This window comes from Panicum hallii, chromosome 2 (genome assembly GCF_002211085.1).
Source record: "Panicum hallii strain FIL2 chromosome 2, PHallii_v3.1, whole genome shotgun sequence".
Lineage (NCBI taxonomy): Eukaryota > Viridiplantae > Streptophyta > Magnoliopsida > Poales > Poaceae > Panicum > Panicum hallii.
The window spans coordinates 42,355,906-42,426,654 of NC_038043.1; the positions used below are offsets into that span (position 1 = coordinate 42,355,906).

The window sequence follows — 70,749 nt, forward strand, 5'->3', positions numbered from 1 at the left end:
GCAGAGGGTGGACGAACGAACGATCCGTCCGGGCCTGCGCGTCGACGTCGGAGGGATCGGGGGGGATGATTGGGGCACTCGGGTATCGACCGATTCAGGATCGAGGCCGTCCTGTCATCTTGGTTTTTGGAGGTGTGGTCTCCGGGACACGAAGAAATATCGGCTGCTCCGGTTCGGTCCTGCTTCGAGCGAGGGAGAAATATCGGCGGCTAGAATCTGTCGCGTCCCTCGTGCACGTGCGTCACGCCACGCCAGGAGTACGAGCGTCGTGAGACAATTTTTGGAAGCTGCAAGCGGGGACTCGGTTCTGGTTTGGGTTCGAGAAGCGGCCCAGCAGGGCTCGGGAACGGGGCTGGAGACGGCAGAGCGGAAGAAATCGCTCCGTTTGGAGCTCTCCCCGGAGCTGGAACGCGTGGCGATTAAGGAGGTGACCCCGGTCGTGGACCACACAAGTCCCTGTCGCCGGGCGATTCGTCGAGCACGTCGCGAGCCGTGCGCGGCACCGCGGGTGCGTTGCGTAGGCAGGCAGTCTGGGTTCCAGGTCCCCTCGCAGATTTCATCGAACACCTGCCTTGCAGCGCCAGCTCGCCACACCACAAGAGGCAGCGTAGCCAGACAAGCCAAGAGGCAGGACGGCCAGCCCGCCTTCGCCGCAGTCGGCGCAGCCGCCGGCGTCCGCCGACGGAAGGTGAGCATTGGACCCTCTCCCTTGCCCACCTCTCGAGAACATATCCAATATTACCACCTCTCGATATTACCGTATCACTAAACGTCTACCAGAATATAAATACATAAAGGACGCAAACATCTGCCATTATGCAAAATTTGAATAAATAAATGATGCAAACATCTACCATCATGCAAACATACTGGTGTTAAATCGGTGCATAAAAAAACATCCAAAATATGAATAGATAAAGGACGCAAACATCTACCATCATGCAAAATTTGAGATTAGATAAAAATTTTGTGCAAGTGCTGGTTTCTCTTTTTTTTTCTTCTTGCATAAAGTTATGTTCAACCTCAAACTTTGTATGATGGTAGATGTTTGTGTTCTCTATTCATCCATATTTTTTACGCATCGATTTTGGTTCTGTCATGTTTGGTAACAATGTACTATCTAAAGAGACGATAACACTAGTGTGTTCCCTAGTTGAAACACTTAGGGGTATTTTGATCAAAGGCTAAACTTTAGTTTTGTTACGTATTAAATATAGATTAATTATAAAACTAATTATATAGATGGAGGCTAATTTGCAAAATAACCTCCATCTATGTAATTAGTTTTATAATTAATCTATATTTAATACTTCTAATCAGTAACTAAATATTTGATGTGATATTGGCTGAAGTTTAGCCCTGATCCGAAGTACAAGTGAAGGCCTGGCCTGGCAGTCAGCCCCTGGTACGGCCGTAGATTCAATTCCACGGTGGGCTGGACCTTCGATCGCAACTATTATTAATCCGCGATCTCGAGGAGGATCATCTCGCGATCCAATCTTACGTTGGTTGGGCCTCAAGGAGGATCATCTCGCCTATCTGGGCCTCCAGATTGCGATTGTCATCCAGGGACCAATTTGCCTGTGAAAAACGCAGCCTGCGCAAAGAAACTCGCCAATGGCTGCTGCTCTGCCCGTCTTCGCATCCGGTAAAGGCCTTGTCGGCTACTGAGGGGTTAAACCTCACGATGCCGTTGGGTAGGAAACGGGGTCACCCGTGCCCGTGCCCACTAATCACCCGTACCCAACTTACCCATCCCCAAATAACGAGGGTAATACCCGGTGGGTATGGATAACCAATGGATAACGATCAGGCTTCACCTCCTTCAGAATCGAGAAGCAATATAAAGCAGCGGCATCATGGCCGGTGACCAGGGCAAGCGAGAGGAGGTGGCCGTCGGCCTTCATGCTGGCAGTGACGCGCGCGAGGAGGTCGCTCCTGGCATCCATATTTGATATTTATTTATTCTGAATGGGTATATGGTTAAATGGATAATTACCTTCTAATATCCTACCTATGACCATGCATATACAGGTAATCCATATCCTCCCCAAATAATATGGGTATGGATCTGGGTACGGGTAATGGTTAACCAGTGGCATTGTAAGTTGAACCGTCTGGTGTGGCGTCCCTCCCGTACCTAAGTATGTGGGATGCTGGTGCGAAATATAAAATGGAGGTTCTGTATATAGAAAATGCAAATATTTTTCTCTTGTACTTTTTACTACCACAATCATATTTCTAATTCTAGAAGATATTACAAATAAATAGACCTTCCTGTTCCATGAATTACAAAGACAACAAATCTAAATTCAAAACTGCGGGTGACCGGTGAAGAATTCTAAGATAAAATTCATGGCAATACATAAAAAGAAGAATTATGCAAAGTGAGTGATGAGTCAGTACAATTAGAATCGAACGGCCTACACCTTAATCTAGGTCTCCAGATTCCAGCCAAACCCATCTGATCATGATGACTTGAGCAGCACTGACAAATTGACAATACGAAATGCAGTTTAGTCTTGTAAATAAATAATTGATTCACTAACGTTTACTGCTAACAAATCATGAAGCCAGACGTTTATTGCTAACAAATCATGAAGCCAGACGAATCGGCAATGCTATTTTTATTGGAATTTTTGCTCGCGGAAAACAGGCGGGCGGCCAGCCGGACGAGTAGACGAATCGGCAAATCACCACGCTATTCCTATCGGCAAAGCAGAAGGTTATTCCAATCGGCAATTGACCAGTTGGGCCTGTAGTGAACCTAGTCTTCGGGGGCCCAAAAAATTTGAGGGCCTTGTAAAATCGGCCCACTTGCACTGGGCTATATACAGGCCTGCCTCTAGCCGGTTGCCGGCCACCTGGGACACGCTTGTCGCGGTGGCCTAGCGATCAGTCACAGAGGTATGCCCGCTCGTGTGCCTGCTGCTCGCACATTGTCATTGTAGGTAGGGTGTTTGTTGTAATGCCTGCGGCCTGCGTGGTTCTCCTTAGGGCTTAGAGCACGTGGTACTAGCCGATAATTGCAAGGATAGGTGCATGAACAGAATGATTACCACTACTGCATAAAATATTTTTAGAGATGGATAAAACGATATTTGTAGGGCGGGTGTGGTATACGATCCTGCTTCTCGTAGCTAAAAATAGCTGTTTGCAGAGGCGGGTACGAGAGAGTTGAACAAATAGCATAGCGATCGAATGTCATAGTGATCAACATGGAATATATTTCATGAATATAAATAATTGCACATACAAAATTAAATCATATAGAAATAAAGTATACAAATACATATATCATTACAATATTTTTTTCTAGTTTCCAACGCTACTTGAGGTGGCAAGGTGCTGCGGGTTCACCCACTCATGAAGACTAATGTATTTAGGGTCCGTTGTTAATTCGTGGTCTTTTAAAAAAATATGCCCATTGGATGGATCACTTCATGTATAATAAAACGGCATAAATTGACTACTACTTACAGGAGTTGCTTCTCACGAAGTGGCCCATGTTCCTTCTTGGATGAATATGCAATTAATGAATTCACAAAATGATTAAGCAATGTTAGATAGAGTCTATTACACATATACATCTATCTATCCTTAATAAAGAGTAGTCTCTTACACGTTCAGGATCAATTGTGTATCTCCCTTGCACCTGCATATGCTTGCACATGTAATACCTGTAGTACCCAGAATTTGCAGGTTGCTTGTGGCATGGGAAGTTTTTGCGTAGAGTCATGTCTGTCTGTTTATCGACGGGATGAGCACCTCCTTTTGTAATGTAGTGCATGGAAGCTCTGTTTTAAAAGAAAGAAATGAGAAGTTAGTTTATAAATATTTACTTCTATAAAAAAAGTAGCATGATGTACGTATGGAAGATAAGAAATTCACTAATATTTTGAGGATGAATAAGAATTTTGAGTATCTCTTCTTTAGCCAATCTAAGGAGTCCAATACCAGCACTCTTCCTTGCTTTCGCTGTATCACAAAAGCAATCCAGTGACCTCTAAAAAAATATTATATACGATTTTTAGCCATGGATCGGAGCAAGTGTATATCGTAACAAAAGATTGAATGGTAATAAAAGATTGAGATTAGACTTACCCAATGTGGTATGGCACATATATGGTATTGGTCTCGTCTTGCCATTTTGCCATCATAACTCCTATGTAGACTGCAACTTTTTTCATGGCATCTTTGTGATATGATATTTGTTTCTCTTTCTTCTCCTCGGGTGTTTCACAGTCAGCTAGCTTATCATCGTTGTTCTTCCACTTACTTGGCGCGGCGTGCCTTGTCTCGCAAATAGATGTAGGATCAAGATAACTCATCTTGTTTTGTAAGGTAATGATATCATTTGTTTGATCCTGTAGAATTGAATGTATATCAATTAATTATATATATATATATATAGTAATTAAGACCATAGCATATAAGATATTAATATTGATGAGGCACTTACATGCACCAAAATCTAACCATTTCAATGTCTCGTTCACCGAGGCGGAAAATGTTGTGGATGTTTTTAAAATCGAACATGACATCCATGATGCCATTACCTTGAAGTCCAAATGGTTGCGGATGGTACGGAGCCCAATTCTACATGCCCTCATGCACCAATTATGCATCCTCTGCATTTCACTTGGAACATCTGTGATAGCCTACTTTGGTAGAAATCATTTACCGTACTCAAATTTTTTAGGACAATCCGGTAAATCTGGAAGTGCATCGACCCCAACATCCTGTTTGAAGTCCGTGTCAGTGCGGGGCACGGAATGGCCCGTTCGTCTGCTGGCACCAGAATTGGCATCATCCTTCGACTTTGATTTTAACTTAGGTTTTGACTTGTCCTTTTGGTTCGTGGCATGCCATAAATCTGCAATCTCTTTCCCTTCCAGATTGTTCATGTAAGCCCGTATCACTCGCGGAACAGGCAACTACGGAGTTGTCGGCGGAGCCTTTGATGGAGCAACTGGCGGAGGTGGTGGAGTATGCTCTCGTGATTGTGCAACCTGAGCCAACGGTGATAGCAGGGTCGGTGGTGATGACTCTTGTGGTGGTGGTGATGGTGGGGCCGGTAGAGTATGCTCTGGTGTTGCCCCCTCTTGTTGTGCTTGTGGTGATGATGGCGGGGCCGGTAGAGATGGCAAAGTTGGTGGAGTATGCTCTGATGCCGCCCCCTCTTGTTGTTGTGGTGGTTCTAGCGAGGTACGATTCGAAGCAGCAATAGATTATGGACCAAGCAGTATGATATCTCGTTTATACCATAGAATGGTACTGCCGACGCATTCTTCAAGGCAATTCTTCCCATCTGCAATGGGGATGTCTATCTCGTTATCCTCATAGCTTGATTTCGGGAGTTGCTCCACTTGTACGCATGCATATAGGGGCAGATCGGTTTTTCCTCAAACAAACCCCCAACCAGATACACCTAGGCCTTGGCAACTTCCTTTGTCTTTTCCCAGCTCTGCCGATCGGATACAGCAACAAGTAGGGAGTAGTAACGGATATGCAATCTACCAGGTATGGCTGTGCTGTGGTAGATGCGACACTGCTCTGAGCTTGGCCCAATATAGGAGGGGCATCATCACCATCTGTCGTTGCCCCACCTCTTGCGATGGGTTAATCAATATTAGCCCGGACTCCTGCTTCTCTTGAAGTGCTGTCCGGAAACATTCCCTAAACTTAATTTGTAGTGCTTTTTCTGCCGCTTCTCTCATTTCTTCCTTGTAGCGGTCATGTTTCTGTAGCTAGCCTGTTCCTGCTAGAACCCATCCTTGATGGTCAACTTAGAGGATAAGCCTCTGATGTGGCCTCCATGCTCTTTGGACCCAATGGCTGCATTGAGCACATCCTTCTCCCTCTTGGGTTTGAACTTTCCTTGCTTCTGAAGCTTGGTATGTTCGTATATTTTTTGTGCCACCGATTCAGTCCCGGGTTGGTCAAAATTAGGCTTGCCATCCACTATCTTAGGCTTCCTTGCATGAAGCTAGAAATAGCCATGTTCGTTAAGCCCTTCAAAAGGGTCGGGTTGCCCGGCGGCTATTGTTGCCTCTCTTTCATGCCGCCACTTCTCAACTTGCCTTTGGTATCCATCCGGCTCAAGACGAACTCTATGTATGTTATTTAGTGCAAGTTCTCTATTCCTTTAGCTTAGGGCTAGAGCTTCCTTAGAGGTCTTTTGCTGAACAAATTCCTCCCATTACGCCGTGTGATTTCCTTGTAATCTGCAAATGGCTCTCGACCCTTCTGGACATACTTGGTATTCAGATCACTCTTCCATCGGCGGAAAGTTTCACCTAACATCTTCTTAGCATAATGCTTTATTTTTTCCTGAGTTCCTCTTGGCAAAATAAATGTTTGCCTCAACAGTCCCCACATCGCTTCTTTCTTCCCCTCTAGAACTGTTAGCCAATCGGGTATCGTTGGATCAAAAACTATCTTTGTTCTAATTATAGCACCGATTGCGTTCCGAAACTTCGCACGCACCTCAGGAGGCTCTATGGGCTCTCCTACTACGTTAACTGCAATAACCGTCCATTAGCCCTCGGGGTATTGGTTTCTTCCTCTTTGACCCTATTTCCTTTTGCTTTGGATGTCAGAGGTCGTAGTTTGAGGTTCCGGACAGGAGCTATCATTGCCTTCAAGTTCTTCCTCTGTGGGGCTTGGGGGTCAGCGTCGGCGCTTACTCCTTCCTGTCGGAGCTGCCTACACGGATCATAGGATTCAGCTAGTCATTACGCGTAGTCTATGAAAACATATACTAAAAGCAAGGTGGCAATTAATCGCGTGTAGTCATTACCTAAACTGGATTCGGAATGTATTCCGGATCAAACTCCATCCTTGAATAGCATTCTCTTGGAGCGATTTGGTGTGGATCTATCGGATCGTGCCACATGCCGTCTACCCAACCCCCGGGTCCAATCCCAGGGCCTTCATTTGCCAGGTCGTCGGCATCATTGTCCCCAGATTGCACACCGTCGTCGGCATAATCGTTCCCGAATTGCACATCGATGTTGGCCAGGTCGTCCCACGACATCTGGGATGCAATTCGCTCGACTTCGTCGATTTACGGTGCTGCATCCTCTGTTTACGGGGATGATGACGACGGATGATCTATTTACGAGTTCTACATATTTGAATACAAAATTTGAATAGAAACATATTTGAATATAAAATTTTATGATTTTATGATTTCATGTGTTCATTGAATATGAAAGTTAATAGACAGACCTCGTACTTTCTTATAAAAAGAAATCTGTGATGTCTATATTATCACTCTCTCTATGTATTTGTCTCTCACTCTCTCTATGTATTTGTCTCTCACTGCCTCTATGTATTTGTCTATTAGAAAAGAGAGAGAGAGAGAATAGGGACCAAGCATAGTCCTTCTCATAATCGAATCAAGGACCACTATTACACTCACTAATCAATCAGATGAATTCACGTTTACTAACTATTCAGTTTGACATTCTTTAGTTCATTTTCAATACATCGTTACAGTACAAAATTAAATAAATAAAAATAAGAACTAACTATATTGCAATAGAAACATTTACATTTTTTTGCTAATTCACATTCTCAGTCAAATTTGACATTCACATTCATATTCATATTTTTTGCTAATTCACATTCTCAATAATTCAATATATTTCACATTCACATATATTCACACTTTATATTAAAATTAAAAAGACACTCTTCTGTGTCGCAATTAAAAAGAAAGGGGCCATAAAAGGGCACAACGAGAGGGAGCAACCGCACTACCACTGCAACAACAACCCGCTTGAGATCGTTGCTGGTACTTTAGCTTCCCGCTTGAGATCGTTGTTGGTACTTTAGCTTCTAGTTAATTGCTAGCGCAATGTCCAGCTACTTCCTGCCATGCAGCAGCGAGCTACAGGCTGAGCAGCATCAACGCAGATCACGCCAAGGGCGATTCGCGTGCGGCCAGTTAGACGAATCAGGTTGTGCCACGTGGCAGATCTAAGATGAAAAACACATAAATAGTTCACAATTATCTTTTTAATTCAAAATTAAAATTTCTAACTAGTATTTCTTTCTTGTAGTAACTCCAAATTTGATGATTTTTGTTCCTACTTTCTTCTAAAATCATGCTCCTTCGTTTAAAGCTGTTTATTTTATGTTAATTGCTATTTCTTTATTCTTTTTCATATTGCTTGATTTCTTCCTTCCAAGTAGAAAATAGACAACCAACTTTTTTTGCATAACAACTGGCAAAGTAAAATCACACTTATGAATTCAGTTCCATGACTTTTTGAGAATTTCATCATGGTAGTACTAACTTGACGTGACTTGTATGACGAAGAAAAATTTATCACAAATTCATCACAAAACTTACTTTATGACGTATTTGGCCTTTACAGTGATGAAAGTCGTCCGTCACTGATGCATTGATTTCCACTAGTGGTTGTTGACGCGCGTTGAGGACCAACTTCGACCGTCAACTTGATCAGAAAATTGGAAGAACTAACATTTCTTGCATGCTTATTTATTCAAAATAATATCAATTCCATATCTCCTCCGGAAAATAGTGCTATGCAAGAATTTGAGCAGAAATTAAGGAAAAACATACCCTTGAATCCAAGGCAAAACCACCGACCAATCAGAACACGTCATTCAGCATCACATGAATCAAAGGGCCCACAAACATGTGCAACCGACTTAGAACAGCGCTGGGCCATGCACAACCACCATAAGAGCCCACATGTCAACTACTTAGCCGAAGATCGGTGGAATTGGTGGCGGTGCTGGTTCGGCCGAACTGACATTATATTGGCATGGCTCACCTCCATCTTCCACGTGTCTACAGCTGGTGACCTCCTTAAGTCGGTTCTGCATGAGTCCCACGCCAAAAGCCCAGCCGAGCACCGCCTTACCAAGCCTATAAATACTAAGTGGAGGCTCCTAAATGAGACACACAACATATTGCTCTCTCTTGCTCTCTCTCACTCTCATACGGCTCATTCTAGAGATGTAGCGCTACCTCAGCGGTGTTAGAAAATAGGGAGAGGTGAGTCAGCAGCTGGTGACCTCCTGAAGTCGGTTTTGCATGAGTCCCACGCCAAAAGCCAGCCGAGCACCGCCTTACCAAGCCTATAAATACTAAGTGGGGGGCTTCTAAACGAGACACACAACACATTGCTCTCTCTTGCTCTCTCATGCTCCAGGCTCATTCTAGAGATGTAGCGCTACATCGGCAGTGCTAGAAAATAGGGAAAGAGTGAGAGGAAGTCGGGGAAGTGCCAGGTTTGTCGGCACTCTTCTCCAGCTTGTATCTCGACGGATGCCTATCAATGAAAGTAAGTGTTCGTGATTTTTTGTGCTTTAGTTTCTTAGTTGAGTAATAGTTCTAGTTCGTTAGTTGTTTATGTGATCAATTGTTTACTAGTTTAGTAGATGCTGTAGTCTAAGACTCTTGATAGAGACGGATGCTATTGGTCGAGGCTAGAGTTAGTAAAAGACGGTGCAGACGCGGTGTCTAGACTAGACTTTACCTGTTGGTTGTGGTATATCCCATAGTTAGTTGAGGTAGGTAGTAGGTGGTGACAGCCCTGTTTACTCAGCGTAATCTTCCTCGTTCGGGTATAGCACAGTGCCATATTACTGGAACGATCAGGTTTTATCCCGGAAGAAGCTAGTAGCTCAAAGTAAACAATAAAGATAGTTCTATCTTATTTTTTATTTTTAGCCTTAGGAATCATCTCTATCTTTTCCCACTAGCTAGTGTGGTGTTCTTGGACTAACCTGAACCTTAGAGGGTATACACACGTTACTCAATGGATACGATACCCTGGAATACTCCTAGGTAAAAGTTATAACTGTATCTGTACTTGCGGATTTATCTGTGATGTTAAAATTACCCAACAGACACGAGACTCGCAGAGTTGCTGATTTCTTCGGAAGTAAAATGGGAAGAGATGATAGGATTCAGAGTTGGTCTACATTGCACGGTTCAGAAGAAGTCTATGTATGCAGAGACCATTCCCCGTGGAGGCGATATTACTATCTATATACAAAACGGATTTGACCCAGCACATCTCATCATTCATCAGGGACGGAGGGGGCGCATGCGCCCCCCCCCCCCCCCCCCCACCCAGCAATGCTTCCGTAACTCCACAAGAACCCCCTAATATTCTATGCTCAATATCAACATTAGTCTATATTGGCCCCTCATGCTAAACATCAAGATTAGTCTATGCTTGGCCCCTCCTATATCGAATTCCTGGCTCCGTTTGTATCCTTGTGGCCAATTCACTACAGACAAATCTAAATACTGTCCATTCCCAGCAACACCAACATTATCTTTGGTTGACCAGCATGGCTGATTAGTTTAGTCAAGGTGTTGAACTACAGCTGTAAATCGGAACTATGTTATTTTGTCATGAAGAGCCCAAAAGCGTCATTGTTTTGCACCTACCTGTTTATAGACTGCTTGCAATGAGTGCAGAGAAGAGATTAACATCCAGAAAAGGGAAATGAAACATTTCTTCGCACGAAATGTTGTATTTTGCTTGCTTACTCGTCAAGTGTGAATGACGAAGAGACCGATTTGTATCATCTGTAAGAATTATCAAAGAAAATTGTTGAATGGTCATACAACTTCAAGTCCTTATTAGTATTGTTTGCAAGACTCCGCACCAGCGCTCATGCTTTTTTACAACCACGCCTGAAGATGCGCGTCTTGTAGATTTTTCTGTCCTTTGTGCACAAACGTCTTTGTACTTGGGATACGTTTAGGTTCTTTTGACAGCCCCTTTTTGTATTGAGTTCGAAGTTCCCCCTGTTATTAGTTTGCTCCGTCACTTCTTTGAACGAGTTTGATAACCTCACTATGTATCGTCATTTTACTCTATGCGTGACATCTTAACAGCCATATCTAGGTAACTTCTTGCACGTTCGTTTTTGTTTGGATACATCTATCTTTAAGAGAATGGGCCACTGAGTGCTTATTTTGCTTCGTGGATCGACAAACAAGAAAGCAATTTGCTAATTATTGATTTCGCCTTCAGACAGTTGATTCAACCATCCAGGATTTCAACTCTTGAATGTTTCACTTGTTTGTTTCTCCTCAGGTCTAGCGACTTTGACCTGATGAGGTACAGTTTTTCTAATGCAATAGGAAGGTTAGGTGTACTTGCTTATTGATATCTGGATAACATTTCAGGAAAATACCAGACCTTCCTGTGGTATGTGCACAGAGTCTTGGGCCCCCAAACACAATTATGAGCAGACCATGGTGTGAGAAACATGCAATATATGGATAGGACGGCATTCATAGCCCAGCCAAACTTGCACGGCAGCAATGTCCAGAGTTTGCTACTGGTCTAGAAGCAGGTTATCTGAATTCTGAAGAGCTGCTCCTGCTCTTTTCTAGTGATGAGAGTTCCCGTAAGAAAAATACTGTACAATTGGATTTTGTGAGATTAGCACAGTGCACAGTGAGGTTGGTACCTCTGACTGACTAAACATGCCGACTTCGAGTAAAGTGGATGCAGACTTCGTGGACTTCCAGTAAGCAAGTTGCTTCTTGTGAGAGCATCTAACGGATGTCCACTGCCAAAATGTGAACATGATGATAGTAGGGAGATTCCAGCATGATATGCCACCGTTCTCCACAACCAACACCATGGCAGTTCCTATATTCTTCAATTATGGATGAAAAACTGAATTTCCTAGAATTATTCGGGATCTGTGTTGAGTGCTACATAACAAATGGAGCAGAATCTGAACAGAATAAAAAGTTTCAGGCAAAATTTCAGAGCGATCTCGTTGTGTTCGAATGATCAGAATCGAATCAGGCTTTTACTGATCGAGATGTTACATAGGAAACCACAATCTAAAGAACCAACCTTTTGAGACTGTGGTGCTAATGTCCTTAATAAGAGGAAAGTACGGCTGATCAGTGATCAGCACAGACCTGACAGAAAGGTGAAGGAAACCGCGGTTGGTAGTTGGAGCTGAAAGCGCAAAAGGAAGGACATCAAGAAACGATGCCACACCACGTAGTCAGTGGATTATAAGGCAAGTAAAAGGTTGTTTCAACTTTCAAACATCCAATCTCATCTCCGTGCTATGACGTGAAGGGTACTTTTGAACTCGGAGACACATTTACGGAAGTTTCAGACTTCCATTTCATACTTCACTGCAGTTAAGAAAAAAATAGAGAAATAACCACACTTGAGATTCATCATTCCTGTCAATACCAACCATGGTGTAAACTCATGCTTTTTCATGGAGACAGTTCACTTGCAGCAAGACCAGGTAATACATGGTCTGCAACTTGGTAATTCTTCAGTTCGCACATAAAATTTTCAAATGGTAGATCATAGATGTGTTGCCTTTGAGCTGGCAGAGTGAATAAGCAAAAGTAGCTGTGACTGTTTGGAGATGGTAAAAGGGTTGCCTTCTTGCATGGTTTCCTACTTTGTGGAGGCACAGAATCTTTGGAGCACCCTCATGGACGATGCCCAATCCTTTTCCTCACTCTCCTTGTGTGAAACTGGCTAAAGGCCTAAAGGGCTGCCCAAAGGGGTAAAATGAGCTGACCAAAGACTAATAGTTCAGTTGCACTTGTTTTTCATTTCACAGTTTGTTTTATGTCACCCCAATGTCAAAACTGTCTGGAAGAAGACCGAAATTTGCATGACACTGGATCGCAGCAACTGGCGGTTGAGGCACGCATTAGTCATGTGGATTCATGGAGGACACTTACATTAAGGCACTTACATTCTGCAACGTGCTAAATTTTTTTTAACAAAAGCAACGTGCTTATTTCTTCTGGGAATAATAACACATGCCTGCTCTCGCCGCAATTGTCTCTCAGTCTATGCTTGGTTTCTGAAGTTTCTTGCTTGCAAGACCTCTTCAAATTGAGTTCAGAGTATAGTTTCTGAGCTGGACAAGAAATGATGTGGTAAAGACATGTGCTTTTGAGTGTGGGGAGAACGGAGAAATCAGATGCAATCGTGTCTTGCTTGAAAAGTCAGTCAACAGAAGAGCTGATCGTTCAGCGTAGTTGAATTCTTGAATAGACATTCAGGCTTTTCTGAATCAGTGATGTGTTTGTTAAATCTCGAAACGTGCTCGAATAAATAGTTTGACATTCTTTGGGAGCTCAGCTGGTACAGGTCATAATTGTGGCAGATGAAACTGGCTTCTCTGTACAATGAAGTGTTTTAAATTTCAGAACGTGCTCAAATTGACGGTTTGATTTTCTACACACCGTATTTTGTTGACAAAGCGCTCCACTGTGACATTAGTTGTAACATGAACACTAATATAAGAGAGTTAAAGACTGTTCTTGCGACTATTTTGTTCTCTTGCAGGAAGCTTCGTGCCATGTCCTGGCACCAAGAGTGTGTTTATTTGTCAATCCCTACAATCTTGCATGACATCATATCGGTCAAAGTTTCGACCCGCCAAAATCTTGTCCAAGAGATTTAGAAGACTGCGGCTACGGACCTCTAGATTATTTGACTGCTACTTAGTTTTTCAAATCTCAAAAAAAACTTAGTTTATCATTTATGTTTTGATTCATTAGCAATATTCCATCTGCGTCGGGGTAGATGATACCTGAAACTGAAACCCTAAAGATAACAGGTGTGAGTTCTTCAAGGTCAAGGTCACAAGAACCGCGTTCTCAACCAAGGAAGGTAAATCTAGAGCAGGAAGAGGTTACGTGGTAATATGATATGATTATGCCATTATGGTGATGAACTTAAAATATGTATATGCTTGATGTTCAGTTTGGTTATTAAACTCTACTTTTTTAAGCGAACGCCTGATCGAGCACGTATTTTATTAAGAAGAAGATTATCGAACTCTACTGTCATCTTGAATCTGGTTATGTGTGGCCAGTCTCCAAATTTGTTGGATTATCATATATTAAGGAGCCAACATTATATTTTAATTCATAATTCCGCTGAAAATAGATATGTGGAAATCCAAGATAAATTCTTTTTTTTCAGAAACTAATCCAAGATAAATCCTTAAAGCATTGGTTGCAACTTCCGCTGCAAATAGATATGTGGAAATCCAAGATAAATCCTTTTTTTAGAAACTAATCCAAGATAAATCCTTAAAGCATTGGTTGCAACTGAAAAATTAATTTAGCATTTTTTTTAAAATGTAACTGCATTAGATACCACCTAATGTAGCTTTCTAACGTAACCACAAGTAGCCCATTATGTGATGTATGCGCTTGTATGGTTTCATCTTGATGTTGCACGGAAGAATCCGTTACTGGTATCATGTGTTCAATAACCATGCAGATCCTAACAACCAGATACTATATCATATATATGTGCAAAATTTATCAGCATGGGAATCAGCACATTGCTTGGTTGAGCAAGTTGAGAGGCTAAAATCTTCACCGATCACCATCGGTCATGGGCTCATCATTTCCCTAACGTTCTAGACCGGACTAAAACGACACATTTTCTTCTCGTTCAACAAGCAAAACATAAAAAACTAGGTTCAAATAAAAGCGCGGAGGCTTCGTGCAGCAGCCCGTGCAAATCAAGCGAAAGGGACCCACGAGCTGCTAGCTAAGTCACCGGCCCCTTTGTCTTCTTCTCCCTCGTTGTCCTTCCTCGTCCTCTATAAAGGCTGGTGACAATGGCTTGTCCACCGTGAAACTGGCTCTTGCTTGCCTAGTACTTCCCGCATCAAGCAACGCGAGCTCCCTATCCACTTGCATAAACGAACTCGTTGCTTTTCTTTGCAACTAGCTGAGCTAGAAATGGGGAGGCAACCGTGCTGCGACAAGGTGGGGTTGAAGAAGGGTCCATGGACGGCGGAGGAGGACCAGAAGCTCGTCAGCTTCCTCCTCAACAGCGGCCAGTGCTGCTGGCGCGCCGTGCCCAAGCTTGCTGGTGCGTGACCCACCCATCCCTACTTCTGTCTGGCACAGTCTTAGTGTTCATGCTCGCCAAGACGCCATGAACTCACTTCTGCTTGTGCTCTTTGAACAGGATTGCTGCGTTGCGGGAAGAGCTGCCGGCTGCGGTGGACCAACTACCTGCGGCCGGACCTGAAGCGCGGGCAGCTGTCGGAGGAGGAGGAGAAGACGGTGATCGACCTGCACGCGGAGCTGGGCAACCGGTGGTCCAAGATCGCGTCGCACCTGCCGGGGAGGACGGACAACGAGATCAAGAACCACTGGAACACCCACATCAAGAAGAAGCTCAGGAAGATGGGCGTCGATCCCGTCACCCACAAGCCCCTCCAGCCCGCTCCTCCTGCTCCTGCTCCAGCTCCACAGCCAGAGGAGGAAGAGAAGGTCGCCGTGTCCGCCGCCGCATCCGGGATCGTGTCAGCTGCCGGAGTCAGAAACGAGGCGTTCTCCATCAATGAGGTGCCCATGGTGCACCTCCTTGACGACGTCGTCCTGCCATGCGACCTCGTCGCGGGTGTACCGCCGGCCAGTAACAGTAACAATGGCATTGACACGGCTTATTCGCCCGAGTCTTCCTCCTCAGCGTCGTCTTACTCCGGCTCTGCAGCTGCGTCGAGCTGTGGCAGCAGCGTCGCCGATGGAGAGTGCCAGGAATGGTTGGAGTGGGCAGAGTCGATGTTGCTGGACGACGTGGTCACGGGGCCGGCGCCGTGGGGGTTCGAGGATCCCTTCGTCACGTACCAGAGGATCGCGCTGTTCGATCACCAGGAGGCATGGTGACGACGGAAACATGCTATACTCCTCCCAAGGGTGTTCACATGAGTAGTGCCACCGCGCCTAAGCCATGCCCCATCGCATCTAGTAGGATTTCATAATCCCAAGAGCGGCGCCATTGGTTCAAGTTGTCCTTGAGTCACCCATGCCATGGCCGTCCATGGAAGGATTGTTGCCGTAAGCTATCCCTGATCTATCCCTCATCGTGCCATGGCTGGATCCAGCTACACTTAGGCTTCTCCAGGTTCCTCTTGATTTTTGTTTTTATTTTAAGGAGCAAGTCTGAGCTTAAAGATGTACAATTTTTTGTAGATAACTTCTGAATTCCAAGTACAAAATTTTGGATATGTTATTGGAAATATTTTGATACGTGGGTACAAAATCTTCAATTTCCGCCGTTTTCCAACTCCAAAGTTCATGATCCATGAGTGTAAAGAGTTGGGGTTTGAAGTTTTCTTTATTTGATTACAAAGTCATCTTGGTGCAGTGCTTTTACCATGAATAGAAAGTTATTTAGTTCAATTATCTTTTACATTTTAAATATAATATTATTTACACACAGTCTGTATTTCGGCAACATATGTCATATTACACATGTGTACATGTTTTCTGACGTTGCCAACATTGTTCTTCAATGTTACATAAAACGTTGTAACTCTTACATTAATACTGAAGATATTATTTTTGCGATGTTTGTTTCAAATGTTAATTTCTGATGTTGCAAACCATTATTTGAAAAAATTATAAATTTCATCAACTCCCATGATTTTAGTGTCCAAGCACAATGTATTTTTTTTTATCATAAAAGCATATGCTGTCAAATTAAAGTTCTTTACATTGAGTATAAAGTTTTGATGTATTAGTAAACACTAAAAAAGTTATCATGATTGTACAGTAGGCGTTGGAGCCCTCATCTGTAGGTACATGGAGATGGAGGTGTGGTGATCGCATATGCGGAGCAGCTTCCTTCGAGATGCCTTTGACCCGGGACCTACAGTCAGCACGAGAGTGTTAACATCAAGGACGGAAGGATTCCCATGCATGATGCGTACAACTCTAATCGCGAAGCGAAGTAAAAAAAACAAACTGGTACTGTTCCTGTAAAAGTGCCAGTACTAACTGGTAAGTCGGCTCCTGGAAAAGTGAATACTTAAAGGGACTATCGAGCTCTGTTTATGAAATGCTCAAAATAGCTCAGTAGCATATGCTGTCAAATTAAAGTTCTTTACATTGAGTATAAAGTTTTGATGTATTAGTAAACACTAAAAAAGTTATGTACTTGAAAATGGAGTCTAGAGAGGAGAAAAAAGAGCCGTGCACCATTGAAGAACAGCGGTTTGCACCATCAACCGCAATAGTAAATAATCTTAACGCCCGCTGGGAAGGTGCATTGCCTGCTGATGAGAATTGCGGCGCGTGCCCGTGGCCATCTGCTAGCAGCACCAGCGCCCATGAGCGAACCAGTTGCCCCGTTGGAATCCCACACTGTGGTCAGCCGTTCGCCGCATCCGGAGGGGGCCTACGGGATTCCGACCTTCTCCCTCTGCTGTACCGTCTCTCCTGGCTCCCGCTCACCGTCGACAGGCTCCGCGCAGTGACCGCGGCTCCGGCGCAAAGGCTGTTCCGCGCCGTCCAGCACATTGCCAAGGTAGAGGAACACACGTGTGCTTGCACCTTCCCCTTTCCGTCGTGTTCGGCCGGTTGAGTGAGGGCGTGGGTTTCCTGGGTGCGTTGGGGAGCGAGGGGTTCTCTCCCCCACGCAGCGTAGGTGTTTGTGGTAATGCCTGTGCGCTGCGAGCCTGCGATTATTTTGCTTAGAGCCCGCAAATGAATAACCAGCAATGCTGTTGCACGTGTCCTCGACTCGTATATGTTGCAAATATTATAAGTTGGCAGTAATTGAAATGGAGAAATTTGATGTACTCATATGATTCCATCTTTATGGGGGATGGAAGAGGCTTCTTTGAAGCTGCCTGGGTTGAGTTCATACTTCTATTGTTTCCTGTCAAAAGAAAAGGGTTTTCCATTATAATAGACTATCCTTTCTAACCCAGCACACGTACAACTTGACTTCTGAGATGCGTGATGGTCTGCATCAGCATTGCATGGTTTCTGTTTGAATGAGAAGGATCATGGTTGTCAACTCCTTCCATCACGAACTGAAAATGAAAAGGCCATTCGGTCACCAGTAACAGCAGCACAGCATGCACGTGGGCAGGCTAAATTCAGCCCATTTCGTCGTTCAATTATCCATGGACAGTACCACAGATTAGATTGCCCCAAGCCCCCAACAGAGATTCTTCCGTAATCATCCCACTGCATTGCAGCCCAAAATTATCCTTTCCCTAATTGCCCTATTGACAAAATCTTTATTCTGTACAAAGAAATATGTTTTGTGCCTGTAACTAACTGTATATAGATTATGTTTGCTATGCATGTAGTTATGAAGAGACTACGGTCCAAAAAAGGAAATGGAAACCTCACCAACTGATGTGATACTTATTATTTTGCCTGATTAGCTGGAGATCAGCTTTATGAATGAAGGGGCTATTTATTTCTTCTTTTGGTAATAAAATTTGTACTTGATCATACAAATTTAACTCCTCAATGCAACCATACTTCTATGAAATGCCAATGATCTTGTTTGCATGACATTACCAGCCATGATTCTTTTCTTTCAATTAAGGCCTAAATTAAACACCAAATGTTGATAGTGGTCATTCTTTTTGTATCGTTGACAATTAAGCTGATGAAGCTCTTATGTAAAAATGTTCGCTCCTCATGAGTATACTATGCAACTTGTCGGAACTAATTCGGTAGATTTTTTACTTTGTTCTTTCTTGCGATAGCATATGTGATGTCTTACACGTTAGTACCTGCTGATAACTTCTAGCATGATATTACTTTTCGTGTGGAACAGCTGGCATCAAGAGAATGTCCTCAACAAAATGCTCATTTTGCTCCGTGACTGGTACAGGAGTGATTACTACCTTATTTGTTGACTTTGTCCTTCCTACAGTTGGTTCAGGACTCAACATCTTGAATCTTTCACACGTTTCTCCTCAGGTCCAGAGACTTTGACCTAAGTACAATTTTTCAATTACAATAGGAAGGTTTGGTGTACCTGCTTAATGCTATTGATATTTGGATAACACTTCAGGAGAAAAAGGATATGTTGACCAAGGGCAGATGGGGGCTCCATTGTATTGCTAAATGTGAAAGATGAGCAGCTGCATCGACTGGGGAGAACTTGATTGAACTCAACTGGCCGCTATGACTTCCATGTGCAGAGATTTTTGGCTCCCAAAATACATCTTATGAACAGGCCATGCATTTCGGTCTGTGGGACATGCAAAGTTTGATGGGACCTTTGCCACAGTCCAGCAAACTTGTATGGCTGCATTGTTTAGAACGAGTTTGCGTTTGGTCTGGAAGCAGGTTATCTGATAAGAACTCCTGCTGCTCTTTTGTAGTGTTGAGGTCATTAAGTATTTTGCATCCACTATTCCTGCATCAACATTCTGCACTAGTGGATTTTGTGAGCACAGTTGGGTTGTGACTTGTGAGTAACTATGTCATTATCTTTGAACAAATTGAAAGCAGACTTTGTGGACCTTCAGTCAGCGAGTGTTCAATGGCTATCCACTACCAAAATGTGAACATGATGACAGTTGAGAGATGCCATTATGCCAACGCTATATGATATCAAGGAATTATTTTGATCTCACTGTACAAGTTTTTTTCAACATGGTGTAGACTGCAGACCTTTTTTCAGATAATATCATGTCACGAAGGTGCTAATATTACTGGGAAGCAAGCAACTGAACAGATGACTGTGATGCTTCCTATTCATACCTGATTGTTGAAAACTGATATAATTTTCTAGAATTGTCTGAAACGTCTGTGAGATGCAAGGAAATACATATTCTCTGAGCAGAATCTGAACGGAACAAAAGTTTCAGATAAAATTCCTGTAATCCTGTCGTGGTCCAACAATCTGAGGCGAATCAAGCTTTTTCTGATTGGGATGTTACATAAGAGACCACATACTAAAGTCTAATATTACTGGGAAGCAAGCAACTGAACAGATGACTGTGATGCTTCCTATTCATACCTGATTGTTGAAAACTGATATAATTTTCTAGAATTGTCTGAAACGTCTGTGAGATGCAAGGAAATACATATTCTCTGAGCAGAATCTGAACGGAACAAAAGTTTCAGATAAAATTCCTGTAATCCTGTCGTGGTCCAACAATCTGAGGCGAATCAAGCTTTTTCTGATTGGGATGTTACATAAGAGACCACATACTAAAGTGGTGTGATAAGGAAACCCTGTTGAACATAGTAATGAACTAATGTCTCCTGTTAGAGGAACCTACCACTCATCAGAACTGACTAAACAAAAGGTGAAGAAAACTACAGTCGATGGTCATAACTGAAGGCACAAAGTGGAGAGGGTCAAGAAACGATGCTACACCCTTCATTAGTTGATTCTGAGGAAATTAATTCAGAATTCAAATTCCCTGCCCCTTCTGAAGCGAAGAGCTTACAGATACAAAAGTACGGCAGTTCAGAGTTCAAAGCTTCACTATAGTCTTTTTTTTAAAGCAGTTTCACTATAGTTCAATAAGGATTAAGGAGACCCACCCTTCAAATTATGCATTCCTATCAATGGCCAACCACAACCATGTTGTAGATTCATGCTTTTGTCACGGAGATAGTTTTCTCACAGCAAGGCCCAGTAACACATGTCCACGACTTCTTGATTCTCCAGTTCACACATCAATTTTGTGATGGTAGATGTGTTTCCTACTTGCCTTTGAGCTGGCAGAGTGAATCAGCAGAAGAGGTTATGATTTTTCGGAGATGGTCAAAGGGTTGCCTCCTTGCATGGCTGCTTACTTTATGGAGAAACAGTCTTTGGACCACCCTAATGGCTGATGCTCGATCATCTTCCTCACTTTCTTTGTGTGAAAGTGGCTCATGGCAAAATGTTTTCTTTTTGAACTAACGGGCACGAGATTGTGCCTATTTCATTGATAAAGAAGGGAATGGTAAAATGTTAAGCACACCCTTAATTGTACCGAGATTACCTGACTGATTGTTCTGTTGCACTTATTTTTCAATTCAAAGTTTGTTTTATGCCACTGTTGACATGAAAATTATCTGAACGATACCTGAACTTCATGACAAATAGTCCACATGCCTGAAATTTTCCTTCTCAAAATGGTAAGTTTGAGATGACACTACCTTGCAGCCACTGACAGCTAAGATGTGTATTGGTCATGTGCGTAGATTGAAGGCACTTACACTAACCACGTGTGTTGATCGGGGACGCTTGTATTCTGCAACGTGCTTAATTGTACTGGGAATAATATATGCCTATTCGGACGAAGTAATCTGTGCTTCGTTTCTGAAGTTCTTACTTCAAAGACCAGTTCAAGTTCAGATTTCAGACTATAGAGTTTTGGAGCTGGATGAGAAGTGATTTGGTAAAGACATGGGTTTCTGTGACGGGGAGAATGGAAAGAGATCATAAATGATGTAGGCCAACGAACACAAACGAATAAAGAAATCATATGCAAGCATGTCTAACTCCAAAAGTCAGTCAATACAGGAACTGATCTTTCGACTATATTGTTCTTGAAGTCTTGAACTGATACTTACTTTTTGGTGGTTGGTAGCTCAGCTGAAACAAAGGTCAAAATTGTGGAATATGGAATCAGCTCATCTGATACAGTCATACAGATAGAATTGTGGCATGTGCAATTGGCTTCTCTGAATGACTGAACTTGTGTTTGCCAAATTTCCGAACGTGCTCAAATTGACAGCTTGATTGTCTTTTACATCACATAGCACCGTATTTTGTTGACAAAACGCTCACTTGTGTTTGAGGAAGCGCACATATAATCACAGTTTACGGCATGCGCATTTTTTCAGATTGTTCTTATGCCTGCTTTGTTCTTTCGTAAGAAGCTTCCTGTGATGGCTACAAAGAGAGTGTTTTGTCAACCACTGCAATCTCGCATGACATCAGTCAACGTTCCAACCCAACAAAATCTTGCCCCGAATAAAGATTGAGAAGACTGCGGCTATGGACCTTGAATTATTTGACCGCTGCTTAATTTTTTTATCGTGTTTGCTTGCATTCATTAGGAACTGCGGCTTACCGAGTTTTATCCTCGATGTCCACATTCATTAGCAATATCCCGTTTGCGAGGTTTGGTAGATGAGATACCTGGAACCCTAAAATAATAACGGAACTGAACTTTTCAAGGGTCAAGGTCACAACAACCATGGTCTCGACTGAATAAAGGTCTGTTTGGATCCACCAGCTAATTGTAGCAAATTTTAGTCAGGATGGATCCAAACAGGACCATGTAATTCTTCTAACTAGCTAAATAATAATTATTCAATTTGCTGGTTCAACCTAACTAAAGGTCTGTTTGGATCCACCAACTAGCTAGCTAAATTTAGCTGTTAGGGATTCAAATGGTCTAGCTAAAAGACCAGCTAAACTTTAGCTGTTTTAACGTAGCTAAAGCCATCTAAATTTTAGTAAAATCTATTAGCTGGAGGATCCAAACACCCAGCTAAAGTTTAGCTGGGAGAACTTTTAGCTGGCTAAAATTTAGTTTAAAATTTTAGCTAGCTAAATTTTAGTTGGGTGTTAATCAGCTAATGGATTAGCTGGATGGATCCAAACGGGTCCTAAGAAGATCTATCTAGAACGTGAAAAAGTCACATGATAAGATGATACCAATACCATTAGCTAACACATTAAAATATACGTATATGCTGCACGGTTCAGTTTGGTTATTGATGACTATGTTTCTCTGTTTCTCTTTTGTATGCCAAGTACTGCCAGTTTGAATCTGGCACTGCTGCTGTTGTCGTCTACCTTTGTTGGATTTTCACTGCCTGCTACAATCTCATTAACTGTCTTACATCTTAGGCAAACAAAAATCAGAAACCCATCTCAAAAGAAAAAAAACAGAACCCCGGATGGTAGGAAATCTAATATTCTTAAAGAATTGTTTTAAAATTGGGAAAATATTGTATAAGCTTCAGCGTTGTGTAGCTGTTGTAACTTGTAACTTAGTAGAAATTAAGGAATTGTATGTGCAAACTTCTGGTAGATAGCAACCACAAGCGACCTATAACGCGTGCATTTCTCTTCATGATGTTGTATGGAAGCATTCATTTATAGTATCATCTCGCGTTCCCTACCATTCAAATCCTGACAACCATATAACACAAAACTTTTAAGTATAAGCATGGAAATCAAGAGACTAAATAAGCAAGTTCAGAGGTTAGAGTCGATATCATCATCGATCATGGACTAATCCATTTCCTTCAAGACGAGACCAAAACTAGCAGCCCATTCGAAGCCAGCCAAGCAAACTAGCAAAGAGACTCCGTCCGGAGTCAGGACCAAGCTGCCTGCCCAAGTTGAGGCACCGTCGCCGGGCCCACGTTACAGTCTCACAACTACTGCAGCATAACTAACTCGCCACGGAGGCACGGACCCCCCGTCCGTTGCCTTCTCCCTCACGTCCTATATAAGGGAAGGTGGCAATGGCGTCTCGCTCCACCGTCAAGCTATACCACCACGTGCTTGCGCCTAGTACTTCCCACATCAAGCATAAGCGCTCGAGGAAACAGAAGTTAGCAATGGGGAGACAGCCGTGCTGCGACAAGGTGGGGTTGAAGAAGGGGCCGTGGACGGCGGAGGAGGACCAGAAGCTCGTCAGCTTCCTCCTCAACAACGGCCAGTGCTGCTGGCGCGCCGTGCCCAAGCTCGCCGGTACGTGATCGAGCATCTTTCCTCGCCGACGGCGGCTAGCCTTAGCATCGGGGTAGCCTTTCCTGCACGCTAAAATGCTATGAGCACACAGCCAACTCACTCTTGCTTGTGTTCATCGAACAGGGTTGCTGCGTTGCGGGAAGAGCTGCCGGCTGCGGTGGACCAACTACCTGCGGCCGGACCTGAAGCGCGGGCAGCTGTCGGAGGAGGAGGAGAAGACGGTGATCGACCTGCACGCGCAGCTGGGCAACCGGTGGTCCAAGATCGCGTCGCACCTGCCGGGGAGGACGGACAACGAGATCAAGAACCACTGGAACACCCACACCAAGAAGAAGCTCAGGAAGATGGGCATCGACCCCGCCACCCACAAGTCCCTCCAGCCCGCTCCTCCTGCTCAGGAGCTGCAGCCGGAGGAGGAGAAGACCGCCATGTCAGGTGCCGGATTCGGACACGAGGTGCCCATGGTGAACCTCCTGGACGACGACGACGACGTCGTCGTCGAGCCACCCGCGGTCAACAGCGGCATCAGCACGGCTTATTCGCCCGGGCCTTCCTGTTCCTCCTCCTCCTCTCCCTCCTCCTCGTCGTTATCCTACTACTCGTCGGCAGCAGCGTCAAGTGGCGGCAGCAGCATCGTCGATGGCGAGTGGCCGGAGTGGCCACAGATGATGGAATGGCCGGAGCCGATGTGGTGGCTGGACGACGTGGTGACGGGCCCCACATCGTGGGAGTTTGAGGATCCCTTCGTCACGTACCAGAGCATCGAGTTATTCGGTCACCACGAGACATGGTGATCGTGGAAACCCAAACAAATCGAAGAGGTGACGAGCAACATGAAGTGACGAGGTGAAAGGTTCTGGTCCGTGGAGAGGTGGACATGGCCGGACTAGCCTGCCGACCTGCCCCAGAGGCCAAGGCCCAATGCACGGCCGCTGCGACGGGCGGTGACAGCGGAAGGAGCCCTCAGTGAGCGCGCGATCAAAGCTTAGACTAAGCAGACAGCAGGGTCAATGGGAAATGATACGCGAGAATTTCGGGAATGTAAAAAATGCCTTTTTTATACAACCATGCTGTACCAAAATATCTTAAGGTAGTCCCAATCAAAAAACTATGCACTATGGGACGCCATGTCACACACCAGCTAACTATAGCTCCCAATGCATAATTTATAGTTGTGGTTACAAAATAAATTCCTCCAATGACTTTTCTCCTCTCCCTACCAATCCGCTTCCTCCCTTCTTTTTAATTTTATCTTGGTATTTGTGATATCCATCCTAATAAGTTTTATATAGTTTGTTAGACTTTGATTTTTTTTACGAGAAACCATTTCTTACATGAGATCTAGTTTTTTGGTTTTTTCTCTCTCTTCTTTTTAATTGTATTGCCAAATCAGCAAAATATCCTATATAGCAGCATATTAAATGCTATGGAAACTATTCCAGTTACTGCAATGGGGCTGCCCTAATAGTTATTGTATTGCACCTCTAGAGTCTAGCCTTCTTTTAACTTTTACGAGAGGATCAATAGGACAGGATTTAGGGGACGTAATGTTTGCCAAAAATAGCTCGGGTTTTAGTGCCAATTTGCCACGGTTAATCCAGGGTTTGAATTTACACTATAGTAAAGAACTTGTTTGAGAATGAAGGAGAAATAAACTAGGAGTGGGTGAAGCCAAATTTTTTTCACCGGCTCTTATTTTTTGAGACGACACAATACAACTCAAGCACTCACAGACACGTACTCACCCCTATAAATACACCTATGCAAATTCTATCTCTATGAGCATCTTTGAAGACTGAGCCAACAAATCTTCGAGATCAGTGGCGAATTCAGCACCAAGTAAAAAGGGGTTCATCTCCCTTCTCTTCTTCTTCCTCACCTTTTCTTCTTCATTCTTTGTCCCAAAAAATGGAGGAGTTTAGAGGGTATCCATTAATTTTGGGGAGGTAGAGGGGTTGCTCCCTTAGCCCCACTTAGATCCGCTTCTGTTCAAGATTGACGAGGTTATCACAAGCGTAAGAGCAAGTTCGGATAAGTATTTCCAAAGATGGTAAAGCATCTTTTCTTATATTGTAGAGCTGAAACCCTTAAAAAACATATGGTAAAACAAATTTTTAATGGCAATATGGGTTATTTGACCGCACTTAATGTTTGTAGAGAGAAATTGATGACCCGCTTTTTTAGCTTACATTCTCTGTGTGAAATAGCGAGTGGGAGTTGTGTATCGTTACTGGTTCAACACGGGTCCATCCTTGTTTTTTCCCAACCTAGTCGCATCCGTAATCTTAACCTCCCTATCACGGCTGATTTATTCATTTTTGTCAGCTCTACCAAGACATTATTAATGAGCGGGTACATTTCTCCGACATCCCACAACTTTTTTAAACAATTATTTCAGCAATTCTCCAATATTTTTAAAGCTATGTGTCTACACAATTTTTACAAATAATCTTTTAGGAAACTTTTCACACAATTTTACAGGAACTTCTCAAGTAATTTTTACACATAACTTCTCCTGAAAATATTTAGGATAACTTCTCTATGATAACTTTTATGAAAGTGTTATGATGAGAATTTCTTGGATAAACTCTTTTATTTTGAAAACTTTTTCAGACTTCCCTGTTCAATTTCTCCATAAATTTCCAAAATAATTTTTCAGAACAACTCGTTCAATTTGAACTTGTCTAGAATGACTCAGCTAATTGTTGTAAAAAAATTGATTAGAATAACTGGAAAGAAATGCTGTGCAGCCGGGATGCAAAGCCGCGTGTTTGCAGCCCCTCACAACTCGGTGAGTGGGGCCAACGAAAATGCCTAGACAGCTGGTTCCGCTGGGTTCGGCTCTATTTTTCCGCGGCTCTATCTTTCCGGCTCCATCTTAGTTTGTTGGGCATCGCAGCTCTCATGGAGGAAATAGAATGGACACACCAATCCTAATCTCGCCCGCAACCACTCTCAATCGTCACCGCCACCATCACCAGTCCCAATAATCACCGCCGAGAATCCCAACGCCGCCACCACTCCCAATCCGCGCCAAGGCCTCCGCCGGGAACAGGGCCATCAGCGAGACAATGAGGAGGGATCAAACATCAGGGCTCCGCGTCATCGGACGGTGTCGGACAAGAGGAGAGGAGGGGGTCGGAACCTGCTGCGCTGCCGTGCCCGCGTGAGCTGACCCCGTGGCCGCGACTGGCTCTCCCTCCTTTTCTTTTCACTGGCTGCTTGTTTTTTTGGCTTCCTCGGCTGTCGATCTGCGCGATGGGCAGATGGCGGGCAAGGAGACGGACGAGGAGGCAACCGGGTGCCCTGCGTCATGTGCCTTCAGGCGTGCGTTGTGTGGCTAGGTAGCCCTGTCCCTGCGCTGATGATTCAGAATTCCAATGCCAACTCAAGCTGATGATGCAGAATTCAGTAAAACCAAGGCTAATTCGAGCTATCAAGGCTAATTCGAGCTGATAGGCATTCTGTAGAGTTAGTCACAATGCTGCAATGTTAATTCAGTAGAACTATTTGTGTTTGTCTGCAATGTTAATTCTGCAGAATTCAGTAGAACTAAGGCCAATGTTTGTCTGTAGAGTTGGTCACAATGATGTAATGTTGCATCTGGACACCCATGTAAATCCTATTGTACAATGTGTTGATGCCAAAATAAATTTGATATTTTTGTTCAATGGTAATATGTTATCTGAGGCATTCATGTGGTAAATAAATTATGTTCTGGATAAGCCTTGGAAGTAAGGCAACTGCACAAGTGCAAAAATACCTAAAATTACAGTAGTGCATAAGTTTAAAAATGTACAGTCACTTAAATTCTGGTATGAACTATAAGTGACAATATCAAAACTTCTCTATTCCTCAAAGGTTGTATCATTATCTGGTTCATCAAAATGTAATTTCCGTGCAGTTGTGGCTTCTTGATCAAGACCAAGCAAAAGACTCGTATATCCTCCAGGCAAGAAATATGGCACGGTGCTTGAAAAGTTGGCTAACATAGCTGTGGAAGAGTTTGGCGCTGACATATTTTCAGTGTTACTTGGTCCTTCTCCTGAAATATTTTTGCAACTATTAGAAACATAAGATGGTGATTAAGAAAAACAGTACATGCAGTACCTTGCTTCTCAGAACTTCTCTTTTTCTTCTCCTTCTTCTTCTTTTCGACTACATTGCTTGCTCGTTTAGTTTTTGCACCTTTTACTACTGGTGGAACTCTAAATGATATTATACTATTTACCCCATCTGAAGCAGCAGGACCATTTGAAACAACAGGAACATCAACATCTCGAATCTTGCTTAGAGACTCATCTGCTTCCAATTCCAACTTTTCAAATGCTTTCTCTAAATTATCAAGAAGTGTTTTTGACCCTGAACACTTGAGTGCAAGGGATGTTGCCATCCGAGATAAACGTGCAGCATGTGCTTTCAGGTTCTCATTGCTATTTGTTTTTTATCAATATAAAAACTTTTTTGCATATTTTATCCATCTACTCAATATATATTGTGATGGTAAAAAAAAACATCTTTCATATTGAATACCTTGAAGGCATGCTTGCACAATATACCTATAAGATATGCAAGCCAATAGTCAGAAACATATTTGGGAATATAAAATTTTAATTATCTGCATTTTCAGAAATAAGCATACCTGTGGACTCAAATTTTCTGCAGGAACAAGTAATAGTATTATCTGCACTGTCAAATAATACTGTTGCTCTATAATCCGAATTCATATGCGTAACCATGAATGTTGACATTGACCCCTCATTCTGTAACAGTTTACAGGAAAATGAAAATTGGGCTTTAAATTCTTCCTCAAACTCAGAATACATCCTCCTTGTATATGCTTCAGCAGCAGTCTTCAATAATGGAAAATTTGAGATGTAATTAACTGGTTTCTTCATACGTGACTTAAAATCTTCATCCAACTCATTTTCCAGAAGAGAAGCAAAGACTTTCTCACATTCGACGATGAGTTCAGAAAGACCAAGTTTCCTACAAAATCTTTTCTTGAAGACATTGTTCATTCCTTCACTCCTTTGACTTTTTGTCATATCAGCTGTAAAAGAGTTGCAATAAACAACAGCCTATTTTTCTCTCAACTCATACAGATTTTCCATCCATGAGTTCTCCTCCAAGCTATAAATTGTCAACAATTCATTCCACTTCTTCTTGAAACACTTCTCTGATCTATCTTCGTAGAAATATTTTTTAAAAGCAGGTAGAAACTCACGAGGGTGCTTATGAATTACATGACTCAGATGTTTAGCAGCATTGAGATATATATGCCACAAACAAAGCCGATGACTTGTATTTGGGAATACATAAGCAATTGCTCCTGCCATAGCTGCGTCTTGATCAGTGAAGATTATCATTGGATGCTTTCCTGGTATTGCTGTCAAAAAGGTTTTAAAGAGCCAGATAAATGAAGGAATAGTTTCATTATATAATAATGCAGCTCCAAAAATTATTGTCTGCTTGTGATGGTTGGTTCCAAGGAGTGGAGCAAAAGGTATTTCAAACTTATTTGTCTGAAATGTGGTGTCAAACGAGACAGCATCACCAAAACATTTGGAATCCATGATAGACTTACCATCAGTCAAAAAAATTAGTTATACGACCACTTGGCTTATCTATTTGTGAAAGAACCTCAAGATGCCTAGAGCGGGGGTGAATAAGCTAATCTGCAATTTAAAAATACTTTGAACACGGTTAGTAACATAAATGTCCGGATACTCCGGATATATGTCCGGATACTACGGATGTTGTGTCCGGAGTCTCCGGAGATAATGTCCGGACTATCCGGATATGAAACAAACTACATAAAAACAAAGATAATGATGCTGTAAATTGGATCTAATAAATTTAGAGGAACTAGCGGTACCTTTGGAGTATTTCTCACCAGTTGTCTTACTCCTGAGGCTTGTATAATAGTAGATCGCCCTCAAACCCTAAAAGGTTAGTCTCACAAGCAAACAACCACAAATACAAGCTAGAATTACGAGAGTGAGACAGAATTTGTTTCCCGAAGTTCACTCCCAAAGGAGCTACGTCTCCGTTGAGGAAGAATTCAAGAGACGGTGCTCAAGAACCCCAATGCTCCTCTCCCAAAGGTGAGACCAACGCTCAAACCAAAGGGTCACTTACTATGAATTTCTCGGAAAGAAATGAAGATTACAAACTTGCTGTGATGCTCACAATTCAATCACGCAATCACAAGCGACGCCTAGCCGTCTAGGAGCTTGGAGCTCCAAGAGTAACAAACTATAATCCACGGGCTAGACTTGGATGATGTGCTCAAGAGATGGAATTAAGGCTTACTTGCACAATCTTAGCTCTTGCAACGATCTCACTTCAATCCCCTAAGAAAATCACTCAAGAATGGAGCAAATGGGGAGTGAGAGGGCTCTCTTTGGCTTTTAGGCAGTTCTGGTTGAAAAATAAGCAAGAGAGAAAGAATGAGAGGGGGTATGGGGGTATTTATACCCCTTCACCCAGAAACTAGCCGTTGGGAGAGCGATACCCGGAAACTCCGGGTATATGTCCGGATTCTCCGGACATAGGTATCCGGAGACTCCGGACCAGTGGTTTTTGCGGACTGGTAACGGTAACCCGGAGACTCCGGGTATACGTCCGGATACTCCGGACAGTTAGTCCGGACATTCCGGATTGAGACCCGGACACTCCGGGTTAGACACAGAATTTCACAGGAAGTCCCTTTTGAGAGGTGGGATGATTTCTTATGATTTTTTGGATTCTCTTGAGCACAACTACCTTGTCTAAACTTGTGGATCAAAGTTCCTCTCGATAGTATGGCGTTCCTATACTCAATGTCAAAAATAAAATCTAGTCTTTTAGTACACTTAAGAACGCTGCTTTTCATACCCTTTTTTAGGGTTCACGCTTTGCTATATACTTTGTTCAGTCACCCTTAGCACCTGCACACATGCTTAATACACGATTAAATATACATGTGCTTTGTCATTTATCATCAAAATCCACTTAGGGGTCTAGATGTCTTTCAATTTGGATGGCATAAAAAAATACAGGATCCTCAATCTGCTTGTTCTTCAAGTATTCTAATAGCGTCTACGCATTATTGGATTCTACGTATTTCTTTCGCTCTCGACCAATCTCATTATTGCAATCAGTACTCGAGAATGGAATATTTTCAGCGCCACCATAAAATTGCTTCATGAATTCATACACTTGTGATGGTTTCATCCCAGCTTGTCGTATTTGGGCAATGAGTAGTCTGTCAGCTTCTATAATATGTCGTTATGATCTCAGCTTGCACTTCTTATTTGGACTGGCTAGATAATGGTTATGCCTAGGTACAATTTTTTGAACTGTCCAAACTCCTTCTCTGCTGACACCAAACTGAATGCTAGCATTGCAACCAGTTCTTGTGCTACCGAATCCTCGTTTGCTACAAACTAACTGTTTTGAATATATGGTCTTATCTGCTCGGCGCTTTGTATCACTCCTTCTAATGCTAAATCCAACCTTATCGGCATAGGTACTGTACATCTCATAAGCATCTTCGTCGGACTCAAACGTCATTCCAACTTCAGGAACAATGACACTCCAGCCATCTTTTTGATCAACCTATCGTAAGAGAAGCAGCATGAAAGGCACATGAACAGAGTATAGATTAATTTTCTTAAATATTAAGAATTATTTTGTTACCTCATCTGCTGTTGCTTCATCGAATGTGTTTTCATCCCCTTGACCAATTGGACCAACTGCTAATGATGCTTCATCTGTCACAATTGTTGGCTCTAACGATGCTTCATCTGCCATTGATACTAAGATCGGCTCCATGTCTGTGTTCATCCAGCACTAATAAGATCACTTGATCTTGACGTTGGCTACGTTAAAATTGGTGGCAATGGAGGAGACGAGTATGCTGCCGGAGAAGAGGAGGATGCGGACAATCCGATGGGCGGAGGGTGGAGGCGACGGTTTTGCGGCGATGCGATCGGCCGCAACGACAGCGTCGAAGTGATCGGCAGCGGCGATGGTTCCGTGGCCAAGCGATCTGCAGCTCCGACGGTTTCCGTGTCGGTAGGGTTTTTATGTTCCGGTTGGTTGTGAGCCGAATCGTACGAGCCGTCGAACATGGAGCCAAAACGAGCTTGGGAGGCGAACGTCGGGATCAGCTCCTGCGTCTGGGCATTTTCGTTGGGCTCACTCACCATATTGTGAGGGACTGCAAACAAGCGGCTTTGCATCCCGGCTGCATTAAATTTTTTCCGAATAACTCTTCACGCGGGCTCCATCCGTCTTAAAAAAAGAATATTCGAGAAAGGGAAAAAGGACGAAAAAATGAAGAAAAAAAACAGCCCAGCTTCCATCGCGCTCCTGCAACCCCAACGCGACGGTGAAATTGGATTTCCGCCACCCACCGCCGCCCTGTCCACCGGCGATCGTCTCCCTGCGTCAGGAGGAGGCTAGAGGGATCCTACCCTCTGGGGCGGTATGGCTTCTGCGTCTCTCCTCGTTGGACCTGGCCCGAAGGTACTCTTATCGCGGTTCCGGCGTCGAGCGCAATGGTGCTTTTCCCCGCCGTCGAGCGCCACCATTCGTCCGCCAATGTACGGACGAAGACACGTGCTAGCGTGTTCCCCTTCTTGTCGCGCTTGGGATAGAAAGGCGCGGTTATTTACTTGAGCGCTTTGGCGAGGTTATGCTGCCCACGTAGTACAGGTGTTTGTCGTAATGCTTGTGCGGTGTGTGCTGTGGGCGTTTCACCTAGAGGAACCTGCGAACTGGATGATCACTAGGATAGTAGGATTAAATGAACAACCAGTACTGGTACCACGTTTGCAGCTTTAAACATGTAGCAAGTTTGCAACAGTTTAATTGGAGAAACTTGGTGCTGTGACCGTCAGAAGGGGATGATGTAGATGCCGCCTTGAGGTTTCCAGGTTGAGTTTGTATTCTCCTTTGAAATACAACAGCCGTTCTATGTTCTAACATCCTACCTGTATCTTGATCTTTAGAATGCTGGTGATTTGTTGTCCTTATCGACTCTTTGTTCTGGTTCAGGCTTCTTGAGAAGCTGTGCAGTAGCTGGTGTTTTGCATTGGCACTGTATAGTCTGTCTGATGAGAGGATACTGAGTTAGAATTACCTGCTCGTGTAGCTGAAGAAAAACCATGAGTCATCCGCTACATGAAAGCAATGTACACTTGGGGTCTTTGGCACTGCAAATTCAGCCTATTTTGTTGGTCATTTATCAGTATGCATACTAGATTCGGCCCAACAGATCTCCTTCTGTAAAAAAAAAAATCTGTTTCTCTACAGTCCAAAATTGAACCATGCCCAACTATGGTATGGTTGGCCTACTGGCATCCGTTTAGTCCTACCTTTCCATTTGATTGGCATGGTTGAATACTTGGACAGTCTATTCAAAATGTTGAACTACAAAGAACTCTATTATTTTGCTCATGGTAACTGATAAGGTCAGAAGTGTCAGTGTTATGTGCCTATAACTGATTGTATATAGACTATATAATTGGTGCTCCCTCCGTCCCATGAAGAATGCAATTCTAACTTTTTTCGGACAGATTAGTGGTGGTGTGAAAAGACTCACATACCCTCATTTGTTTGCCACGTACGGTTAGTTTTGACATGCAAATTTAATCTGACCACTTAATTAGGCTGGTAGTTGAGATCCAATTCCTAGGATTGCACTGCACTCTTTGTGGGATTTTTTTTTCAAACGCAGGATTGCACTCTTCATGGGACGGAGGGAGTATGTATGTAGAGATCTCAGTAGGCTAAGATCCAACAGATGAAATGGCAGCCTTCTCGCTTCTCTTGATCAGCTGTAAGTTGTGTGAATGAATGGACTGATTTATTTCATTTGCTGGTAACATACAAGTTAAAGTCCTTAATCAGCATGGTAGACACTTTTATGAATTTCTAATACTTTGCATGATGATTACCAGCGCTTACGATTTTTACAGCAAAGACCTAAAGAAAATTCCAAATGATGACGGTAATGATCATCCTACTATACTGTTGTCCTTTAAGCTGATAATGGCGATTAGTATAAATGTTCACTCCTGATGAGTATACTTTGCAACTTGTTGGAAGTAGTTTGGTAGCCTTTTATGTTATGCTTTCTTGTGATTTTATATGTGGTGTCATATGCGTCAGTACCTGCAGGTAACTTCTTGCATAATCATTTTCTCTAAAGCAATTGGACAATATTTTTTGTTTGGAAACAGCTGGCACTAAGAGAATGGGCCACTGAATGCTACTTTGCTTCGTGGACCAGTAGGAAAGCAATGTGCCAATTATTCTGTTTGTTGATTTGGTCTTCAAACGGTTGATTCAACCGTACAGGATTTCAACTCCTTGACTGTTTCACTCATTGCTCCTCAGGTCTAGCGACTTTGACTTGAGCTATAATTTTTCAAATACACTAGGAAAGCTTGGTGTAATCGCTTAATGCTTGTTAATATTTGGATAAGATTTCAGGAAAAACAAAGATATGCTGACCAAGTGCAGAGGCTGGTTCCTCTGTATTGCTTTCGAGATATGGTTCCTCTGTATTGCTAAATCTGAAAGTTGAGGAGCTGCATCAACTTGGGAGAACTTGGGTGAATTGGAATTTTTTGTGCACAGAGTTTTGGGCTCCCACATCATAGCTTATGTGAGCGAACTGCAAGTTTGATGAAACCTTTGCCATAGTCCAGCCAACTTGCATGGCTGCAATGTTCCAAGTTTATCGCTGGTATGGAAGCAGGTTATCTGAAGAGAACTGCTGCTGCTTAACTGAAGCAATGAGGTCCTTAGTAATTTTGGTTTTTATCCACTGTTCCTGATCAAACATACTGCACTATTGGATTATGTGATATTGGTATAGTGGGGTTGGTACCTGTGAATACTCATGTCCGACTTCTTCGAGTAAAATGAATGCAGCCTTTGTGGACTTTCAGTCAGCAAGTTGCTGCTCATGTCCAATGGCTCTCCACCGCCAAATGTGAACTCGATGACAGTAAGGAGACTCCATTGTGCCAATTTTATCAAATACCAAATAATCAGTTAGATTTTAATATACAAGTTGTTGTGAACATGGTGCAGAGCTTTGTTCGGAGTATACTAGTAGAAGGTGAAAACATTTTGGGCAGTAACTGAAATGCAAGTATCCAAATAAAGAGAGCAGAATCCTGTGATCCTGTCGTGATCCAACCATCAGAGCCTAATCTAGCTTTTGCTGATTTAGAATTTACATGAAGAGGTGTGAACTTTTGAGACTTTGTAGTGAACTAATGTCTCAGAACTGACTAGACAAAAAGGTGAAGGAAACTATGGTTGATGGTCAGAACTCAGAACTGAAGGCAAGAAAGGAGAGTATCAACAAATGATGCATCAGTGGATTCCAAGGCAAGTACAATGTCATTCCAACTTCCAAACGTCCAATCTCCTGTCTCTGCCATTCATGAAGTGAAGTATAGGGTACTTCTGAATTCAAATACAAAATTGCAGCAGTTCAGAGTTCAACGCTTCAGTGCCTTTAGGGAAAAAAAAGGACACCGAACTTCAGAATAAGAATTCCTGTCAATGACCAACTATAATATTGTAAGCTCATGCCTTCTTCATGTAGACAGTTCTCTCGCAACAAGACACGGTAACACACGTCCCATGACTTGGTAACTCTCCAGTTAGCACGTAAGTTTTTCATACAATAGATGTGTTGTTGCCTTTGAGCTGGCGTAGTGAAATCAGCATAATGAGCTGTGATTGGAGATGGTCAAAGGGTTGCCTTCTTGCATGGCTACTTACTTTATAGAGGGACACAATCTTTAGACCACCCCATCACTTTCTTTGTGTGAAAGGGTTGCTGATTGCTAAATGATGGCCTAAGGGATTGCCTAAGTGCACATGTCAAATGCTAACCACCATCCTAATTGTACCGTGGTTATGTGAACTGGCAGATGGTTCAGTGGCTCTTGTTATTTATTTCACTTTTTTTTATACCACCTTTGTGTCAAAATCCATATGCCTGAAATTTTCATTATTCTGAAAATGGCAAGTCAGAGATGACACTTGGACTGCAGCCACTGACGGCTAAGCTGCACATTAGTCATGTGCATTGATCGAGGAAAGTTTCATTAGTCATGTGCGTGGATCGAGGAAATTTCTATTCTGCAACGTGCTTAATTCTACTGGGCGTAGTTTATGTATACTCTGACTGAAATCATCTATCTATGCTTTGTTTCTGAAGGTTCCAACTTGGAAGACTTTTCAAGTTCAGCGTTCAGACTTTTCAGGTTCAGGGCTGGATGAGACATGGTTTGGTAAAGGCCTGGGATCTAAGAAGGGAAGACTGGACAAATTTAATAAATGATAAGTAGACAAAACTGACAAAATGATCAGATGCAAGCATGTCTTGCTCAAAAAGTCAGTCAATATACATGCAGATCGTCAGTGTTCTTTTGAAAGTGATACTGTTTGGTTGGTTGGTAGTTCAGCTGATACAAAGGTCAGAATTGTGACCTATGAAATTGGCTTATCTGGATCAGTGATGTGTTTATTAAATTTTAACAACGTGCTCGAAATTAACTGTTTGATTTTCTTTGGTAGCCAAGCTGATGCAGGTCGGAATTGTGGCATATGAAATGGCTTCTTTGAACTAGTGATGTGTTCTCCTAAGTTCAGAACGTGCTCAAATGAAAGGTTTGATTTTCTTACGCACTTCATCTCGTTACAAGCACTATATTTATTGACAAAGTATTCATCATTCTTTGAGGAAGTGCATATCTGATACTACTTTATAGCATGGACACAATATAAGAGTACGATAATGTTGTTGTGGCTGTTTTGTTCCCTTGTAAGAAGCTTCTTGTCCTGGCTACCAGAGTTTGTTTGTCAACCCCTACAACCTTCAATGACATCAGTCCGTTCCAACCTACCAAACTCTTGTCCAAGTTAAGTATTGAGTAGAATGAGAATTATTTGCACTATTTGACTGCTGCCAGTTTATCATCCACATTTACATTCATTAGCAATATCCTGTTTGCGTGTTTGGTAGATGACACAAACGCTAAAGTAATAACAGGACTGAGTTCTTCATGGTCAAGGTCACAATAACAACATTGTAAACTGAATTAGCAGCTGCTGTTTGATGGGATTATCCTGAATGTTTACGTTCATTAGCAATATCCTCTGTGAGGTTTGGCAGACGATACTTTTTTTAAGATAGTTTGGTAGACAATACATGGAACTCTAAAGTAATAACAAACCTGAATTCTTCATCGTCAAGGTTACAGCAACCATTCTCAACTGAATTAGAAGATCAATCTAGAGCAGGAAAAGATTACATATAATACGAAAGATTGGTCATGAACTTTAATACATATGCTGTTCAATTTGGTTACTGAGCTCCTCTATCAGCTGGTAGTGAGTCCGTTTACCTTCAAATTTCTTGGATTTTTTTTTCAACTTGCACTTGGCTTAACATCTTAGGAAACCAAACATTTGGAGCCCTAATACATCTACAGATAGGTTGTAAGAAATCTAGATAGATTCATAAAGCATTGTTTCAAAGTGGGAATGAAATAACTTACAAATAATCTGTAAACTGGAAGGGCATTAGATAATTGTGTAACTTAGAAACAAAAAAGGACGATCATGAAATTCTTGCTAATAGGTAGTAACAGCAAGTAGATATTTCTATATAGTATCATGTGCATGTGTCCCCTTCCATGCAGATCCTAACAACCAGAAGCTATATTAGAAGACGGAGTATATACTTGAGTACTACAAAACTTGTCAGCAAGGAAATCAACATGTTGATTAAGCAAGTTGAGAGGCTACAATCGACTGCCCCATTAATTTTTTATGGACTAATTCATTTTCCTCGTACAACAAACAGAAATAAAAAACATTGGTTCAAATAAACGCGCGAAGGCTTCACAATGGCATAGCAGCCCGTGCAAAGCAAGCGAAAGGGACCAAGGAGCAGCAGCCTGGCCAAGTGGCAGCATCGTCGTGGGGCCCAAAAATCCAGCCTCAGCGTTTTCCGGTGATGCACGCGTACCTAGTCCTCGAGGTGTGCCTCGTTGTCTTCTTCACCCTCGTCCTTTATAAAGGGGGAAGGTGGTCATGGCGTCTCCACCGAGAAGCTGGCTCTTGCTTGCCTAGTACTTCCTACACCAAGCTAAGCTAGCTCTTGTAGCTGCCTTTTCTTTGCGAGAGTTTGTTGCAACCAACAACTAACTTATCAATGGGGAGGCAACCGTGCTGCGACAAGGTGGGGTTGAAGAAGGGGCCGTGGACTGCGGAGGAGGACCAGAAGCTTGTCAGTTTCCTCCTCAACAACGGCCAGTGCTGCTGGCGCGCCGTGCCAAAGCTCGCCGGTACGTGACCATCTCTCCTCGGTGACGACTTAGCCCTGCATGGCCGCCAGAACTCCATTACTCAGTTAACTCACGTGTTTCTGCTAATCGAACAGGATTGCTGCGTTGTGGGAAGAGCTGCCGGCTGCGGTGGACCAACTACCTGCGGCCGGACCTGAAGCGCGGGCTGCTGTCGGAGGAGGAGGAGAAGACGGTGATCGACCTGCACGCGGAGCTGGGCAACCGGTGGTCCAAGATCGCGTCACACCTGCCGGGGAGGACGGACAACGAGATCAAGAACCACTGGAACACCCACATCAAGAAGAAGCTCAGGAAGATGGGCATCGACCCCGCCACCCACAAGCCCCTCCAGCCCGCTCCTCTTCCTCAGGATCCAGCCGGCTCGCCGGAGGAGGAGAAGATCGTCACGGCAGTCACGCCAGGACACGAGGCGTTCTGCACCGACGACGTGCCCATGGCGCACCTCCTGGACGACATCGTGTTTCCAGGTGACGTGGCCGGCGCCCAGCCCGCTCCCAGCGACGGCGTCACCACGGCTTACTCGCCTGACCAGTCTTCCTCCGCCTCATCCTCGTCGTCCTACTCCGCCTCGGCGGAAGCATCGAGCGGTGGCAGTGGCAGCGGCAGCATCGACGGCGAGTGGCCTGATTTGCCGCCGATGGACTGGCCGGAGTCGATGTGGCAGCTGGAGGACGTGGTAACGGGGCGAACGCCATGGGAGTTCGAGGACCCCTTCCTGACGTACCAGAGGATGGCCTTGTTCGATCACCAGGAAACTTGGACCAACAGCAAGATCGAGCTCTTCTGAGAATCAGTCGTTCTTTGCAGCTAAAAATATTAATCGACATGCGTACACGTTATGTTCCTGAACAAAATTACAGCAGCTTTGCACATTCACCGCTGGTGCATTTGCCTATTAGAAATAGAAAAAATCAGAGAGACAATTCGTTCAAAAATAGAAAAGTAAGAAAAGGAAATGAAGTGGTGGTTGTGTGAGAGTATATCACCCTCTTTCTTTCTTCTTCTTTTTTCTCTCTGTATTCCTATATTCCATATTTCTTTTTGGGTGCATGCGTTCGACATGCACACGTACGTCCAGCGTCTTGTACAGAATGTAAGCATAAAGAATCTGGATAATGAAATGGGAGAAAATGGTCACTTTTCTACAGGATTGAACGACTTTCTACATCGAAAATATGAAAACACGTACATGTGTTCTGCAGAAACCTTTTTTTTCGTGGGCGTTCGTGATTCTTATGTTTGGCTCAGTCATCATTATCAACTAATCTCACTTGAGCTTGATCGCTACCTGATATTGACCGGTGAAATGAACCAAATTAAACGAGTAAAATGCACCGCCGGTCCTCAAATTTGGCTCGGGGTGTCATCCTAGTCCCTAAACTTTCAAAATGCGAATTCAGATCTTCAAACTTGCTAATCGTATCACATGAAGTCCAAATCATCATTTTTAAATTACAAAGTGGAAGTGTGCAACTTATGTGGAGCTTACATGCGGGTGCAAATTTTATTTTAAATTTTTCTGCTCAACACTTATATTTTTCTAATTTTTTCCAAAATATTGTTTCAAAATGTTATGCTAAATATTTTCTTTTCCAATATTTCCTCCAAAATTTCTCCTTTTTATTTTCTATTTCTTTTACAAATTTGATCATATGAGTTTCTTGTTTTACAATTTTTTCTATAGAACTTTTGTATTTAAATATATTTATACAAGTAAATTGGTATGAATTATTTTTATGTGTATATAATTTTTTATTTAAATAAATTATATAACTTTCGATTTAGCTTAAACAACTGCGATTTGGACCTCCCGTGATCTGATTAGCAAGTTTAAGGATCTGAATGGATATTTGGAAATTTTACGGTCTGGGATGACATCCTGAGCTAAGTTCGAGGACCGACGGTGCATTTTACTCAAATTAAATGAAGGAGGAGAAAGAAGTTTCGAAGTAATCGTAGCAGCAGAAGAAGAGAAAGAAAATTCCAATAAAATATATCAATTAATAATATGGTACGGTGTTCATATTTTTCTTTTGTTAAGGTCACCATTACTCGGCTCTTAAGTGCATATAAAAACGATAGTGACCTTTCTAATCCAGTGCCATTTGTAGTACATGGATGTCTTAGACCAGTCTTAATGTAAAGTTTCATTGCATAATTATCAAGATTCGGAACTTGGTAACTGTACCGGAGGAGTATCGTGGTAATGAAAGTCCCCTCACATCCCATGAAACTCTCTCTCTCTTTTCTCCTCTTAATGATCCTGTCATATCAGCAAATTTGCAGATGTGGCATGACATTTAATACCCATAAAAACCCTCATGAAATTCCCACTGAGACTGGCCTTAGGCTCGTAAGAGATAATCGTATTTTTGTCTAGCTATTTAATTTATTCATTGAGTTATGGGCTGTTAATCTCAAGATAAATCACCCTATCTTCCGTACACGTTCATGGTGTAAGTGTGTATAAACATGTGCGTCTGTATTTGTATTGAAAAAGGAATTTAGATGAGCAAACATGTGGCTGAGTTGGCGAAGATGTGTGTGTGTGTGTGTGTGGGGGGGGGGGGGGGGGGGGAGGAGATTCTTCTTCATTTGTGGTTTACGTTTAGCTTGACTTGTTGGTGACGCTGAACACGTGAGGCAAAAAGAAGCGGCTAGATAACGACATTTTATGCATAACAGTCGTCAGTTGCCTCGTGTTGGAAAATCTTACTGCGCTGAATTGTCATTGTTGCTCACTTGCGGGTTAGGGTGAGACTAGAGATAAAAGTGTACCCGATGTGTAGTTCTGTGTTATTATTTTATTTCGGTCTTTTTTTACTTTAGAATTTGGAATATTCCATGTCAATGAGTTTTCAATTAAATCCAATAACCTAGAACAATAAAAACTTGCGTTCGGCCCTTGGGGCAATGGTGCCCACAAACCAACCTCGGCGTTGTTGGAACCCCAATTTAATTTGGTGGAAAACAATCGGGAGAGTGGACGTCTCTAGGGCTGTAGTGTTATCCAGTTGCTTATACCGGCGGCCTGAAAAACATATATTTCTAAACATATATACTCCGTTGATCCTAAAAGGTAAAGTCATTCTAGAATTTAAAATTTATTTCAAAAAATAAGTTATTTTATCCTATTCAATATGTGCACATGGACAAAGCAATCAATCAGTGTTAAATATAGCTAATAAATAGGGATAAATAAGATCATTTTATATCCTTTTTAATTTATCATAGAATTTTTAGAATGACTTGTTTTCTAGGATGCAGAGAGTAGTTAGCAATTTTTTTAATATGAAAAATGAAAGGTCTGATATACACTCCATTGTGAAGTCATACAGTATATACTGCATTCTTTCTTTCCCTGCATCACTTCACTCACGTCGACCTTTCCGACAACTCCATATAGTTATCTAAGATAGCTTAAAAGACACCTTTTGCATTTTGTGGTGAAGAGACACGTACGGCTTTTCATCCATGTTCATTCGCAGTGCTGCCTCTGGACCTCCGAGGGAAATCCAGCCGATGGCCGCCACGTGTGTACCAACATTTGTGCTCGTCATGATGCCACGGAGAAGAGCAGAATGGAATAGGAAAAAAGGCCACGCAAATGTACCTGCAGGCTGCTGCAGGCATTGTGCGACAATCCACTTGACGCGGCAAGCTCAGAGGCGTTGGCCGCGTGCTCCCTCCACCTTAAACAAAAAATAACTCTCATTTACTAAGGAGTCTAATAACTGTAAATTTAATTAAATATATATAAAATAATATTAGCATTTATATTACAAAATAAGTATCATTAGATCAATCATTTATATTATAAAAAATATTTTTATATTAAATGTATTTGAAGATATAAACGCTGGTAATCTTAATATAAATATGATCAAATTTAAAATTGTTTGACTTTTGGGGAAGTGAGATTTGCTTATATTTTGGGATAAATGGAGTGCAGTACCCCGAATACTTGAGGTTTTCCGTACAATTGAATTGTTGGTGAAGTGCTGCACTGCTGAAGCCACGAGTGACATGGGCTAAGTTGGCGGTATAGCGCCAGCTCAATTGAATGGTTGGTGTGTCGTTTGATGGCAGGATAAACCCGACAACAGGCAAGAACAGGAAGCCACAGGAGATGAGCGAGGATGCATGGTAGGGAAAGACGAGGAAGAAGAAGCACAGAATCGGGCGAGAGTACAAGGGAAGAAGTAGACTTGAGCCATCAGGCTAAAAGAGGTTATAGTGGATTCTTGAGAGCCCACGGTCCAAGCATGATTCAACGTAACATTCATTAGTCAAACTGCACATTATGCGCCAGCTCCTCACTTACTAGGATGTCATGATGAGGTCAGCACCATGCTGTCCATTTGTGACGAACCATCCATCGATGTAACTGCCCCTGGCGAACAGCTGCCGAACCTGCGTTTGTCGACATCTACCTGTGCACAATGTGGCCCGTTTCTTCCAGATGAAATATGAGCAGCGAAAACTCAACTATTTTGTCGTGTGTATCAAATTCAAACAAGAACACCGAAAATATAAATAAATAAATAAATCCAAGAAGAGGAGGAGGAAAACTCACGCCCATGCAACTTGCACGAGCAACGAGCGAGTCTGGTGACCGTTGTTTTCTGGAGTGAAAAGGTCGGGTACTTGTCATGAGACGCCATGCATCGATCACAGATTAATTAGATTCGTTCTTATTATGGGAATGAAAACTAATCCGGCTGAAACTGTCAACTAGCTACTAGTACTTCTAAACTGTCAGCTGTTGCTCTCCATCTATCTGCTCCTGCCTCCGATCCATCAGTCTTGTAGTTGGTCGATGAGGATGGTTTACAAATGTCAAATGGAGATGTGATCGAATTGATGATGCGTGAGAAGAGGTCGGCGAGGTTGGTGGAACTGGAGCATGCATGCGCAGTATGTGCGTGTGTACAACGGGAAACATGTTCTGCGCTGATTGGAAGCTTTCAAGGTCACAGAAAAACAAGTGAGGATGCATGCATGGCCTCATCCATCTAATTATATATAGCTTAGTTAAAATGATCACTTGCCAGAAGTCGTTTGCTTGACTTGACTAGGCAAACGAAGAGTTAAGGCTCAGTAACCGTAGAGCTCTGAAAATTATGTACTTTGATTCCTTGCTCCTATCTACTCCAAAAGGGAAAAATTATGAACGTGAATGGGAAAAGGCATATAAGTATTTGGTAACAAAATTTATCACAACTAGATAAAGAGATTAAAAAGAATCTATATGCTCTATTTTAATGTCGCAAAGAAGACTAATTTTGATTAGCTGTTATATCCTAAATTTATCCACCGACATCTAATTCTTACATCTCTTTCAAAATACTAACATCCCTTAAAATTGCTAGCCTCTGCAAGAACACAGGCTGATAGAACAGGGAGTGATGTCTCCTGTTTCGTAGGCCCAAGCCATATTCGATGAACGTTGACCGGCATGGTGGTGGCTGCGTAACCTCTGCCACACGCCTGAAATTAGCCTTCTGAAAATGGTAAGCCAAGAAGGCCGTGGACCGCAGCGGCGCAGCCACTTCTGAAAATTAGTCATGTCATGCGCGTTGATTACATGCCGCAACGACGTGCTTAACATACAAGTACTTCACCAGAAGGAACGTGCTTAATTATACTGGGGATAATGTAATGATAGATGTCTACTACCGGTTGCCCGGTTGTATGTTGAAATAAGACCTCTTCAGAGTTCAAACATTTCTGGGTTTCAGTCTTTCAGAAATGGACGCATGGACTGTCGAAAGGGGGGTTATACACCGAGAACAGGGGAGGAGCTGATAAAGAAGCTGACGGACGAACAAAAAACTGACCAAGGAATCATATGCAAGCATGTCTTGCTCGAGAAGTCAAGTCAACTGACAAGCTGATCATCCTTTCGACTGAACTTGTTTATCTTCAAGCCTTGAAGTTGATACTACTTACTGTTTGGTTGGTAGATAGCTCGATCGACCAGCTGATAGATACAAATTAAGGTCGGAATTATGGCACATGAAACTGGCTCATGTGTTGATCAAATCAGTGGTGTGCTTGCAAAATTCAGAACGTGCTCAAATAAAGGTAAGATTTTGTTACACCACCGTGCGCATTCCGTTACGGGCGGGCACCGTATTTCGTTGACAGAACGATCCATTGTCTTTTTGAGCAAGTGCATCTATATACGAATACCGTTACTTGCAACAAGTGTGTGTTTGTCAACGCCCTACATAATCTTGCATGACATCAGGTCAAGTTCCTACCTACCAAAGGATTGAGGAGACTGCGGCTACGGGCCTCTGAAATTCTGACTGCTGCTTTAGTTAGTTTGTCCTCCACATTTACATTCATTAGCAATATCCCGTTTGCGTGGTTTGGTAGATGAGATATGCCTGGAACCCTGAAGTAATAACGGAACTGAACTTTTCAAGGTCAAGGTCACAACAACCGCGCGCGTTCCCAGCTGAAGGTCACTCTAGAGCGGGAAAAGGTCTTATGATGCTCAACTTATTGGTTATGGAACTGTATTAAGTTATCTGCTTAGATTTGTTAATGAGGTCCGTCTACCTTCGATTTTTGGATCCACCTGTTGCCTAATACAATTTCAAAAAAATTTTTTGGCTTGTGACATCTTAGCCAACCGACATTAGAACCCTATTCTGCAGTGAGTAGATAGTTAATCTGAAGCATGGAAGTGGAAAACATTTTATGCTTATTGTGTAGATACTTAGAAATCAAGGTATTATGCATGCACATGCCACTAATAACAAGTAAATCACAAGTAATCTTCAGGCGTACACCTGTATGGTTTTATCTTGAAGTTGAATGGAAGCATTTCTTATTCATTGTGTAATTTTGTATACCCAACCATGCAAGCAGTCCTAAGTCCTAACTACCCAAAGATACCGGACATGAAGTTATGTTCAAAAAAGTGAGCACATGAAGGAAGCTGAGAGGTTCAAATCAAAAGACCAATTGATTGATCATGGACTAATTCGTTTCCCTCAACGTTTTTCAAACATGACTGAAACAAACATACATATAGTCTCCTCATTCAACAAACAAAATTTAAAAAAAAACTAGATTCAAATAGAAGCGCGAAAGCTTGGCCCGCATAGCAGCCCGTGCAGAGCAAGCGAAAGGGACCCACGAGCAGCAACCAGGCCAAGCGGCAACACACGGCGGTGGGACCATCCAGATGACACGTGTTCCGTCCTGGACAAGGACGACCTCGCCCCTCCATTTCCTAGCTAGCTCGCTACCGACCCCGTCGTCGTCTCCTCCCTCCTCGTCCTTTATAAAGGAAGGTGGCAATGGCGTCGTGTCTCCACCGTGAAGAGCCTGCAGTTCCTTGCCTAGTACTTCCCACATCGAGGAAAGGCTACTTCGCTTGCAACCGTCTGCTAGCTTGCTCCTAGCCTTTATTCGCGAGAGTTTCTTACTACCTGACAACTAGCTCATCAAATGGGGAGGCAACCATGCTGCGACAAGGTGGGTTTGAAGAAGGGGCCTTGGACGGCGGAGGAGGACCAGAAGCTCGTCAGCTTCCTCCTCACCAACGGCCAGTGCTGCTGGCGCGCCGTGCCCAAGCTTGCCGGTGCGTGACCCACACCCATGACCCATCCCTACATCGTGTTTGGCCCAGTCTTAGAGTTCATGCTCGCCAAGACGCCATGGAGTCATGGACTCACTCGTGCTTGTGCTCTTTGAACAGGATTGCTGCGTTGCGGGAAGAGCTGCCGGCTGCGGTGGACCAACTACCTGCGGCCGGACCTGAAGCGCGGGCAGCTGTCGGAGGAGGAGGAGAAAACGGTGATCGACCTGCACTCGGAGCTGGGCAACCGGTGGTCCAAGATCGCGTCGCACCTGCCGGGAAGGACGGACAACGAGATCAAGAACCACTGGAACACCCACATCAAGAAGAAGCTCAGGAAGATGGGCATCGACCCCGCCACCCACAGGCCCCTCCAGCCCGCTCCGGACAGCCGCACCAGCGGCTCGCCGGAGGAGGAGAAGGCCATCGCGGAAGTCACGCCGCCAGGTTTTGGCCACGAGGCGTTCTGCGTCGACGAGGTGTCCATGGCGCACCTCCTGGACGACATCGTCATTCCAGGCGACGTCCTCGACGCGCTGCCCGCGGCCGACGGCGGCGGCGTCAGCACGGCTTACTCGCCTGGATCTTCCTCCTCCTCCTCCTCCTCGTCCTACACCGACGACGCCTCGGCGCCAGCATCGAGCGGTGGCAGCAGCATCGTCGACGGCGAGTGGCCGGAGTGGCCGCAGATGGTGGAGTGGCCAGAGTCCACGTGGCTTGACGACGTGGTCACGGGCCCGACGCCGTGGGAGTTCGAGGACCCCTTCCTCACGTACCAGAGGATTGCTCTGTTCGATCACCACGAGACATGGAACAACAGCAGGGCCGAGCTCTTCTGAGCTCGTCATTCTTTGTAGCTAAAATCTCAATGCCACGCGTACGCGTAAATGCTCCCCCAAAAAATGGTACAGGATCTCTATGCACATTAGTACAACCATTTTTCACAGTCTCTGCATTCGGATACTAGTGCCTAACTAGAGTAAGAAAAAGATTCAGGAGGGATAATGTTCATTGAAAATAAGAAACAGAAATGAAGTGGTTGCGTGAGAAAGTATATGCTGCTCCACCTTTTCTTTTCTTTTTTTCTGGACGCTTAGCTCTTTTTTTTAGTTTTGTTTTTATATAGTTGCAATGCTACAAATATACTCCATGCACTCCAACAGTAGTAGTTCTTTACAGACGATAGAATTAGTAATATTTTCCCTTAAGTGCCAGTATTTTCGAAGTATAATTCATATCTTTCTTCCTGACAGCTTTAGCGTACATTACCTCTAACATATACAATGGCAAACAAATTGGTTGTCCATGATCGCATTTTCGTATATAGCGCATGTGTTCAGCACGCACATGCCAGATCATAACAGGTTTTGATAATGAAATGTCCTACACTTTGTGGACAATATCGCGCAATGTAAGACCTCTAAGATGAACATGTGAAAAACCACTTACTTTTACATGTATGTTTTTTAATTTCCACGAAGACGTTTCCATGGTTCCCATATTTCCTTCCCTTTTTCTTTCCACGATGTCGCCCTTCTTACTCTCAAGTGTATCAAGATGATAACGACCGTCTTTAAGTCTTTAACCCATTTCAGTCATACATACTAGTGCGCTTTCTGAACCCTAAAAGCGATTATTGTTACTTCCGTTTTCCCTCTCCTTCCGCAGTGTCATTCTGCATGCCACTGTAACTGGAACACAAATTCAATGAAGAATTTGCACAAATGTCCGTATATATATATATATATGTCACAGTAGAATTTTCACTTTAGCTTACCTTGACCTCTTGTGATGACTGCGGTTTTTATGACATGCGTGAAAATTATGGAGTACTACTCCTATAAGCCACGGCAAAACGCCATTCTGAAAGTCAAACCCTTATCCATCTCACAATTCCATTTCCTGTACTGTTTTCCATGCTTCATTTCACTTATCTCCACCTTTTCCAAAAGCTTTCAATCTAGCTAAGATTATCCTAGGAGAAAGTGGTTTAAAAAGAAAAGAGAAAGCAGCTTTTGTTTAACTTGGAAGGGGGGACGCGGTTGCGCATGCATGATGCCATGCGTGCTCGAGGTGCATCTTCTGGACTCTTCTGAGGGAGGACCAGCGGATGGGCGCCACGTGTGCCCCCCGAACGACATTTGTGCTCTTCATGATGCCATGGAGAGAGAACCGGATGGAAAAAAAAGGAAAAAGGCTAAGACACAGGCGATCCACTTGACGGCAAGCTCGAAAAGGTTGGCGCGTGTCGATCCCAGTCGAGTTTTGTCTCCATGACAATTTGATAGCAAAGATGAACATGTCATAAATCGTACTACAAACCCAGGACATGTTGTCTTTGCTTATTCATGCATAAAAATACAGCACTTATTTAGACTTGCGATAGTCCCTTCTTTTCTTTATCTAAGGTGATTTGGAGAAAGTCTCCAAAACTAAATTGCGACCATTAGTACTCTTATATTATATTGCCAACGACTACTAACTATATATTATAAACCAAATATCGCATTAAAGGTGGATTGTTTGATATAGCTAAATGTACTTTTTTAAAATTAAAAGATGCATTCTATTGCTATAATTTTTTGGAACTATTTGAACATTAACGGAGGAAACAGAGCTTCTAGGCTATTGGCTCTACCTGTGTATTTGAATCCATGGGCGAGGCGGCATCATGCTATTGGCACTACTGCAGAAATGCGCAGAGCTTATGCAGAATGCTAGGGAAGATAAGAGTGCAAGTCCCCGAGTAAAGCACAAAGAAGAGGATGGAGTCTGAAATCAACGTCAACGGAAGCTTCATCGAGCACACGATCAGTCGCAGGGGATTCGATTCCATGGGCCAAGCATGTCGGCCGTCGAGAATTACAGCAGCCTCCAAAGGACTCATCTCACTGGGTCTGCATTGGCAATGCCAATGCAGACAAGGACCGGTCATTCTAGAACCAGACGACTCTGCAGTACAGTGCCTCGATCTCTCATCTGGAAGCTGCCTCCATGGACTCAGAGGTGAATCTTGGACGGTCAAACTACGTCCGGAGGGAGGGAGTAAAACTTGGTTACTTCGTGCGCGATGCTGCTGTCGGCGTCAGGTTTTCACTTTTTCTCCAGTGCAGTAGAATTGCATGCATTATCCCAGCCAGGCCTACCAACTCCGTGGTGTTTGCCCCAGACATACATGGCTGGATAAAACCTTTTAGTCAAACTGTACATTGTGGAACAACAAGCACATCACTTGCAAAGTCCATCACCTGCAGTCTTGCACACGCTGGGTTAAGCGCATGCCAAATTTCTACTTCCACCACACCGAATGAAGTTGCGCGCATTAACGCGCGTGCTGAAAGCCGGTTTCATCTTAGACGAAATAGGCGCATGTATTTCAGAAGGAAAAGGTAGCGCTGTTTCAAAACTAAAATATATACTAGTTATTAATTATTTCAGGAAAGAGGTTTAGCAGTGAACAAGAAAGACAGACGAGCCCAAAATTTCAGTTTTGGAAGTCATCATCTAGCACCTGATTATTTTTTTTTAGCCTAAGGTTGGTTAGGGTTTGGGGATTCCCCAGCGAGAGACCCAACATGGAGATCATGAAATCTAATACTTATAATTCTTTTCCAACGGGGTATTCGATTGCTCACAGTCTGATCTCACGCTTGCATGTTCCATCGTCCGTTTGAACACACGTACACGACTGCCCGGCGACGTTACACCAATGCTCTTGCAACTTGCGCGATCGGCGTGTCGCGACCGTGTTTTTTTTCTTCTTTTCTTGGAGCGGTCATCAGCTCGGCGCTTGTCGTGAGACGCCGAGGATCGAGCCCCTAGAGCTTCAGATTCTCGAGGAACGATGGCCTTGAATTGTATCGCTAGCTAGCGTGCCGAAATTGACGACTACGACTATTAGTATTAAACCGCCATTGTTTCCACTTTCCACGAGTGGCTTTCGATCACCTTTGTGTGGCCCGGGTGCAATCGTCGCCATCCATGCGTCGCTGTTCTTGAATCGGCTCGCGCCAGTTTGTAGCAGGCGAGTTTGAATCCGATCGGAACTGTCCAGTGGGAGACGTGCGAATTGGTGCATGCATGAGAATAGGTCGGCGAGGTTGGTGGAGGCGGTGCGGACGAACGTGCTCTTGAGATGATTAATTAGAAACTTTCAAAGGTCACACACAAAAGCAGATGAAGTTTAAAAATTTGAGCGAAATGAGCGTGGCCTCATCTACCCATTCGTATTTTACTTCAGAGTGATCACTGGGTAGAATTAAGTCGTCAGCTTGACTTGGCAGAGCCACTAGTGTCGCTGAACTGGGATACGAGCATGCAAGCTTGTGCCAGTAAACCACCGAGGTCAGAAGATTTTGATGCCGTCCGACCATGTTGGCCACATAACAAACAAGCAAAATTACACGCAAACTTTTGCAACACCCGTACACTATAATCACGTCATGATCCAAAATACTACTCCTACTTAGTCCATATGACCCTCAGTGGAGACTAGCACGCCTGTCTCAAAATAGGCAAATACTTTTGGCACAAAAGGAGAGAGATAGAGTGCTAGACTGCTAGTATACATTCATATCCACAAGCATTTCTGCAAATTCATCTCCTGCGCCAAAGCCGGCCGGCCATCAGCTCGCTTTTCGCCTGGCTGGCTATTGTTTTGCTGCCAGCGGAGGGGGAAAAAAAAGGGAGATGGAAAGAAAAGGGTGTTCAAGAAGTGGAGGGGGAATAAACAACATCATCTCACCAAATCAGGATATGCTCCATGGCCCCCATGCACACGCCTTTTGATTTGCAGTTGGCATTTGACCCACACCCTGATCCATCAGAGATGATGCTAGAACAATCACTGCAGATTGCTCCCTGCACCCGCAAGCTGAATGTAATGTAACCGGACAGACAGATGCAGCGCGAGGAGAGCGAAAAGGCTCTGCCGAGCCCTACCACTCCACTACTCCGGAGCAACACCTGCCGCTGCCGGATCGGCCGTGGAGAAGCGCGGAGATTGGCAGGATCCCCCTGAAATGATTGGCCGCGCACCGATCGCCTCGGTGACGAGGAATGCCGGCCGCTGCCGCTGCACCTGTCCGCGTCCCGGCGAGTGGAGCTCTGAGTGTGCCGGCGACTGACGCGTCGCGGTGGGCGCCGCCGGCGGGGGTGGGGGCGACTGCGGGTGGGTGGCGACGTTGCGCCGGCCGGCGCAGGCGTGTCGACCGGCCACGCGCCGGGCGGGCCAGGCCGGGCCCCGGCGCTAGTGGCTGGACGCAGCCCCGCCAATGGCACGCGCGGCAGATTGCGTGATTTGTTTGGATCCAGCGAGAGCGAACCCGGCGGTGGGCCGCGCCCAAGACCTTTTTCGTTTCGTGCGCGTTGTGTCAGTGTGCTATGTCCGTCAACGTCGGCGTCCAATTTCAAAGGGCCGACCTCGCTCGCCCGAGCAAGGAAGCCCATGTCCCGTGGGCCGGTCCAGAAGGAGCCCATGTAGCGTGGGCCGGGCCGGTTCAAGCAGGCTGTGGGGGATAGTGGTTATGGTTTCACAGCCCAAAAGCTCGAATTTCCTGGACGTGTAATAACGATTTTTTAAAATTTTAATCCTTTTTAATCTAATATTTTAATAATAACCCGTCTGGATCTAAATTTCCAACAACTAGCCCTTTTGGTCACGCCAAATCTCGTGGCATGACTCCCTGAAGGACCGTGCCGCATGTTTTGGCGTAACCGACATGCCACGTTGGAGAGCATTGGTGACATGGTAAGGTTGAATCGCGCCACATGCTTTGGCGCGACTAAGTCGTGTCATGCATCGTGGTGCGACTCGTTCTTGTACAGTCTTATCCAAAATTCCTCCAAGTCTTTGTTAAATTGTTGTTTTCTTCAAACTTTAGAGCTCTCAAACATGATCAAAATACTATTCAAATCCTTCAAATTTAGTTCCATTGCAAAGTGCATACTTTGCACTAACTTTTCATGTTGACCCAAAGTTGACTTATTCAACAAAAGCTTAAGTTATTAACTGCTGAACATGGCTACTTGGCCATTTTTATTATTTAATGCATTTGCATTACTTCTCCTTCTTTTCGTTTGAATTTGAATTTCAAATCTGAGGTTTGACTTCTTGTTGACTTTCTTTGCTGTTTGACATTCTTCAGAGAGTTTGGCTTTCAAAAGTTTTCAAACTTTTCAAATTTGGATGAAGTTTGATCAAATTTGCTCAAGTTTGACCTCTCTTCAAATTGGCGCGACTTAGCCTCATTCAAATTAGCTTCCACCAGCAACAACAAAATACAAATAGGTTACCAAACAATGTATGCCAAAGCAATGACAAATGCACATGTGTAACCACATTTAAATAATCTTCGAAATTAATTGAAGTAGGGCATCCATACTAAGGATTCACATGGAGTCCACTAAAAATAACTGAACGTCCATGCCAAATCTATTAAATAGCACATTATAAGTCCACTATGAGTCCATTATAAGTACAAAGGAGCTCGAATGCGCGTGTCTCATATCTCCACCGGTCTACAAATGATGTCAAAACTACATTATCCATCTTGGGAGCCCTTGCTTGACCAACCACACCAACGGTAGGAAGCCCGCCATTTAAGGAACGGTGTGTGCCTATCGTCCCACGTATGTAAATGGTAGCTATCCAACTAACAGAGTTAAAATTAGGGATAAACGGTCCCTTCATTTTTAAAAAACAGGGATAAAATCGCACAGTTGAAAAAATAAGAGAAAAATCACCATTTGAGTTCGAAACGGGGGCCAACGCCAAAACCCCTTAAAGTAACGCTACATTTTCCACTATTTCATATAGTTTCCTTTTCACTTTTCACGAATTAATTATATGAACACTGGAATACAGTACATTGATGAGTTCTACAAAAGAACTATCTTTCATACTTTTAAACAACAAAACTACCACATATCCGATTAAGAAAATGCATCTAAAAAAAGACATTAAGAAAGTACATTCCCAATAAATATTTCACAATAGGAATCAGACTACCAATTTCATATAACCATTGCACAATAACAACTACAAGCAACCATTATCTATATCCTCAATTTTTCCAAATTCATATCAAAATTTTACTTAACTGTGCTAGAAATAACCTTACGTACAACATCTATATTTCCAAATACATTGCACCAACGCATATTACATCAATATTTTCAAACACTAACCATATCATTTTATTTCTAAAGTTTTGTACATATGCTATATCCATACCTGCATATACTCGTGCCATCCAAATATACATGCAACAATTTATACATAATAGATAGGTGTTACCATCGATTGATTGCATGATACAACGCAACTAATTCTACCTGATTCATACTCAATCCACCATTTCAATTCAATCCCTAACTAAACCCTAACCAACTCAAATGCAACTAAAACCACGAAATGGAGAAAAATCAATCGGTTAGAATGGAGGAGTTACCTTAAAAGATTGATTTCCCTTCATTTCCAACTTTCAAATCGGGTGGAGAACGGAGTGTATCTAGAGGTAGAGGAGGAGGGTTGGCAGCATGGAGCACAAGTCGGGTGGAGGTCGTAGCAAAAAAGAAAGAAAGGAGGATGAAAGCTATGTGGATCTATATAAGGCTGAGTTGCCCCACGACGTATGGCACGACTCAATCGCGCCAAAGCATGTGGCGTGACTTAACCTTGCCATGTCAGCGACGCTCGCCAGCGTGGCAAATCGGTCACGCCAAAGCATGCGGTGTGACCCTTCAGGGAGTCGTGCCACGAGGTTTGGCGTGATCAAATGGGCTTGTTCTTGAAAATTTAGATCCAGACATATTATTATTAAAATATTAGATTAAAAAGGATTAAAATTAAAAAAAACTCTGTAATAACAGGCAGACTGATCCAAACGTTCGTTCACTTTCTCGCAAAGACGAAAGTTCATCATCTCATCTCAAGAAAAAAAAAGACGAATGTTCATACCACGTTCAGCTTTGCAAGCCAAAATGGCGGCCACCACCACCTGAAGATGTATATACAAGATTAATAATGTTTCAGTTTAAATCCCAGGTTCACACAAATCTGTAGCTGCATCACAGTTAATCCTGTATGAACATTCCAGATTTTTTGATTAATTGTGATGTATACAAGATTTGTGTGAATTGTCATCAGAGATCACTCAGATGATGCTGTAGCTGCAGCGCCAGCTCGGCTGATTTTTTTATGTCCGCCCAACGTGCTGAAGCCACTGCCTGTATAAAAGGCCTGAAGTTTGCTGCGACGTTAGGGATGATGCGGGTCTTTGTAGAAACTGATGCTGCGTTAGTAGCAAAATCATTTGCTGACCCAGGTTTTGACAGATCAACCCTAGGCTCTTTGATAGGAGAGATTAAAAGCTTAATGTTGTGATTTTTCTGAGTGTTCTGTCTCTCATATACCCAGAGTTTGCAATGTAGTTGCTGATACTTGGCGGCCATGGGCCTCGCCTCAACTGTAATGATGGTCCTCTGTTGTGGCCACAACAAGGCCAGTTACAAGACTCTCTAACTTCGCTGGTGTCCAGCGACTTAGCTGGACCAAGTGACTAATGGAATGTGATTCCACCTGAAAACAAAGACGAATGTTCATGCTAAATATGATACGCCCTCCGTTTTTAAGTACGTTTGGTAATTAGTTTGTCGTAAGTGTGATATAATTGAAAAGGACAGTAGGTACTACGACTCATGCATGTAAGCTGACTAGCAATTCTAGATTTCTAGCAGAACAATCAGCAGCAGACGAAGAACAGAAAGATTCCTGGAAGAGTAAGATTTTTGTAAGCAAGCCCTCGGCGCCATTATCACATTACCTGCAGTGGGGGAAAAACCCAGTCTCTCAAGTGCCGTTTCCTGAACCACCACATCACTAAGCACGACTGTCAAAATGGCAAACACAAGAACGACCAAGGCGTCCCTCTATGAAATGAAAGCAACAACCAAAACCTTCTAATGACCTGTGCACTTCAATGAGAATTTGTTAAATCATTTGAGGCATCTCTCAGTAGGAAAAGAGAAGAATTAGTTGAACAGCCAATCGGGAACATGCAAAATCTTGAAATGACCTGTCCACATCTGTTTCTGAAATGTCATTCCGCGGTTTCACGCCAATCGGCAGTCTACAAGATACTATATCAGGGATAAAAAAAAAAACCACTGCACACTACTGTGTGGAAATGCTGCCCACAAGAACATCATCAAGAATAAAGTTCTGCTCTTGCATTCTGCAGCTTTAATGTTCACAGTACAAGAACAAGAATGGTACAGTTTTTCGCCATACAAGGCGCAGAATCTGTAAGCCTATAATATGATACTGCTAAATTGACATTTGATTTCCTTTTCGCAAAATGAATGGTGCTAGGGCAAAAAATAATCAAGAGTCTGCAAGTGACAGCTCTCTTGTTAGTTATGTGGGGTACCACCAGCTAAGCCAGCGTTGCAGCAACTAATACGGCAAAATACCATCATAAACAAGATCATCAACAACATATATAATCTCTTCCTCTCGAGCCCTTGCCTGAGTGCAAAAAGGGTATTTTATGATTTCGCATCAGTCAGCCTGGACAAGTCTATGGACATTGGGGGCATGGCCAGATCAGATCTGTAGTTTTGTACTGGGAGACTCTTGGCTGAAGCTGATGTTCCTGGGCTGGCCTAAACATAGCGACTCGTCGCGGTTGCTTGAGAGAGCAATGTCCGTGCAAGATGACTTGTCGTTGGCACTCACGCTCCCGAATGTGTCGCAGCTCTCCAACGGGCTCTTGGCTGATGGGTATGGAGCAGCAGTAGTCACCCTGCAAGAGAAGCATGCACACATGAGGACCAGTTTCTGAGAACAAATGCAAATCTGTTATACAGAACAAAGTTTCTTTGATGTACTTAAACAAATGCGGTAGAATTACTGAAAACTGTTTTTAGGACATAAGAGTAAGAAAATAGATTCTACCTTTCCTTTCTTTTCTCCAAGAATCGAGCCAGGGACGCCTTTCGAGCTTGAGGGACCGCTGCAACAGACGATAACAATTCAATACGGTGAAACAGGGCAACAAAAATTGCTGAATACTACAATGCAAACCACAAGCAGCAAGCAGTACCTCTAGGCATTATAGCTGCTGCGGTTGTAGTGGCCAGTGTTGCTGGCTGAGTTGCAGGAGCCTGACTTAGGGGAGGAACAGCTAATGGGACGGAAGATTTTGGCACCGGGGGATCATGGTTACAGCTAGAGGCGCTCCTGAGGAGAGTTGCAGCTTGCAAGACACGGGGGATTGGTTTGGTGATGGCTGATGGAGGTGACGAAACATGCGGTGGTTTTTGAAATAGCATCTGCTTTGCAGGAGAAACCTCAGGTACTGTGACTTTTGTTGGAGTGAAAATAGAAGCCTCCGGTTTACGGGCCACAGGGGCTGAGCTTGGAGTAGATCCTCTGCTAGCTAAGAACATGAGCTCCTGAACCTGTAGCAATGAAAAATGTCAATCAAGCTGCTTAAAAATGAAGCAAATTAGTATCAAAATGCAGAATCTGTCACGAAAATCTATATTTCCTAAAAAGGTCACAAGAGATTATACCTTCTCAGCTGAGACGTTATCGAATACATTGACAGAACCAGCATAAAAGATAGTCAACTGTGACGTCTTTGGCTTCACGGCATCCCTAAACAGGCAAAACAAGCAATATTTCAGTCTAATTCTAATTTTACAGCCACTTCTATAACTCACAAATGAATAGCATAGAAAATTGACTACCTTGTTCCATACACACCAACGGTAGAATTGGTCAAGGCGTTGTTCATGGCGAAAGGAGGGTGCTTGAACGGACCAACTCCGGCGACTCCATTGGGAAGGTTAGGTGAGCTCTGGACGCTGAACATAGGGTTGTTCTGGTTGAACGGCGATGAGACCGGAATAACTCTAGCCGCGTTCAGCCCATGCTGCGGCGGCTGCGCGCGGTGCACGGCGCCGGACTGCAGGCTGTCGGCGCCGAACGATCTCTGCAGAACATCGTCACGGCCCCCAAAAAGGGGTAATGGATGTGTTAGTAAAACTTGTCATGAACCAGAACAAAGAAGAGCAGCCGCAGCCTACCTGGTGCGTGAGGATACGTGGAGCCGGGTTCTTGGCGCCGTCGAAGGCGGAGAACTGGGGGAACGCGGGCTCCTCCCTCGCCGCCGACCGGAACGACATCAACGACGGCGCGGCGCCGGGCTTGCCTGCGCAAGACCAGTCCATCGCCGGAGCTCCTGCTACTCCTCCGAAGTAAGCTGAAGAGAGATTTCACACAAACTCTGAATCAGATGCCGGCATATACAAATGCACACAAGGAAGCACGGAGGCATATGAATGGATCCGTTAAACATCCCCATCCCACAGCGAGCCGAGGCAGCCCGAAATCAACTAACGACACGCGCGGCTGCCCGAAAGATTCGGCCAGTCTCTCCCCGGAAAAATCATCGCTTTCTTGACGCATTAACTCTCTCCCGAATCGAACATACACGGCAGGCCGGCCGTCAAAAGGAATTCGACAGCCACGCCCCGTGCCACATACTCTCTCTCTCTCTCTCTCTCTCTCTCTCTCTCTCCTGTCTTTCTTCTAAAGAAAAAGCAAGCAATAACAGCGTGGGGAGAGAGAAGGGGGGCGCTTGAATTTCGTTCGCAGCGCACCCATGCCGCATCTCGGTGACCCGGCCGGCAACGAAGAACCCAATCAAGCACGGCAAGAAACCGCGCACGGCCCGGTGCGGGCGCAGATCAAGAAACCTAGCGCGGCAGCCGGCGAAAGGAGGCCAGGGAGCGTACCTGATTCCTCCCTGCCGGGCTTCTCCTGCTGCGGATGCTGCCGCTCCTTGCCGATCGCGGCCAGGAAGTCCCTCTCCATCCAACCGGGCTCGGGAAAGGAGGCCGCAGATTTTGCCCTCGCAAGGTAGCTCTGGTGGGTGGAGTGGAGAGACGGACAGCTCGACACCCCTCTCCAAGCAAGCTCGGTGAAGCTTCTCTCTCTTCCCTCAGCTTCGTCCCTCCTCCCTCCGCTGATGACAATGCGCGGCAGCCTTGACCGTTCTCCTTCCTCTCTCTCTCTCTCTCTCGCCCCCCCCCCCCCCCCCCCCCCCTCACTCTTGTAGGCTTGCCGTGTGTGCTATTTGTGTTTGTTTAATGGCGTGAGCTCTCTTTTTTAATGGAAAACGAGGGGATTAGATTACCAGCTGGGAAAACGGGAAGATAAAATATAAAGATAATTAAAATTAGAGGAAGAAAAGGAGTGGTGCGCATGGCGACCGTGAGCGGTGGGCCCGTCCCGCGGTGACCGGATCGGGCGCGTCGCCCTCGGCGGGGCCCCGGCCACGTTTACCGGTTCCCCCGGTCGCTTCCCCCACGTGGTACGGCACAAGGCCCATCCGGCTCCACTCGGGTGCAGGCCGACCTTTTCCACTGACATCTGGGACAGCTAATCGCGTGGACCCACATGTCAGTGGTAGAAGCGTGCAGCGTCAGGAGTCCGGCTCGCCTCGGAGGCAGTGGGCGGGAGGCCGGCAGGGCGACACGTGTCCGGGAGGGGGCGCGCACGAGGCGAACCGGGTGGGCGTCCTCGTGCCTCTGCCGGTGCCTGACGCGGTGGGGCCTCGGGATTCTCCGCGCGGGGAACGGGGCCCACGTGGTACCCTGTCCCGGACCACGACGCGCGGGGGTAGGGTCGGACCCTGTGGGAAATAAAAATAGGACGGTTCGTGTCGGGTGCCCCAGCCAGGGTATAATAATAATAAATAGAAAAGGAATGGAATAGGAATTGCGTCACGGGGGGCTCGGACTTTAGCGGGTGGCGTGCCGGTTTTTGTTTAAGTTTTCTCGCCATCAACATGTGCCATGTGCGCGCGACGGTTTTATAAATTTGATGGGATGGCTTTGTGCTTGCGGGAGAAAATAATAGGCTTTACTATTCCAACCCTAAGCTTTTTGATAAGTCTGTTCTTGTGGTACCCACTATTGAGTTCGTTCGATTGCGTTTTGGAGAAATTGGAGGGGGGGGGGGGGGACTGCAATGGACAACAAGAAACCTTTTATCGCGGATCTCTTTGTCATAACCATGGTTCCATCAGAAAAAAGAGTTTTTTTTTTGCACCAAGTAGATGCAACTCTGGTCACTGTTCCCATTTTCTGCAAACTTTTTCTACGGTATTCTTAATTACATCTACCCATCTGATTTCTACTTTATGCTCCCAAACTATTGTACATGAAGATTTTTCTTTCAAAAATGTAGATGTACTATGGGTCAAAATTAAATTATTTGAACTAATTTATTCCAAATTGTCATTTTCTTGCCAATGAAAGTGTGGCTTTTTGCTTGATTCATTTGTTAAACATAAACAGTTTGCAAGAAATGCATGAGAAATGTTCCCTAATCCCTTACTAAGTATTAGAATCAGCCATGACCCATGAGTAATGCTGCGACTGCTTGTAAAGTACTAAGTTTTAGAATAATCAGCCATGAGTAATGTTATCTACGTATACGTAGGGACCATTTTTGCAAAGTGTATTCCTTCCACTACCTTAGGTAACCATTATCATACATACATACATACATAGATACATAAGTGCCAATTGAAATAAGTACATAACTTAGTGTAGTAGATTAACCAGCTAATCACGCTTGTAAATAACCATATCACGGTTTTCACACACACAAACAACCCTAATCTTATCGAGCTAGTGACAAACTGTGTCAATACTTTGCAAAGATTCCATGGTTCCATCTGCATGTCATGACTGAACAATACTCATTGAAATCAAGATGTATCAAAACTATTTTAAAGTACAGATCATGTGGAGCTAGATAAGCTCCTAGTAGATGATCAGTTTTTAAATATTAGCAGGGCTGTATATGTTAATACCTAATTAATACTATACTATGTGGTAGCCACTATCTGTTCAGACGTGCCGACATCTAATTGGCTCAGAAACGTCATGTTGGTACTTGGTAGTAACAACACTATGCATCGCTTTGCAAAAGTAGAGTCAAGATTATAAAGAGCTGCCCTGATCCACCCATGTGCTGCTGCTGCTGCTGCTGCTTTGTTTGTTGTCCTTTTTGGTTTAGGGAGGATGTGTCATTTTAATTTTCGTCTCCCGACTTTGAACAAAACTAACGTATGAACCAAAAATTATATTCTCCGGTTCAATAACAAATTGATACAATAATCTTATGAATAAAGATAACTCGTGTCATTCTTCAATGAAAGAAGTTAAACTTCTGGCTTTTGTACCAATTAGAGATAGCACAGAGCGATCAAACTCACATACAACTAAAGTTAATCATGTCATGCTACCATAAATCGCCCAAATGAAATGACTCCAAATGCATTGGTTAACATTGATTACACTTAAAAATGGATCAGGTTTGCTAAGTTGACATGAACACATAACTAATTAATAGTTTGGTTATTATTCGGTCAAAATCACAAATAAAAGTAAACTAGCTGGGGAGTTGACTTGGAAGTAAACTAATTATACCCTTGAGGCCTAAGTTGACCTGTTGCTTTTACAATAGGCTCTAGTAGTGAGCAACAAAACAGGAATTAGCTGTATGTGAAAGCATAATCTCAATTAATAATTCAGCACTGGGGGCACACTCTCTAAGCTGGATCAGGGAACTTTTCTGGGAGAGTGCTGCCTGGGTCAGCCCTAACATGCACGCACTACGCGTATCATGCATCCATGCCAATTACGGGAAGAAAAGAAGCATGCCATCCATGCATCTCTAGAGAAACCATCCGCTCCATCACATCATTAGGAGGGAGTAGTGGGAGGGAGATGCTCCACATGTCACGGATCAATTCAAACCAATGATTTCCTAAACAAATGGTGTGATCTGCGCAAGACATGATACTAATGGCTGGGAGAAATTCAGCAGAGGCAGGGAGTATTAAACAAACCGGCCGCAGAGTGTGCGCTATCTAGCTAGTTTTTAAACTAATGATCTTGCTACTGAATGGGTCCCATGTATACGTAAGCGATGACATTGCAAGTCGCCGAGGAACGTAGTGCTAACGACGTGCAGTGTGCAGTGTGACAAAATATTGCTGCAGATAGTGCGCTCGAGACTGTAGGTAACGACGCGTCCTTATTGCTCTATGGATTGGGTGAAGATACTGCTACTTGTAACAGTCAGTCGGTAATGAATGTGCTTACTACAATAATCTGGTCTGCCACATCTGGGCAAGCCAAGCGTCCAGCAAATTCCGCGGAGGCCGTACGTGCACCAGCTCCAAAAGGTAACGCATGTATTGTCAACTCATCGATATATGCAAAGGAGAAATACAGGCCGGAAAAATAAGGTATAGGGACTTTTTATTAGGACTGACCGGAAAAATCTAACATAAAAAACTGATCTAGAACAAAAAAACAATTGAATTGAAGAACAAGTTGGACAATATAGAAAAAGATTATACTTATTTTATGGAGCTCAAAAATTCTGCCACTAGGCTTGGATGGAATAAGACAAAGCGAACTATTAAATGCTCTAATAAATGGTGGGCTAAACACCTTGCTGTAAGCACTATACTGTACTTGTTCATTATTCATGCTTTTACTTGGTGACTTGCTAACTTTTATCCTTTAATTTAGAGATGCAACAATCCTGAAAAAGTATCAAATGCAACCACGTGAGGTTCAAGAAATAAGGACCGAAGCACCTTGAAGATCCGCATATACTGTTTGATGAGACACATGTTAGCGGGGCTACTGCATACTTCTAATGATATTTCCTTATCTGAGTCCAATGATGAGGATGTGGCTGAGGTAAAAAAAAGTCCAGATAATGATGATGTCAAGTTGGCTGCTTTGAAGAAAGCAAAATCAGAAAAAAAGGAAACGCAAGGACAAGTCTAGTGCAACTAATGAAGAGAAAGATGAGAAGAGTCCATTCTTTTAAATGTAAAAAACACATGTTTGAAGATAGAAACAGCAGCAGAGAAGATCTCCGCAATTGTTGAAGCATCATCAGCTCCTCCAACCAACTAAGTCCTTAGTATTAAAGAGGCAATGCAGATGGTGAAAGAATGTGGGTGCAAAAAAAACTGCTCTAATGCACATAACCACCTTCCTTGATCCTGAAGCTTGAATTTAGGGAAGCCTTTAGCTTGCTTGAAACAATTGAAGAAGGGTTGGATCTGATTCGAGGAAGCATGAAAAGAAGTTGATGAGGCGGCCGTAGAACTTTATAATAATTTGTTTCTTGTGTCGTGTTGTGAGAACCATTTATTTGTTACTGTTTCTCAGAACCATTTGGAATAATGTTGCCAGTACTCTAAATGATTACTTGCTCGCGTTATTTGGCTGTCTGTTTTAATTGTCATTGCTGTAGTAATTTTGGTTGTCATTGCTGTCCAAATTTTAATTATCATTGCTTACCATATTTTAATTGTCATTGCTAATGTCTTATGTAGATGGATGGCAACATGAATGATTTGGCCAAAAAGATAGCGAGGACTACTACTTCTAGCTGAGCTTTCCCAGCAGGCTGCTATTATTGATGAAATGGGGTACCAATACACCGATCGCTATTTGAATAAAGGAGAATACAGGAAAACACCAGAAACTGGAATTTAATGGGTTATGAGATGCATAAATCGTCCAAGGCACTTCTACAAGATGTTTCGGATGAGCACTGATGTGTTCATAGCACTTCATGACTTGCTCATCTCGAACTACGGTTTGACATCAACTAACGATATGTCGGATCCAGAAATAGCCGGCAGCTAATCTACTCGAAGTCCATGCCACGCGTTGTGATTGGAGATGGTCTAGCACTCAATGACTCAAGATTTATACCGGTTCAGGCAATCTTGCCCTATGTCCAGTCGGAGATCAGTCAGATGTATTGCTTGAGCCCGGGTGCTTGTGAGAGTATGGAGAGTTACAAGTTTCGAGTGGAGGATGAATCTCTTGGATTTAGGTCTTCTCTGATTCGGTGTCCTATCCTAGGCGGCTGACCCTTACAGGTGGACTGGTATGTCGAGAGAAAGAGAGAAAGGGAGAGAGGGTTTCCTTGCCCCGTCAGTCAAGGTCACGGTCACTAGCTTTGTCAGTCTGGACCGCCAACTTTGTCAGTCGGAGTTCTTGGACGGCCACCACCCAAGTCCTATATCGTGGAGTGTGACGGTGTTTAACCGGCTGCCCACCGAGGGATATACCCAAGGCAGTAAGTTTTGAGTAAGGAGACGCCGAGATCAGGAACTCGAAGGTGCAAGGAACACAAAGCTTAGACAGGTTCGGGCCGCAAGATGCGTAACACCCTACGTCCTGTATGGTGGTTTGTATTGCCTTTTGTGTAGGATGATCTAGAGATCGTGTTTTGAGAGGGGTCCCTGACCTCCCTTATATATCCGAGAGGCCAGGGTTACAAAGATACTAACCAACACCAGCTGAGGAATCGTACTAGAACATATCTCGAGTAGATTCTCTCTGTACCGGTTAACTCTATCTCCTATTTAAACGGGATAAATAAGAGATAAACAAAGCAAATAAGAGATAAGACGGACTTAATCTCTTAAACTACACTATGTACACAGTCCCGTAGCCCTGGGTCTGACAAGCCCCCGAGCTCTTCGTAGCTGAGTACTGCAGACTTATCGAGTACTTTCGAAGTAGTCTTCGACTTCTTCTGAAGCTTCACCTTGAAGAAGTCCTTCTTCGAGTAGTTGCTCGGCTGCATCGAAGCTATGAGGTGCTCATGCCCCGAATCTTTGTTATGGTGTGCAATTTAAAAATCGCACTCCATATGGAGTAGCCCCCGAGCCTTAGGTTGAATTGAAGAATCAGGCTGAGGGTGAAGCGTCCCCCCATCAGGGAAGACTTAAAAGTGTTGGTTTATCAGTCCCAAGAGGCTGATAACACTTTTTATTACATCAGATGGTACATCACCGTACAACTCTACGCGGTAATGGGCAGTGAAGCGCCACTATCGCGAGGATTACAACCAGAACCCACACTACTACACTAGCTACGAAAAGAGAATCATCAGAGTCTTGCGCCATGCGGAATCCAACGGTGGCCTCAACCACAGGCAAGACTGGGTGCAGGACGAAACCCTACTCGTTGTATTCGGGGACGTAGTCTGGGTCTTCCACTGTAAAAATAGGAATGGGGTGAGTACGAACGTACTCAGCAAGTCCAATCACACCCACGGGGGGGGGGTATAGAAATTAATGCAAAGGACAATCCAAGGGTACGGTTAGGGTTTGTTTGCGGAAAAACTCGGTTATATGCAGGGGTTCATTTTGAAAACACTTTTCAAAACAAGTTTTTCCAATACCAAGGAGCACACGATGTTGATCCACACAGGATCCCAGTTTTAAACTGCTACCGGACTCCCCGTCCGCCGTAGCACACGGCACAACTGCCGGACACTTTTCCAAACAACTCACACTAGCCCATCCATTCCCAAGATAAACACTAGTTATGTGACCACACCGTAACTTACCCAATACCGTGGGCACGGCTATTCGAATAGATTTTTAACTCTGCAGAGGTGTGCAACTTTACCCACAGGTGGGGTACCACAGCACGAACACCTTAGTGCCGGTGCAGATCCCAACAAAGCCATTACCCACCTTAGCTAGACCTGACTAGCCACCACGGGATCCATCAAGGGGTCATTCGACCTATCACCGAGGTTTAACCGGGGCATAAGTCACACAGAGCTTATCCCGTCTCCTTGATCACCCGTTGCTCTCAGCTCTCCTGATGGCTATCAGGCTAACTAGTGGGATTTATGCTAAGCCGTTGCCCATACAACGGTCAAGTGGTTCGCACGACAAGAAGCTAGGTGAGATGTCACATCAACTCGGTCCTTAGGGGTGACAGGATGGATATCTCCCTTCCTCGCTCAACCACACAGGTACGAGCACACCAACGGCAATTCACACAGAAATGCCATCCATCCCGTCTAACTCGTCTTTCAAAACCACATTGTATCCCTTCCCACACACACACATTTTCTTTATAAAATCAGGTGGTCAAGGTAGGGTTATCTCAAACAAGGGTGGCTATCCTACCATGTTTTCAACACGCAAAACCATGCAATTTTATAAAACAGGCCACTGGGTTGTGTTTATAAAAACTAGGACAGAAACATGCATCAAAGGGCGGAATTGAACTTGCCATCGTCAAACTCTTGCGGAAGGTCCTGATCGTAGCACTGTCCCTCGGGCTCGGAGTCGCGGAACTGGTTCTCGTTCGCTTGATCGTAGTCGAGGCCTTCCTCGTTCACTCCGTGTCCTACGACGCAAACAAACAGACACACAATCAAGCACAAGAACTGAAAGCTTTTATCGTTGGGCTTGAATCGGAAATAATTTAGTTACGGAGTTAGGGGTGGTATCTCTGGGTGGTTTCTTAATGGCATGGCTAAAACTATACTAGAAAGGGTGTGGTAAAGTTTCGGGTCGATCGGAGGTCGTTTCGCACATAAAATGACGCGCTAAAGGTGGTTTCAGGGCTTACACGGGGGTCCAGGGACTTGTTCGTAAATATCTAAAGGGGGTAAGGGTTTATTTGCTAATCCTAGAAATACCCTGTGCATGCTAAAAAGTATCAAATATATCTTGGTTTATGTATCGAGGGGTTCGCTTTGAAATAACGGAAGGCGTAAGGTTTCTTTTGCAAAAAGGAGTGGACAGGGGGTTTCTTTCGGGGAAATACAGGAAAGGGAGGGGGGTTTTGGGCAAAAAGGCCCTTTCTTCCTCCTCCCTCCCGCACAGAACAGAGGAGGGGTTGGGGGGGGGGCGCCGGCGGCCAAATCCCGGCCGGCCAGGGCCAAGGGCGGCTCGGGGGTGTGGGGGAAAAGGGAGAGGGGGCCAAGGGGACTCGATTCCCCTGCTCACCTTGAGCCGAGGTGAAGCGAGGGGGCCGGGCGACGGTGGCCTGCGGCGGCGGGTGGTGCGGCACGGGCGGCCGGCGATGGGGGCGCGGGGAGAGGCAGGAGGCGGCGGTGGGGGCTGTGGGGGAGACGAGGGGTGGCGCGGGGCCGATTTATAGGCCGGGGAAAGCAACGGAGAGGCCGGGGGTAGGTGGAAACCGGCGAACGGCGCGGGCGGCACTAATGGCGCTCGGCCGTGGGCTCTCGTCGCGACGCGGCGTGGTGGCAGGGCGCGGGCGCCGAGGGCACGTGGGGGGGGGAAAGCTGTGCGAGCACAGGGCGGCGCGCGCGGCAGGGGAGCAGCGGCGGGCGGCGCGGCTGCCGACGGGCGGCGCGCGCGTGCGCGCGGGCGGCGCGGCACGGCGCGGGCCAGGGCGGAGGCGTGGCGACGGGCGGCGCGGCGTTGCGGGGCCGGGCGAGGCGCGGGCACGGCGCGGCGCTCGGCGTGGCGCACGGCCACGCGGGGCACGCGGGGGCGTGCGCGGCACGGCAGCGCGCGGCCGGGTGGTCGTTCGGGAGCAGAGACAGGGGAAAGAGAGGGGAGAAGAAGAGAGGAGGGAAAAAGAAAGAAGGAAGGAAAAAGGAAAAAAAAGAAAAAGGAGGAAGGGAGAGGGGAAAGAAAGAAAGAGAGAGAGGTTGGAAAAAGAAAAGAAAAGAAAGAATGGGAGGGAGAAAAGAAAAGGAGAGAGAGGGGGAAAAAGGGACGCGTCGGCGCCGGTCGCGGCGGCGACCGCGGCCGGTCGGCCACGCGCGCGCGGGGGTTCGCGCGCGGCACGAGGAGCGCCGGCGCTACTTGCGGCAACGGTCGCGGCCGGTCGGCCATGCGCGCGGTATTCGCGCGAGGATGGAAGGAAAAAGGAAGGGAGTCGCGTCTGCGTTAATCACGGCGGACGGTCGCGCGTGGGCGAGCGATGCGGAATGGAACAGCGCTCCGGTTAGAGTTAGGGTTTTGACGTCGAACCGTTTTTACGGACCACTCTAGCGCATGATTTTATTAAGTAAATTTTCAGGGCGTCACAGAGGGTCCCGTTAATCTGTAATCCTCCTTATCCTTCAAAGAAATTTGAAAAATAAGTAGTCGATGCCATGTATCCCGCAGCCCCCGAGCCTTGAATCCAAATCCCACAATTTTGGAGATAAGGATCCGAAAACCGTGGCATGCAGGTTAAAAAATGACAACTTGAGAAATTACCAAAATGATGATACAAATGATGGACATTAGATCAGGAATCCGGAAAACCCCTTTTTTCGGGCGAATAAGCCCTGAAAAAATGATTAATCGAATATTTAATCCAAACAGTCTACCAAATGACCTCTCATCTTCGGAATATTCCAAAAAAACGACCCTCGAACTTCAGAACAGTAACTTTACCCCACTCCGCTGGTTATATAACCCTGCGACAACAGTGGGAAAAAACTGTGCTTTCAATCCGCCTTTTGCCAAGAACCGCCAAAAACCCCAATCAGAACCAAACGCCGCCGCCATCCCCCCAAAGAAATCCTCCCGCTCCAACTTTCCCGCCCCTCTCCCCGCAGCCCCCGAGCATCTCGTGGCCAGCGAATCGGAGATGGCGCCCAAGAATCTTTCCGTTGTGGGGGGCGCCGGCATCCAACTGTGTCAGCAGACCGGCGACAAATATCTTACCTACAAATTCCCCTCCAACCGTCCCGGATGGAAGATCCATTGGTTTTATATCAAGAACCATGCTCCCCACCTCCCAACGAAGTCAAACAGACCACTGTAGTGAGGCCAGAGTGGAATCTCGAACCCTCCAGCGGGGAGATGGATCGGGTCAAAGAGCTGCTGGACATCATAGAGGCACAGAAGAAGAAAAGAGTGACCGGTGCCTCCGTCATGTTTACATTTTACAAACACCGCGTCCAACCAATCCAGCAGCGCCATCGCTTGGGTTTCGAGTACACCGGCCCCGCTGATCCCTCTCGCATGTGCGCAGAGGAGTTGTCCGATGAAGCCGCGCTCCAGCGAGTTCAGCGGGTGCTGCTGGACGTGGACGCCGTGCCATACGTGCCAACATTATTCTCCGCATGAAATCCGCCCAAACCAGTGAGTATTCGACTTCTTTTTTGTTGAAAATATCCTCGTTCACTCCATTACTTAGCCGAATAACCTTCTACAGGGACATACAGAGCTGTACCGCAACTACCCGCCGCGGCCTGACGTCCCCCGGCCGGACCACCTCCTCCCCAGTGCCACTGTTGAGGCAAAGAGGGCTCGCATCGCTGCGGCCCTGCGCAGCAGCGGATCCACCGAGGATGTGGGCTCCCGGTCAGAGGAGGGGGCTGAAGGAGAAGCGCATCGGGCCAACTCCTCCGACCAAAGCGTGGAGTTGACCAGCGCTTTGCCGTTGGTGCCGCAAGGCTGTCGGTTGGTGCGCAAGCGAAAGGCGCAAGAACTCGAGTCTGCCGGGTAATAGCTTACTGCTTTGATGCATTGCTATATGTTGAGATTATGCCATGCTCACAATGTCGTCCTGTAGGCCTTCCGCTTCCTCCTCCCGAGCCAAGCCTGAAGAAGAAGGAACAGGCCCATCGGCCGCCGCAGCCATCACCATCGCCGTGGCGGGGACTGCGCCACAGGCTGGTGAAACCCCACCGCCAGCAACGGGGACGCCGCGTCAGGCCATTCGTATGAAAAGGGCTATGAAGAAGAAGTCTGTACTGTAAGTCTGCATCTGATTGCACAATAAATTTAGGATCTTTCGACTTGTGTGGTGACTAACTTCGACTTCATTAGAGCTGCAAGTGCCGCGGACCTCCAACTGACGCCAGCTTCGACTACCCCAGCCCCCGAGTCTTCGACCCGAGAGAAATCATCAAGCGCTGGGCCAGTCACAGCTGCGTCAGCCCCCGAGCCATCGGCCCCAGCGGGGTCAGAGCCCATGGAGCCTGCCCCTGGGGCAGAAGCGACGCTGCCCGACCTACCGCCTCCCGAGCTCCGACAAGTCGAGGTCAGGGCCGGTGGCGAGAAGCAAGTCGAGGCCCCCAGCACCGCTCCTACGGATGGTGCAGGTGAGCATCTGACCGCCCCGGCTAGCTACCGGGATCTGCATGCTGTATGCTGAGGATTTTTGTGGTTGCAGGTGCGCAGCAGCCGACTGCTGAAGAAGTCGTGGGAACCTCCGGGAGACCCGTTGAGCTGCTGCTGCCCGGGTCGGATTGTCAAGATGCCGTCGCCGCCGGCCTGGTCGGTGACCTGCTGCTGACCGATGGCAACATAGAGAACCTCAAGAAGGCGCATGATTTTGCCATGGTAAGACCTGAAAACCTCTCTGCCAGTGACTATATCGAATTGCTTATCTGGATTCCCCCTTTTTATGCGGAGAGTGATCGCCCACTCCCGGAAGCAAGCAGAGGAATTAAGGACCCTTGCCTGCGACCGCAAGGAACTTGTTGCCCTGAGAAAGCGCCTTGACGACGAGAGGACGGAGAACTCTCATCTCGAGATGGTCAACGCCAAGCTCCAACAACAACTCGAGGAACAGAAGAGGGAGCTCGAGGCGAATAAGCACGCGCACCAGGAGCAGCTCAAGGAGCAAAAGAAAGCGCACCAAGGTAAGCCATTGCTTCCCTCGGGTACTTGCACTGTATGACTCATCCTGGATTCTGAAAAGCTTTCCACCACAGAGCTTAGGAGAATCTTAATGAGTAAAGAAGAGCTACTTACTGATGTGAAGAACCTGCTCTATCGCCGTACAGATGATGTCGAGAGGCTGCAGAAGGTGATCGGCGACACTGAGCGACAGTTCATCGACAGCCTTCAGCGGATCAAGACGCTTGGCGAAGAACTCGAAGACCTCAGGGGGGCCGCTCGAGAGCTGGTGTATATGGTGGATCCACCAGAAGAAAGCGAGACAAGCCTGCGGCCCCTGCTAGAGCGGCTCCGCGAGGCCCCGAAAAAACTATTCAAGTTCCTCTCCGAGGCTCCTGTCACATGCGTCAACAACGCCCTCGCGGTCGTGAAGTCCTTCTTGCCAAACGCGCAGCTGGAAATATTTGCACAAGGCATGGCGGCGGACTGCACCGAGGATCAATTTGACGGATATCTCCTGGAGGCCCAACCTGTATCAGAGCGCATAGTTCAAAGTGTAATGCAGGATTAGGGTACTAGAAACAAGTATTCACTTCCTTGTATATATTATTTCTTTTGATGTCTCTACTTGTGTATGTCCCTAGGCTGAATTGGAATCCAGGCTTACAAGACTTAAGTAGTAGACGCTTCCCTGGGTGCAACTACCCGAAGGGTAGATGATGTTTGTCTAACAGATTAGCCGCAACTCGATCGTGCAGGTCTAAACTCGTTAGGAAAGAACGCGAGCATCGTCGCGGAATTGCTGTGCGTAGGGTAGAAAAACAGGACTACCCCGAGTGCGACAACTCTGAGTGTAGTTGAAAGTCGCTCCTGCTGTGAGCGTGCTCCCCAAGCTAAGTAGGACCCGGACGGACGGATCGAGCTTGTTAGGAGCAGGTGCGGGCGTTGCTGCGGGTCTGCTGTGTTTTTGGCAAAGATGAGACTGTTCTGAGTGCAAACACTCAGGATGTAGTCGAGGTAGCTCTTCATGCGAGCCTTTCCAACGTACTGGGTGTAAGCCAGTCGAACGGATCGATTTTGTTGGAATAGATGCGATGGCGAGCGACCATCCAAGGTCGCGGCAGAAATCGAGTCGTGGAGAGGAGTTGGACGGAGCCGAGGGTTCCGTCAAAAAATGAAGTCAATAAGATATGAACATGGCGGTAGCCTCCGTAACATTCACGACAAGAAGTCGATTTATATAATGTTTGCACGTGGCCGCGGCCATCGTGCGCCAATGAAGGAACGTACAACCCGAATCTTGTGGCACATAGCCTCCAAATTGATTCGAGGAAAAGAGACCTTCCAAGCCCCTGGGGATTCAGCTATCACCGGGCATCTCCTTATGGGTAGAACTTGCGCAAGTTCTGACCCTCGGGACATCTTGACCCTCGGGATATTGTAGCCAGTATGATCCGGGCCTAGTGACCTACGTGACGACGAACGGGCCCTCCCACCTTGAGTTGAGCTTGTGTAGGCCGGATTCGTCCTGGATGCGACGCAAGACCAAGTCACCAATGCTGAATGACCGCTCCCTCACGTTGCGATCATGACACCGCCGGATCCCTTGCAGGTATCGGGCTGACTGAACAAGAGCGGTGCAGCGAGCCTCTTCGACATAATCGAGCTCTAACTGCCTCGCCTCACCTGCCTCGCCTTCGTTGTACATTTCGACCCTTGGAGACTTCCACATGATATCGGCCGGTAAAATAGCTTCCGATCCGTATACAAGGAAGAAAGGCGTTTGTCCCGTG

The 70,749-nt window shown here is 44.9% G+C and overlaps 5 protein-coding genes and 1 long non-coding RNA gene across 21 annotated transcripts; 5 read left to right on the forward strand and 1 right to left on the reverse strand.

The window, feature by feature from the left end:
- The first annotated feature begins 14,677 nt into the window (after window positions 1-14,677).
- Window positions 14,678-16,063, forward strand: LOC112881672 (protein ODORANT1-like). The gene is made up of 2 exons (XM_025946480.1): window positions 14,678-14,897; window positions 14,997-16,063. Exons 1-2 carry the CDS (start codon window positions 14,765-14,767, stop codon window positions 15,698-15,700), a joined length of 837 nt encoding a protein of 278 aa, XP_025802265.1. The 5' UTR covers window positions 14,678-14,764; the 3' UTR covers window positions 15,701-16,063.
- Window positions 16,064-17,104: 1,041 nt separating this feature from the next.
- On the forward strand, window positions 17,105-18,346 carry LOC112881674. The gene is made up of 2 exons (XR_003226499.1): window positions 17,105-17,342; window positions 18,136-18,346. It is a non-coding gene; the product is annotated as an uncharacterized LOC112881674 (long non-coding RNA).
- A 4,954-nt stretch (window positions 18,347-23,300) lies between these two features.
- LOC112881673 (transcription factor MYB20-like) lies at window positions 23,301-24,769 on the forward strand. The gene is made up of 2 exons (XM_025946481.1): window positions 23,301-23,501; window positions 23,625-24,769. Exons 1-2 carry the CDS (start codon window positions 23,369-23,371, stop codon window positions 24,293-24,295), a joined length of 804 nt encoding a protein of 267 aa, XP_025802266.1. The 5' UTR covers window positions 23,301-23,368; the 3' UTR covers window positions 24,296-24,769.
- Window positions 24,770-31,824: 7,055 nt separating this feature from the next.
- On the forward strand, window positions 31,825-39,038 carry LOC112881669 (myb-related protein 315-like). Of its 16 annotated transcripts, none has more exons than XM_025946472.1 (7): window positions 31,825-33,890; window positions 33,980-35,631; window positions 35,737-35,994; window positions 36,096-36,439; window positions 37,223-37,563; window positions 37,690-37,870; window positions 37,966-39,038. In XM_025946472.1, the coding sequence occupies exons 5-7, from the start codon at window positions 37,540-37,542 to the stop codon at window positions 38,676-38,678; spliced, it is 918 nt and encodes a 305-aa protein (XP_025802257.1). In that variant the 5' UTR covers window positions 31,825-33,890; window positions 33,980-35,631; window positions 35,737-35,994; window positions 36,096-36,439; window positions 37,223-37,539; the 3' UTR covers window positions 38,679-39,038. The 16 variants fall into 16 exon arrangements, with proteins under 16 accessions (XP_025802257.1, XP_025802260.1, XP_025802256.1 ...); XM_025946475.1 differs by having other exon boundaries at window positions 37,387-37,563; XM_025946471.1 differs by having other exon boundaries at window positions 36,096-36,188; window positions 36,371-37,563.
- Window positions 39,039-45,252: 6,214 nt separating this feature from the next.
- On the forward strand, window positions 45,253-46,530 carry LOC112881671 (transcription factor MYB20-like). The gene is made up of 2 exons (XM_025946479.1): window positions 45,253-45,491; window positions 45,609-46,530. The coding sequence occupies exons 1-2, from the start codon at window positions 45,359-45,361 to the stop codon at window positions 46,325-46,327; spliced, it is 852 nt and encodes a 283-aa protein (XP_025802264.1). The 5' UTR covers window positions 45,253-45,358; the 3' UTR covers window positions 46,328-46,530.
- Window positions 46,531-54,694: 8,164 nt separating this feature from the next.
- LOC112881585 (protein TIFY 6b-like) lies at window positions 54,695-57,521 on the reverse strand. Its single transcript, XM_025946355.1, has 7 exons — window positions 57,294-57,521; window positions 56,583-56,758; window positions 56,244-56,488; window positions 56,067-56,151; window positions 55,595-55,952; window positions 55,447-55,504; window positions 54,695-55,294 (listed from the first exon to the last, which is right to left on the reverse strand). Exons 1-7 carry the CDS (start codon window positions 57,370-57,372, stop codon window positions 55,096-55,098), a joined length of 1,200 nt encoding a protein of 399 aa, XP_025802140.1. The 5' UTR covers window positions 57,373-57,521; the 3' UTR covers window positions 54,695-55,095.
- Window positions 57,522-70,749: the final 13,228 nt, after the last annotated feature.

Coding starts and splice junctions, on each gene's coding strand:
- LOC112881672 (XM_025946480.1), top strand. CDS start 14,765: ATGGGGAGGCAACCGTGCTGCGACAAGGTGGGGTTGAAGAAGGGTCCA. Junction 14,898..14,996: donor CGCCGTGCCCAAGCTTGCTG/GTGCGTGACCCA, acceptor CTCTTTGAACAG/GATTGCTGCGTTGCGGGAAG.
- LOC112881673 (XM_025946481.1), top strand. CDS start 23,369: ATGGGGAGACAGCCGTGCTGCGACAAGGTGGGGTTGAAGAAGGGGCCG. Junction 23,502..23,624: donor CGCCGTGCCCAAGCTCGCCG/GTACGTGATCGA, acceptor TTCATCGAACAG/GGTTGCTGCGTTGCGGGAAG.
- LOC112881669 (XM_025946462.1), top strand. CDS start 37,540: ATGCACGCGTACCTAGTCCTCGAG. Junction 37,564..37,689: donor ACGCGTACCTAGTCCTCGAG/GTGTGCCTCGTT, acceptor TAGCTCTTGTAG/CTGCCTTTTCTTTGCGAGAG. Junction 37,871..37,965: donor CGCCGTGCCAAAGCTCGCCG/GTACGTGACCAT, acceptor CTAATCGAACAG/GATTGCTGCGTTGTGGGAAG.
- LOC112881671 (XM_025946479.1), top strand. CDS start 45,359: ATGGGGAGGCAACCATGCTGCGACAAGGTGGGTTTGAAGAAGGGGCCT. Junction 45,492..45,608: donor CGCCGTGCCCAAGCTTGCCG/GTGCGTGACCCA, acceptor CTCTTTGAACAG/GATTGCTGCGTTGCGGGAAG.
- LOC112881585 (XM_025946355.1), bottom strand. CDS start 57,372: ATGGAGAGGGACTTCCTGGCCGCGATCGGCAAGGAGCGGCAGCATCCG. Junction 56,759..57,293: donor GCCCGGCAGGGAGGAATCAG/GTACGCTCCCTG, acceptor ATCTCTCTTCAG/CTTACTTCGGAGGAGTAGCA. Junction 55,295..55,446: donor TTGGAGAAAAGAAAGGAAAG/GTAGAATCTATT, acceptor CTTCTCTTGCAG/GGTGACTACTGCTGCTCCAT.